This window comes from Ranitomeya variabilis, chromosome 7 (genome assembly GCF_051348905.1).
Source record: "Ranitomeya variabilis isolate aRanVar5 chromosome 7, aRanVar5.hap1, whole genome shotgun sequence".
Lineage (NCBI taxonomy): Eukaryota > Metazoa > Chordata > Amphibia > Anura > Dendrobatidae > Ranitomeya > Ranitomeya variabilis.
The window spans coordinates 4,291,894-4,363,982 of NC_135238.1; the positions used below are offsets into that span (position 1 = coordinate 4,291,894).

At 45.7% G+C, this 72,089-nt stretch overlaps 1 protein-coding gene across 1 annotated transcript; it reads right to left on the bottom strand.

Moving 5' to 3' along the window:
* Window positions 1-12,085: 12,085 nt before the first annotated feature.
* On the bottom strand, window positions 12,086-35,237 carry LOC143785041 (uncharacterized). Its single transcript, XM_077273698.1, has 4 exons — window positions 34,837-35,237; window positions 30,964-31,087; window positions 22,190-22,263; window positions 12,086-13,125 (listed from the first exon to the last, which is right to left on the bottom strand). Exons 1-4 carry the CDS (start codon window positions 35,150-35,152, stop codon window positions 12,566-12,568), a joined length of 1,074 nt encoding a protein of 357 aa, XP_077129813.1. The 5' UTR covers window positions 35,153-35,237; the 3' UTR covers window positions 12,086-12,565.
* Between the last annotated feature and the right edge of the window lie 36,852 nt (window positions 35,238-72,089).

Sequence of the window (72,089 nt, forward strand, 5' to 3'; positions counted from 1 at the left end):
TGCTGTTTGTCTGAAGAGGTGGGTGTGCTCGCTTTTGGTTGACGGCATTGCTACTGGGTCCCTCATAGTACAATGTAGTGTCTCTGGCGGTGGTGGTGCGCACCCAACGTCAGACACACCGTTGTAACATGAGGGGCCCTGGGGCGGTCCCGCCGGCCTCAAGAGAGTTCCCCCCTACCCCAGCTCAAAATGTGCTCTACCACATGCAAAATTATGTCGCACAGCTCCACCAATCTTTAGTCTATTCGCTGACATCATTCAATGTCTGGCACTGACAATACAAATTTGTAGACATCTATGATGCAACTTAAAGTAGTCTGTGTCTGTGTCCTATATTGGCACCATTAAATAGTTACTGCCAAATTACTATGTCAGAAACTCAGTAGATGAGCCCACCCCTGTACCTAAGTATGCCACCTTTTTTTTTGTTGTGGTTGTTTTGCGAGACATTAACATCTATTTATATTTTGGGAGTACTGGGACAGACACTCCTTGCACTACTCCTCCACTCACCACCAAGCTGCCTGTGTATCCATGTAACCGCTGTAAAGCTGCCATGAGCCTATTGTTTGTTATTTTAGGCCTTTGAAGCCTGTCTGCGGTCCCTACTTTAAATACTCCTCCACTCATCACCACCAAGCTGCCTGTGTATCCATGTAACCGCTGTAAAGCTGCCATGAGCCTATTGTTTGTTATTTTAGGCCTTTGAAGCCTGTCTGCGGTCCCTACTTTAAATACTCCTCCACTCATCACCACCAAGCTGCCTGTGTATCCATGTAACCGCTGTAAAACTGCCATGAGCCTATTGTTTGTTATTTTAGGCCTTTGATAGCCTGTCTGCGGTCCCTACTTTAAATACTCCTCCACTCACCACCAAGCTGCCCGTGTATCCATGTAACCGCTGTAAAACTGCCATGAGCCTATTGTTTGTTATTTTAGGCCTTTGATAGCCTGTCTGCGGTCCCTACTTTAAATACTCCTCCACTCACCACCAAGCTGCCCGTGTATCCATGTAACCGCTGTAAAACTGCCATGAGCCTATTGTTTGTTATTTTAGGCCTTTGATAGCCTGTCTGCGGTCCCTACTTTAAATACTCCTCCACTGACCACCAAGCTGCCTGCCCGTGTATCCATGTAACCGCTGTAAAACTGCCATGAGCCTATTGTTTGTTATTTTAGGCCTTTGATAGCCTGTCTGCGGTCCCTACTTTAAATACTCCTCCACTCACCACCAAGCTGCCTGCCCGTGTATCCATGTAACCGATGTAAAACTGCCATGATCCTATTGTTTGTTATTTTAGGCCTTTGATAGCCTGTCTGCGGTCCCTACTTTAAATACTCCTCCACTGACCACCAAGCTGCCTGCCCGTGTATCCATGTAACCGCTGTAAAACTGCCATGAGCCTATTGTTTGTTATTTTAGGCCTTCGAAGCCTGTCTGCGGTCCCTCCTTCCAATAGGCCTCCACTGACCAGACCACTGCTGCCCGTGTACCCCTGGAACCAATTTTAAAGTGCCTACAGCCAGCCCATTTTATTGTGTTAGGCCTTCGAAGCCTGTCTGCGGTCCCTCCTTCCACTAGGCCTCCACTCACCTGACCACTGCTGCCCGTGTACCCCTGGAACCAATAATAAAGTGCCTAGAGCCTATTTTTTTATTTAATTTAATATTAATAAAGCCAGGATGAACGATATACCACGCTATGAGCTACCCAGTTGACAATTCTTTTGCGAGAAAAGCCATCCCACCCCTCCACCTGCATGTTAAAGACCGCATTGTCCTTGCATTCTGTCAATTTGTCAGTCCAAAGGTATACCTGACAACAGACACATGGACCTGTAGGCCTGGCCACGGAAGGTTACGTGTCCTTTGTGGCTAAATGGGTTAATGTATTGGATGCATGGTCCACACAGGGGACAGCCTGCAAAGTCTGTCTGCAGTCCCTAGTTCAAGTTGTCCTCAACTGAATAAAGCTGAGCTTCTACCTTCTGGCTCTGATTAACTGCTGTTTTTAAAAAAATTGGCTGTTCCGTCCTTCTAAAGGTGTCTGTCTGCCCCTGCCTGGTGTTGTCCTCAACTGAATAAAGCTGAGCTTCTACCTTTTGCCTCTTACTAACTGCTGTTTTTTTTAAAAATTGGCTGTTCCGGCCTACTAAAGGTGTCTGTCTGCCCCTGCCTGGTGTTGTCCTCAACTGAATAAAGCTGAGCTTCAACCTTCAGTTCCAAACATACAACAGAAAACTGGTACAATACAAAAAGTGGCCTCCAGCTACAAAAACTTTCTCCTACAAGTAGTTAACTGACAGTTTTTTTTCCAGTGAAAACACAGATATGGCATCCAACGAGTGTTGTCCTGTCTCGTCTTCTTTATATTATTGCCAAGAAGCTGCAACTGAATAAAGCTGAGCTTCAACCTTCAGTTCCAAATTACCATTTTTAAAAAAGCAATTGGCTGTTCCGGCCTACTAAAGGTGTCTGTCTGCCCCTGCCTGGTGTTGTCCTCAACTGAATAAAGCTGAGCTTCAACCTTCTGTTCCAAATTACCATTTTTAAAAATGCAATTGGCTGTTCCGGCCTACTAAAGGTGTCTGTCTGCCCCTGCCTGGTGTTGTCCTCAACTGAATAAAGCTGAGCCTCAACCTTCTGTTCCAAATTACCATTTTTAAAAATGCAATTGGCTGTTCCGGCCTACTAAAGGTGAATGTCTGCCCCTGCCTGGTGTTGTCCTCAACTGAATAAAGCTGAGCTTCAACCTTCAGTTCCAAATTACCATTTTTAAAAATGCCATTGGCTGTTCCGGCCTACTAAAGGTGAATGTCTGCCCCTGCCTGGTGTTGTCCTCAACTGAATAAAGCTGAGCTTCAACCTTCAGTTCCAAATTACCATTTTTAAAAATGCAATTGGCTGTTCCGGCCTACTAAAGGTGAATGTCTGCCCCTGCCTGGTGTTGTCCTCAACTGAATAAAGCTGAGCTTCTACCTTCTGCCTCTTACTAACTGCTGTTTTTTTTAAAAATTGGCTGTTCCGGCCTACTAAAGGTGTCTGTATGCCCCTGCCTGGTGTTGTCCTCAACTGAATAAAGCTGAGCTTCTACCTTCTGCCTCTTACTAACTGCTGTTTTTTAAAAAAATTGGCTGTTCCGGCCTACTAAAGGTGTCTGTCTGCCCCTGCCTGGTGTTGTCCTCAACTGAATAAAGCTGAGCCTCAACCTTCTGTTCCAAATTACCATTTTTAAAAATGCCATTGGCTGTTCCGGCCTACTAAAGGTGTCTGTCTGCCCCTGCCTGGTGTTGTCCTCAACTGAATAAAGCTGAGCTTCTACCTTCTGCCTCTTACTAACTGCTGTTTTTTTTAAAAATTGGCTGTTCCGGCCTACTAAAGGTGTCTGTATGCCCCTGCCTGGTGTTGTCCTCAACTGAATAAAGCTGAGCTTCAACCTTCTGTTCCAAATTACCATTTTTAAAAATGCAATTGGCTGTTCCGGCCTACTAAAGGTGAATGTCTGCCCCTGCCTGGTGTTGTCCTCAACTGAATAAAGCTGAGCTTCTACCTTCTGCCTCTTACTAACTGCTGTTTTTTTTTTAAATTGGCTGTTCCGGCCTACTAAAGGTGTCTGTATGCCCCTGCCTGGTGTTGTCCTCAACTGAATAAAGCTGAGCTTCAACCTTCTGTTCCAAATTACCATTTTTAAAAATGCAATTGGCTGTTCCGGCCTACTAAAGGTGTCTGTCTGCCCCTGCCTGGTGTTGTCCTCAACTGAATAAAGCTGAGCTTCAACCTTCTGTTCCAAATTACCATTTTTAAAAAAGCAATTGGCTGTTCCGGCCTACTAAAGGTGTCTGTCTGCCCCTGCCTGGTGTTGTCCTCAACTGAATAAAGCTGAGCCTCAACCTTCTGTTCCAAATTACCATTTTTAAAAATGCAATTGGCTGTTCCGGCCTACTAAAGGTGTCTGTCTGCCCCTGCCTGGTGTTGTCCTCAACTGAATAAAGCTGAGCTTCTACCTTCTGCCTCTTACTAACTGCTGTTTTTTTTAAAAATTGGCTGTTCCGGCCTACTAAAGGTGTCTGTATGCCCCTGCCTGGTGTTGTCCTCAACTGAATAAAGCTGAGCTTCTACCTTCTGCCTCTTACTAACTGCTGTTTTTTTTAAAAATTGGCTGTTCCGGCCTACTAAAGGTGTCTGTCTGCCCCTGCCTGGTGTTGTCCTCAACTGAATAAAGCTGAGCCTCAACCTTCTGTTCCAAATTACCATTTTTAAAAATGCCATTGGCTGTTCCGGCCTACTAAAGGTGTCTGTCTGCCCCTGCCTGGTGTTGTCCTCAACTGAATAAAGCTGAGCTTCTACCTTCTGCCTCTTACTAACTGCTGTTTTTTTTAAAAATTGGCTGTTCCGGCCTACTAAAGGTGTCTGTATGCCCCTGCCTGGTGTTGTCCTCAACTGAATAAAGCTGAGCTTCTACCTTCTGTTCCAAATTACCATTTTTAAAAATGCAATTGGCTGTTCCGGCCTACTAAAGGTGAATGTCTGCCCCTGCCTGGTGTTGTCCTCAACTGAATAAAGCTGAGCTTCTACCTTCTGCCTCTTACTAACTGCTGTTTTTTTTTAAAATTGGCTGTTCCGGCCTACTAAAGGTGTCTGTATGCCCCTGCCTGGTGTTGTCCTCAACTGAATAAAGCTGAGCTTCAACCTTCTGTTCCAAATTACCATTTTTAAAAATGCAATTGGCTGTTCCGGCCTACTAAAGGTGTCTGTCTGCCCCTGCCTGGTGTTGTCCTCAACTGAATAAAGCTGAGCTTCAACCTTCTGTTCCAAATTACCATTTTTAAAAAAGCAATTGGCTGTTCCGGCCTACTAAAGGTGTCTGTCTGCCCCTGCCTGGTGTTGTCCTCAACTGAATAAAGCTGAGCTTCAACCTTCTGTTCCAAATTACCATTTTTAAAAATGCAATTGGCTGTTCCGGCCTACTAAAGGTGTCTGTCTGCCCCTGCCTGGTGTTGTCCTCAACTGAATAAAGCTGAGCTTCAACCTTCTGTTCCAAATTACCATTTTTAAAAAAGCAATTGGCTGTTCCGGCCTACTAAAGGTGTCTGTCTGCCCCTGCCTGGTGTTGTCCTCAACTGAATAAAGCTGAGCCTCAACCTTCTGTTCCAAATTACCATTTTTAAAAATGCAATTGGCTGTTCCGGCCTACTAAAGGTGTCTGTCTGCCCCTGCCTGGTGTTGTCCTCAACTGAATAAAGCTGAGCTTCTACCTTCTGCCTCTTACTAACTGCTGTTTTTTTTAAAAATTGGCTGTTCCGGCCTACTAAAGGTGTCTGTCTGCCCCTGCCTGGTGTTGTCCTCAACTGAATAAAGCTGAGCTTCAACCTTCTGTTCCAAATTACCATTTTTAAAAATGCAATTGGCTGTTCCGGCCTACTAAAGGTGTCTGTCTGCCCCTGCCTGGTGTTGTCCTCAACTGAATAAAGCTGAGCCTCAACCTTCTGTTCCAAATTACCATTTTTAAAAATGCCATTGGCTGTTCCGGCCTACTAAAGGTGTCTGTCTGCCCCTGCCTGGTGTTGTCCTCAACTGAATAAAGCTGAGGTCCTACCTTCTGCCTCTTACTAACTGCTGTTTTTTTTAAAAATTGGCTGTTCCGGCCTACTAAAGGTGTCTGTATGCCCCTGCCTGGTGTTGTCCTCAACTGAATAAAGCTGAGCTTCAACCTTCTGTTCCAAATTACCATTTTTAAAAAAGCAATTGGCTGTTCCGGCCTACTAAAGGTGTCTGTCTGCCCCTACCTGGTGTTGTCCTCAACTGAATAAAGCTGAGCTTCAACCTTCTGTTCCAAATTACCATTTTTAAAAATGCAATTGGCTGTTCCGGCCTACTAAAGGTGTCTGTCTGCCCCTGCCTGGTGTTGTCCTCAACTGAATAAAGCTGAGCCTCAACCTTCTGTTCCAAATTACCATTTTTAAAAATGCCATTGGCTGTTCCGGCCTACTAAAGGTGTCTGTCTGCCCCTGCCTGGTGTTGTCCTCAACTGAATAAAGCTGAGCTTCTACCTTCTGCCTCTTACTAACTGCTGTTTTTTTAAAAAATTGGCTGTTCCGGCCTACTAAAGGTGTCTGTCTGCCCCTGCCTGGTGTTGTCCTCAACTGAATAAAGCTGAGCTTCAACCTTCAGTTCCAAATTACCATTTTTAAAAATGCAATTGGCTGTTCCGGCCTACTAAAGGTGTCTGTCTGCCCCTGCCTGGTGTTGTCCTCAACTGAACAAAGCTGAGCTTCCACATTCTGGCTTTCGCCCTATACTATCAGATATTAAACTGCATTTGGCCTACTAGTGTGGTTATGCCCTTGAAACAGTGTCTGCTGCTCTTGGGTTTGCTACTCCACTGAACAAAGCAATGCCGCCTGTTTAGTCCTGTTACCAATTTTGAACTGCATGTAGCCTACTTTATTCTTTGGCCCTATATCTGTTTCCTCCTCATCCTGCCCATTGCCCAGCCACTGCTAGATGAGTCTGCTGGTACATTGACCTAGACCACTACATTCCCCTTATACTCTACACAGCCAGAATCTGACCCTGCTGAAAGTAAGGTTCCCCTTCCCGCATGTTATACCACCTTACACAGGGACAAAGAGGAAGGTGCAGATGAAAGTGCAGGTTCCTTCATCAGGTGGGGGGGCATACTCGTTGGCGACGCCACTGGCACAGGGCCCCTCAGAGTACGCAAAAGTGTCGCTGCTGGTGGGAGGCGCCCCCGCCATGCAAACACACATCGCTGTACTTTGAGGGGCCCTGTGCCAGTGCCAATGCGAACGAGTGGGCCCCCCCTGCTTGCTCAGGATCACAGCACTTGCAACGTTGAAATACTTACCTTTCCCTGCAACACCGCCGTGACGTAGTCCGCATTTCCTGGGCCCACGAAAAACTTGAGCCGGCCCTACTCCCCCCACAACTTTTGCCAAATGACCCCCAATTCCCTATGCCCAACTATTATTATAAAGTTAATTAAGATTGACAAGCTTCAGAAACAAGAATGGATGTTTTTGGCATTAAAATGGGCACTGTAGGTGTTTTCCTGGCCTCCACTCACTGCCGACTATGCTTCCCCATTGACTTGCATTGGGTTTCGTGTTTCGGTCGATCCCCGACTTTTAGCGATAATCGGCCGACTGCACTCGACTCGACTCTGGACAAAATCGGGTTTCACAAAACCCGACTCGATCTTAAAAAAATGAAAGTCGCTCAACTCTACTTGTGAGGATCGAAGGTTGCGTGCAGGTAAGTACTTGAGACCATGTCACAGATGTATGGAGGAGACAGGTTGTGGATGGCTTTGTATGTCATTGTAAGGGTTTTGAACTGGAGCCTCTGGACAATAGGAAGCCAGTGAAGGCCTTGACATAGGAGAGAGGCTGGAGACTAGCGGGGAGACAGGTGGATTAGTCGGGCAGCAGAGTTTAGGATGGACTGGAGAGGTGCCAGAGTCTCAGAGGGAAGGCCAGAGAGTAGGAGGTTGCAGTAGTCAAGGAGGGAGATGATAAGGGTGTGCACTAGTGTTTTTGTGGTTTCATCGTCAAGGAATGCATGAATCCGGGAAATATTTTTAAGGTTGAATCAGCAGGAGGAGGCAAGGGCTTGGATATGTAGCTTGAAGGAGAGGGCAGAGTCGAGGATCACCACGAGGCACTGAGCATGCGGGACTAGGGAAACTGAGCAGCCATTGACATTGATGGATAGGTCTGGTTGAGAGGTAGAGTGAGGTGGGGGAAAGATGATGAATTCTGTTTTGTCCATGTTAAGTTTTAGAAAGCGAGCAGAAAAGAAGGCTGAAATAGCGGATAGACATTGTGGGATTTTGGTCAGTAAGGAGGTGAGGTCATGTCCTGATAGGTAGATTATTATGATTATTATTATTTATTATTATAGCGCCATTTATTCCATGGCGCTTTACATGTGAGGAGGGGTATATGCAGCGCCCCAGAGTCCTGGTCGTTGCAGTACTGTGGCTCCGCCACTATGGGGAGCTATGGTGCGTCTGATGGCACTGAAGGAGTTCATCGGATCAGGTATCACAGACACCAATACATTTCACAGTCGGGCCTCCGGGGGGAGCTAAGGGTGCTATTCATTAGGCCACTCCCCACCATAGTGGGTAAACTGGGGGTCAGGCAGGAAGTTAGATCAGAAAGCTGACTGGGTTGGAACCAAGCAACACCTTGTGGCAGAGGGTGTTTTAGGGGAAGATACAGTAGGGTCTCTGTCAGGGGTGGGATCCTGACAGAGGCTTGGCAACAAGAAAGAACGTAACGGGACCGTGCCTGCTCCGGGTAGCGGCGGTACCCAAGAAAGGATTAGAAGCAAGATAGATTGTGCTGAGTGAGAAACGAGATCATAGCAATAGGAGAATACCAGTAGGAGTCGTGCTGTAAGACCGAAGCAACATCCTACTGAGGCGCACTACCGGTGGCCGGAACGCCGAGGGAGTATAATAACATTCAGCTTCAAGCAATACTTCAAACAGCGGCAGGGCAGTCAGTCTAAGGCGGGCTGTCTAACACATATCACCTATGCAGTCTTGGGGGGCAACTTGTGGGAGAGGGGCGACTCTAGGGTCCCGGAAGAGCTCCGAGCCTACCCGTCAAACGGGTGCCGTCCCAACCAGAACATCAGGGAGGGACGGAGGATTAGCAGAACATCATCTAATCGAGTTGTGAGGGAACTTAAGAAACGGACACAACAGTTGTGGGGACTTTCCGTAAGCACAGCAGGGAAGGACCGCAACACATAGCGCTAGTAGGAAGGCACCGATTTCCACCTGTGAAGAGAACTCTAGAGGTGCCATTGGACCGGCCGGACTTGCGCAGCCTGGCGAACCGTGTTCCGGACTGAGGACCCAGAGATCTTCAGTAAAGAGGTAAAGAGACTGCAACCTGGTGTCCTCGTTATTTACTGCACCGCACCACCACAGCGTCACCACCATCATCCATATCTTGTATTCACTGTGCGCCCCACGGCAGGGTCACGGACCGGGCCTAGCCACCGTGACAACCCCAGAGCAGAGACTCGGAGGCCCGGTACCGGGTACCCCTCGGCCCTGCGGCGGTGGGGGCGCTACATATACATAATAAAAACAAGTATAATAATCTTAATCAATACAAGTCATGACTGGTACAGGAGGAGAGAGGACCCTGCCCGCTAGGGCTCACAATCTACAAATGATGGGTGAGGATACAGTAAGCAAGGGTAGAGCTGGTCGTGTCATCGGCATAGAGGTGATACTGAAAATTGTGGGATTCTGTGAGCTGTCCCCGGCCAGAGGTGTAGATGGAGAAGAGTAGGGGTCCTAGAACTGAGCCTTGAGGAACACCCACAGACAGCGGGCAAGGTGAGGAGGTGGTGTGTGAGAGGGAGACACTGAATGTTTGGTCTGTTAGATATGATGAGAACCAAGACAGGGCCAAGGCTGTGATGCCAAGAGATGAGAGAATCCGTAGCAGGAGAGAGTGGTCCACAGTGTGGAAGGCAGAAGTAGACAGGGGGAGGGGTGAGTTAGTGAGATTAGTAAGGGAACAGAGGCGGGTGAATATATGGTCCAGTGTGTGGCCATCTTTGTGAGTGGCCATAGAAGATCATTGAGCAAGGCCGAAGGAGGCAGTAATCGATAAAAGGTTAGAGGCAGCTGAGGTGGAAGTGTAAATGGGGATAGTGAAGTCACCCATGATGATAGTGGGGATGTCAGCAGAGAGGAAATTAAGTAGCCAGGTAGTGAAGTGGTCGAGAAAGGTGGAGATGGCTAGTTGTGAGGGGAGGTAGATGACAGCCAGCTGGAGGATGGAGGGGGAATAAATGCAGACGGAGTGCACCTCAAATGAGGGAAGAGTAGCAGAGGGTGGTAGCGGGATTGGGGTAAAGGAGCAGGTGTCAGACAGGTGCAAGCAAGACGACTGAGGGGCGATCTAATAACCATGTATATGTATATAAGGGGACAATACAAATATCTCGCTGAGGATCTGTTTATACCAAGGAAGGTGACGGGCACAAGGGGGCATTCTTTGCATCTGGAGGAGAGAAGGTTTTTCCACCAACATAGAAGAGGATTCTTTACTGTTAGGGCAGTGAGAATCTGGAATTGCTTGCCTGAGGAGGTGGTGATGGCGAACTCAGTCGAGGGGTTCAAGAGAGGCCTGGATGTCTTCCTGGAGCAGAACAATATTGTATCATACAATTATTAGGTTCTGTAGAAGGACGTAGATCTGGGGATTTATTATGATGGAATATAGGCTGAACTGGATGGACAAATGTCTTTTTTCAGCCTTACTAACTATGTTACTATGTTAAGCCAACCTCTCCACCGCATTTGTTGCGAGTGATGTGAGAGAGATGGATTCCGCCATCGGAAAGTGCAGCTGGAGAGTCAGTCAGAGGGGGTGAGCTAGATTTCAGTGATGCCAAGGAAGGAGAGTTTGTTGGTGATAAAGAGGTCATGGATAAATGACAGTGTGTTGCAAACGGAGCTTGCGTTCCATAGAGCTCCAGGTAAGGGGACCGGGGAAAGGGGGCTGGATGAATGGGTATGAGGTTATCATGGTATTATATATATATATATATATATATATATATATATATATATATATATATATATATATATGTAGCTTTGTAGCAAGAAAAGGAGTTGGGCCAGACATATTTCTTGCACAGGGGCCCCAAGCTGTCAGTGTCCGCCTGTGTGTGTGTGTGTACAGATGCGGGAGAGTGTGCAGAGAGGTGAATGGTGCTGTGTGTGTCTGTAGGTGGAGTAGAGGGCAATGATGGGGGTTATGGGGTGAAGGCAATGATGGGGTTGATGGAGAGGGCAATGATGAGGGTGGGGGATAAAGCAATGAAGGGGGTTGTGGTATAGACAATAATTGGGGTGGTGGGGGAGGAGGAAATGATGGAGGTGGTGAAATGGGCAATGACGGTGGTGGTGGGGGAGAAGGCAATGATGGAGGTGGTGGAAAGGACAATGATTTTTGTGATCGAAAGGGCAATAATGGGGTGGGAGGTGGGGAGGAGGAAATGATGGAGGTGGTGGAATAGGTAATGATGGGGTGGTGGGGGAGAAGACAATGATGGTGGCAGTGGAAAGGACAATGATGGTGTGGTGGGGAAGGAGGTAATGAAGCAGGTGGTGAGAAGAAGGCAATGATGGCGGTGAAGGAAATGGCAATGATGGAGGTGGTGGGGGAAAAGGCAATGATGGTGGCAGTGGGAGAGGAAATGATGGTGGTGGTGGGGAAGGAGGAAATTATGGAGGTGGTGTAATGGGCAATGATGGGGTGGTAGGGGAAAGGCAATGATGGAGGTGGTGGAATGGTCAATAATGGGGTGGTGGGGGAGAAAGCAATGATGGGGTAGGGGAGAGGACAATAACGGGATGCGGGGGGGCAGAAGGCCATGAGGGGTGTGGGGGATTTGGATTGGAAGAAAGGGGATTTAAAATGAATTTAGGAACAGGGGGAGGTGGAGGAAGATGTTATTATCGCTAATTATGCACAGTCGTTAAGTATAAAGTACTCACTTATTTTACATAGCACAGCTCCTTAGTTTATAGACTACTTATTTATGTATAGCACAGTCCCTTAGTATATAGTGTACTCATTACGTTTAGTGCCATTCCTCAGTATATAGTGTAGTCACTTTTTATTTATAGCACAGTCCCTTAGATACAGCGTACTCACTTATTATGTATAACACCATCCTTAGCGTACATGGCACAGTCTATTCATCTAGTTCTCAGATGTATAATTCTTCGTCATCCCTCCTTGGGTACACTTTGATGACGGTCATAGAAGGTCGTCTACTCACCCTTCTACAGGTCTACACTGACACTCTCCTCCCTCCCCAATGCCGCATGGTCTTGTGTATATTATATCCAGACTTCCATCCTCTCTGTGGGCTTTTATCCACCAACTAAAGAGTGTATAGACTGGTGTAAGAATCTCCTGATGATGGCCCACAACCACATGGGGGCAAACCCCATACAGTCAAAAAGAAATGTCCTCCAGACATGGCTCTAGAGACAGAAAATGTAACAAGACACTGGAGGTGGATTGATTTTATTGGATTGCATACAATAAGTGTAAATTGGATAAAAATACAAATCAAATGACAGATCCGGGTATAATAAAGGCAATAGTGTCTAAAGCTCCAGTCTGTCAGCCATCTACTGTACATGACCTGCCCCTGTCTTCCTACAACCAGGGAGCCTCAAGAACATCTGGCTAATAGTAGCTATAGGACCCTTAGCAATGATTAGTCCACTGTCTGCACCCTGGGAACTTCACACAAGGTTATGCTTTTTTATTAGGCTATGTTCATACATTGCAGACTCCATAAAGAAACAGTCGTAAAATGTTTGCACCAAACTCTCCTGTGCAGACGTAGCCTGTGGTGGATCTCCGATGTCCATGCTTTCTTCAAAAAAAACTCTTATCCTTTATAACCGTTGTCTGCTCTCTGGGTGAATTATTGTGTGCAATATACATATGGGGACATTATGGGACATCGCACAGATCCATATTCACGCTCACCACTGTCCTCCATCTGCACCATGCAGTATTTTCATATTTGCTTTTCCTTTTTTCTTTCCTTTTTTCTTCTCTATATTTTCCAATCTCTCCTCATGCTCGAACTGATCTCGCAATCTCTGTCTGTCGAACTCTCGTTGTAATCTCTCCATTCTTTCCTTATGTTCTTCTCTATGTTTTTGCCTCCGTGCTTCCTCCTCCTGATGCCATAGTCTGAAGGTCTGCTCCATCTGAACGTTCTCTACATCTTTCTGTGTGGCTAGATTTGTCTCGTGAAGCTTCATTTCCCTTTCGTGAATATAATTCAGCACAAATAGTTTCCGAACAATCATCTCCTGATCGGCGTCCCGGGGCTGTTTGTCTCGGAACTGGGCATCACTGATGACTTCGTAGAGGAACTGGATGACCGCCTCGTGAGTTTCCCTTTTTTTCTTCGGATTCTTATCTGTGTAATTTTCAATGCAAAAAAACGTATCGACTCCGATGTCCCTGAACATATTCTGAATCTCGGTGTAGTTCTCGTGATTCCGGTGAGTGAGGACAACGATGGGAACAACCTCTGAAATGAGAGTAACAGTGAAACATCAGAACTGATTCCAGTTACAGATGAATAGAACAGTGAATGTTCAGCTTTTCCTCTTTCACTATTTCACACACGTTCAACGACTGAGGCGCAGCTCCGCGTGTAAGTCAATGGAGACTGCCAGGGATACAATATGTGTCAGGACTTTCTTTATCCCATAAATTCACAATATCACAGGCCGGAAGGTCACGAGTACCACCCGCTGTGATCTTTGGAGTGAACAGCTCTCTGCTGCCCCATATCGTCCGGACAATTACATGATTGGCCGAAGATGAACGGAGGAGGCCGCAGCCTGTTCACGCCGCCGGCTATTGGAAAATTAACTGTGAGGGTACGGCATACACACCTCCAGATTCTAACACAGGGAATATGTGTACACACTCCGGTACAGTCACAGCTACTCTCCGATAACCCCAGACTACTCGCCACCACCACCACTCTATCTCGGTCAAGTGGACACCGCACGGTAGATTATGGCTTCGAGGAGTAGTTTACAGAACAGAACTATTACATTTTATGGTTAATCCAAAGGGAGGCAGTGTGTATGAAAAATATACACAATATTTTACAAGGGGTCAAAATAATACAGCATAGAGGGTTACATAAAATAAAAGGGATCAACAGGAGAACTTACTACACCGATCGCAGAGACGATTCAGTTTAGAAGGAGAGCGCTTCGATTTGGCAGTTGATAAACGGGGTCCCTACATACACGATATGTATCTCTCTGTACAAACACTGATAATTATTGGGATTGATCTTTTATCAGACCCTGAGTCCCACCCCTGCACCCCTCTATGATGACCTCACAAGGACCCGGTTGTGGGCTGGACTCAGTCCTTCATGATTTTAGGAAATCCCAATTTATGTAATAAATAGTGCGATCATAGAAGTTTGAGACTCATGTCATCTTTTGTATCGGGATTTTACCTACACGTAGAGACCAAGCATGGCCGAGCTGCTGGCAGTTATATGGCCCTATGGCTTTGGGGCTTTTGGCAAGGGTTATAATTATGAGAAAATATGTGTATGATTGCCCAGTTATCCCGGTGCCAACAATGTATGTCTCATTATTATTGAATGTATAGAAATTCCAATATTCCATATTTTCTCCCGGATCCATGCTGTCTGCTCTGTCATCGTGATTCGTAATGCCGTGACCATGGCTATTTGTAAAGGGTCTCAGATCTTCTTTGATCCACTTCAGACCCTAATAAGACTTTTCCTGTCTCTGTGGACAATACACAACCTCTTCAGTCATCTGGACATAAAGAAGAATCCTTGCATTATACTCTGATTCACTTCTCTGTCACTGCCATTTTACATAAGGCATCCAATCCATCATGTGTCTCCTCAAGACAAAGGGTAGACGAAAGAAAAAAGGGAGGGGGGACATGAGGGACCCCAAGGACTTTTACTATTTTCTATGACAGAGAGTGAAATACTGGACTATAGATCAGCCTTTACTGACTCATTATTGGCACGGAAGCTACATACTCGAGAAATGTCAGCAAATTCACCCACCATTAAAGCAGATGTCACCTCAACATTTGTATTTAGTACAGTAAAATAAAGGACACAATACACACAGATTTCACAGCACATACATGACTTCTGGATATGGGACCCCGCTCCATCATAAAACAACCATAGCTACAGTAAACCTAATCACAGGAAGAAATACACAAAACACATTATGTTACTTGTCAAAATGGCCACAGCTTTATTTAAATCACAGGATTAAAACAACCACAGTAGGAGTCAGGTGAAGTGCTAGTACATTGGAATACACAAGTACTGCGGTATCCCCAGCTGTCTGACATCCAGCACCAGGACAGACAGCCATAAAGGGGCGGCACCAGGACAGACAGCCATAAAGGGACGGAACCAGGACAGACAGCCCTAAAGGGGCGGCACCAGGACAGACAGCTATAAAGGGGCGGCACCAGGACAGACAGCCATAAAGGGGCGGCACCAGGACAGACAGCCATAAAGGCTCGGCACCAGAACAGACAGCCATAAAGGGGCAGCATCAGGACAGACAGCCATAAAGGGGCGGCTGTTAGAATCTGTTTTGTTTTGACCATCCCCCATCTTGTTGTGGTTTTCTGGCTGCTGGTCTTTTTCCTCTGGTGTTGGGTTGTCTTGGTCAGGTGATTGTATCACCCATTATTACCCAGCACCTGCCTCCCAGTCCTTGCTGGACATCAGTGTTAATCCGCTAGAGTTCTGGCTAGGTGCTCTAACAGCTTTCTGTGTTTGATATTGTGCAGTTCTGGGACCTCTGGTTCTGCTAGTCTTAGTTTCTGTTTTCAGTTGGTTTCTGCAGCCGTCTCTGTGTTTCTATTAGGAGGTGACCCGTTTTTATACCCAGTCCTTGTATCTTTTAGGGACCACCTTCCCCCAATCTATAGGTCTTCGCTTGAGATAAACCTAGGATCATCGGTGGGTCTATTCGCAAGGAATGAGTCGCCCACTCCATCGTAGGGTGTCGGCCTAGTCTCAGTGCAGGGTCAGTTGTCCCCCTTCTATCCTAGTACTGTGCTGCAGTTTCATAACAGTTTGCCCAGCCACACATATAAAAAAAAAAAATTCCCAGATTCTTTCAATATGTGCAGGGTCCAGGAACTTGCTCAACGCTCGCAAGGGTTAACTTTGGAAGTAGCCGACCTGCAACAGCACGTGAGTAATTACCCTGGAGCACGCTCTGAAGAACCTAAGGTAGGATTACCTGAGTTTTTCTCTGGTAAATGGCAGGATTTTTTTACGTTTAAAAATGCATGTTTACTATATTTTCGGCTTAGACCCAGATCCTCAGGGAGTGAATTACAGCGTGTGGGGATTATTATGTCTTTATCGCTAAATGAACCCCAAATCTGGGCATTTTCATTATATCCTGATGATCCTTGTTTGACATCAGTAGAAGCATTTTTACTGCTATGGGGTTGTTATATGATGATCCTGATCGGGTCACATCAGCTGAGGCAGAGCTCTGATGGCTTAAACAGGGCTCTGTGGATGCTGAAAGGTATTGCACCCAGTTCAGACAATGGTCCCCAGAGGTCAGGTGGAATGACCCAGCGCTCAAGAGTCAGTTTTTAGCAGGTTTCAGTGAAAGAGTTAAAGATTTGCTCATTGCATATCCTGCACCTGATACTTTGGAAACTGCTATGCAGTTAGCTATCTGTGTGGATAGAAGATTGAGAGGCAGACAGAATGAAGAGAAGGTTCTTATAATGCTGAATCCAGTCTCTCAGGATAGCCCCGTCAATAGCTGGGAACCGATGCAACTTGGGGCGATGTCTTATCGTTCCCAGGAGAAGGAGAGGAGGTTCGCTGAAGGGCTATGCTTGTATTGTGGTAAGGCTGACCATTTTATTAAGCAATGTGAGGTTCGCATAAGGAAAGAAAAAAAAAAAAAAGGTCAGTAGGAATAACACTCCAGTTCGTATTGCGTTTTTACGGTCAGCAGTTTTTTTTTCTGGTAATACCACATAACATGGATTTTCAGGTAATGGTGGATTGTGGCTCTGTACTTAATTTGATTGATCAACAATTCCTAGACAAATATAAGTTTGATTCTGAACCATTGTCATCTCCTATTCCTGTTGTGGCTATTGATAACACTCCTCTGGAACATGGGTGTATTTCTCGAAAGTTACCGGGTTCCCACTTACTGTGAATATGGAACATCAGGAGTGTATAGGCTTCTTTGTTCTTGCTAAATTATTTTGCCCAGTAGTCCTGGGTTTGCCCTGGCTAAAAATGCACAATCCTTTGCTGGACTAGTCGTCTAGTACTATAAGGTCCTGGGGTCAGGGGTGTTATGGTAATTGTTGTAATGTTCACATTGCTGCTGTTGAGAAGAAGGAGCTACCTGAAGCCATTCAGGATTTCTGGAGGGTATTGTCAGAGGTTGAGTCGCAAGCTCTACCACCCCATAGAGATTATGACTGCGCTATTGAGTTCATCCCAGGTGCCGCACTTCCTAAGAGTCGTTTATTTAGTCTGACGATTCCCGAGAGGGAGGACTTAAAGGAATACCTACAGACTAGTTTAGCTGCAGGTCATATAAGACCCTCTAAGCCCCCTGTGGCTGTAGGATTCTTTTTTGTCAAAAAGAAGGATGGGGCCTTAGGCCGTGTCTGGATTTTCGGGAGTTTAATAAGATCACTGTGCGCAATCCTTACCCGTTGCCCCTTATTCTGGATTTCTTTAACCAACTAACCGGAGAGAAGTGGTTCTCTAAGATTGACTTTCGTGGGGCATATAATTTGCTGTGGGTGAAGGAGGGCGATGAATGGAAGGCAGCCTTTAATACCCCAGAAGGTCATTTTGAGTGTGTAGTTATGCCTTTTGGCCTTACTAATGCACCTGCGTTTTTTCAAAATTTCATTAATGACATTCTGAGGTCGTTGATCGGTAGGAGTGTTATTGTTTATTTGGATGATATTTTGATATATTCACCTGATGTGGAGTCGCATTGGCAGAGAGTCCACAAAGTTCTACAGATTTTGAGTGAAAACTCACTCTTTGCTAAATTGGAGAAGTGCGAGTTTGCGGTACAGAAAATGAGTTTTTTGGGGTACCTTGCCTCCAGTGATGGGTTTGAGATGGATCCGGTGAAGGTTCAGGCAGTGCTGGAGTGCCTAGGCCTGAATGTTTGAAGTCGGTTCAGAGATTTTGGGGGTTTGCCAATTATTACAGAAAATTCATAAAGAATTTTTCTGTGATCGCAAAACCCCTTACTGATCTTACTAAGAAGGGTTCTAATACTGTCCAATGGTCCCCTGAGGCTGCTAAGGCTTTTGAGCATCTCAAGGAGAGGTTTAGCTCTGCTCCTGTTTTGAGCCAGACAGATGAGACCAAGCCATTTCTGGTAGAGGTTGATGCCTCTTCAGTAGGGGTGGGGGCAGTTCTGTCCCAGGAGGGAGGGAGAGGATGGGGTGCATCCCTGTACTTTTTTTCTAAAACAATTTCAGAGACTGAGCTCAACTATGATGTTGGGAACAGAGAGTTGCTGGCTATTAAACTCGCGTTTAAGCATTGGCGACATTTTTTGGAGGGGGCTAGATATCCGATACAGGTTTTTATTGATCATAAGAATCTGATATATCTGGTTGCTGCTAAACGTTTGAATGCCCGTCAAGCTAGGTGGGCATTGTTTTTTGCCCGGTTTCATTTCCCGTAACATATATCCCTGGGACGAAGAATGTTAAAGTGGATGCTTTGTCACGTAGTTTCTCTCCAGCAGTTAATACTGAGAAGGAGGAATGAATTTTGCAGAGAGGGGTGGTGGTGGCAGCATTGGATTCTGAGTTGGAGAGTAGCATCCTGGAGGCTCAGAATGCTGCACCAACTAACACTCCATATGGCAAATTATTTGTGCCTAGAGCCTTGCGGAGAGCTTTGTTTGCTGAATGTCATGAGTCTTGGTTGGCAGGTCATCCAGGGATTTCGGAAACTAAAAAGTTGATCGGTCGAAGTTTCTGGTGGCCAGGGTGGCAAAGAGAAATCATCAAGTGGGTGCGTCAGTGTACTGTGTGCGCTAGGTCGAAGGCCTCACATGCCCTGGCTGCAGGGTTGCTGTGCCATTTGGAGGTTCCTAGTTCACCATGGTCACATCTCGCTATGGATTTTATCACTAATCTGCCTGTCTTTGAGGGTTTTTCTGTCATCTGGGTTGTTGTGGACTGGTTTAGTAAGATGTGTCATCTGGCCCCGTTCAATAAATTACCATTCGCCAAGACTCTAGCTAAGGCATTTGTGAAAGAGATTGTCATGCTCCATGTGGTTCCCATGGACAGAAAGGAATAACCAGGACGTCGAGCAGTTTTTGAGATGTTTTGTAGCAGACAATCAGGAGATGTGGTCAGGAGATGTGGTCGGAATATCTGCCACTAGCTGAGTTTGCTCTTAATAATCATATGTCTTCCTCGGATGGGTGTTCTCCTTTTTTTGCTGTACAGGGAGACATCCATCTTTCAGTCCATTTTCTAAGATTGGGGCGGCAGTGCCTGAGGAGGAGAGTTTTTCTGGAAATTTGGACAGGGTTTGGACCAATGTACGCCATAATCAGAAAGAGGCTAATAGGAGGTCAAAGAAATATTTTGACAGTGAAAGAAGGGAGGCATTGTTTGCAGTTGGGGACATGGTCTGGTTGTCCTCCAGGAATTTGTGTTTTTGAAGATCCCTTCTAAAAACCTGGGGCATAAGTTTGTAGGACCCTTCAAAGTGGTTCAGGTGGTCAACGCGGCAGTGGTGAGATTAGACATCCCCTCGTCCTGGAGAATTAATTCAGTTTTTCATGTATCTTTACAGAAGAAAGTTGACACACCAGATAAGGAGGCGATGCCGACTGTTCCTCCAGTTGAAGAGGACGGCGAGTTTGAGATTTCACGCATTTTAGATTCCAGGAGGCACAGAGGAAGTTTGCAGTATCTCGTGTCCTGGAAGGGTTTCGGTCCCGAGGAAAATTTCTGGGTGAAAGCTGAGGACGTCTCGGCCTCAAGGCTCATTAAGGCTTTTCACAGGAGATTTCCGATTAAGGCTCGGCCAAGAGGATCCGGAGGATCCTCGTAAAATGGGAGGTACTGTTAGAATCTGTTTTGTTTTGACCATCCGCCATCTTGTTGTGGTTTTCTGGCTGCTGGTCTTTTTCTCCTGGGTTGTCTTGGTCAGGTGATTGTATCACCCTTTATTACCCAGCACCTGCCTCCCATTCCTTGCTGGGCAACAGTGTTAAGCAGTGTTTGTTTCTGCAGCCTTCTCTGTGTTTCCTATTAGGAGGTGACCTGTTTTTTGTACCCAGTCCTTAGATCTTTTAGGGACCTCCTTCCCCTTATCTATAGGTCTTTGCTGAGTTTAGACTAGGATAGGCGGTGGATCTATTCGCAAGGAATGGTTCGCCCACTCCATCGTAGGGTTTCAGCCTAGTCTTAGTGCAGGGTCAGCTTTCCCCCATCTCTCCTAGTTCTGTGCTGCAGTTTCGTAACAGCGGCATCAGGACAGACAGCCATAAAGAGACGGCACCAGGACAAACAGCAATAAAGGGGTGGCACCACGACTGACAGCCATAAAGGCTTGGCACCAGGACAGACAGCCATAAAGGGGCAGCACCAGGACAGCCAGCCATAAAGGGGCGGCATCAGGACAGACAGCCATAAAGTGGCGGCACCAGGACAGACAGCCATAAAGGGGCGGCATCAGGACAGACAGCCATAAAGGGGTGGCACCAGGATAGACAGCCATAAAGGCTTGGCACCAGGACAGACAGCCATAAATGCTTGGCACCAGGACAGACAGCCATAAAGGGGCGGCACCAGGACAGCCAGCCAAAAAGGGGCGGCACCAGGACAGACAGCCAAAAAGGGGCAGCACCAGGACAGACAGCCATAAAGGGGCGGCACCAGGACAGACAACCATAAAGGGACAGCAACAGTACAGACAGCCATAAAGAGACGGCACCAGGACAGACAGCCATAAAGGGGTGGCACCAGGAAAGACAGTCATAAAGGAGCGGCACCAGGACAGAGAGCCATAAAGGGACACCAGCAGTACAGACAGCCATAAAGGGGCGGCACCAGGACAGACAGCCATAAAGGGGCAGCACCAGGACAGACAGCCATAAAGGGACAGCAGCAGTACAGACAGCCATAAAGGGGCGGCACCAGGACAGACAGCAATAAAGAGGCGGGACACACTGGGGGCCATTCAAGCAGAGCCAGTAAACTTTCAGGGCAGCAGTTACCCTATTATCCTCACTCCTGTGTTTAACCACTGTGCCGACCATGATTGATGTTACCATTACAACATCCTTGAGGCCACCAAAGCCAAGCCTGCTCACCACCATGAGGTTTTACATCCTCTATTAGTCACAATGAGTCCACCTTAACTTGTCTGCAACTTCCACCTGACTCCTAAACCGCAAAGCTGTGACAGGTTATAAATTAGGACAAGAAACAGTAAGATCTCCTCTCCAAGTCAGGTTGCTAAGAGAACAGCTTGGTGGGTGGGTGGGTTAGGTACGTAGGGATGAGCGAACCTGTGGATGTTCGGGTACGTTTTGATTCGCTCATCTCTAAAGGTAAACTAAAAGTTATGGCAAGTATAGTTTGAGTCTACAGATTACGTGAGAACCTAAGAGTACAGTATAATCCAAGGACAGCTCAAGCAAAACTTGTGAGGGAGAGCATTCCCTTGTTCCTGCCAGGCAGTTATGGAGCAGCTATTGGGAGAAAGGTGTGACAAAGCATCAGCATGTCTACTACTGGACTAGAGTGATGCCTTGGTTCTCTACAGCACATAGGGCAAAGCCACTGCCACTGCAAACATGCCCGCTACACAGGAAGAATAGTCAGCCAGAAGTAAGTTACTCACAGCCACTATGGGGAAAACAGCTGCTACCGCCCTTCATAAATAAAGAAGATTAGTGAGACGGGACATGGAGGCCAGCTAGAGGGATGGAAGGTGATTCCAGAGAGCTGGTTCTGGACACCAGCTTTACACACTGGAGAGACTCGCTGCCCTGTGCTCCTCATGCAACCCAGTTCTCGGTTTCTGCCACCATCGACCTTCTACGACATGGGAACTTCTGTCACCTGCACGTGTTTCATTGCTCCATCTCTGGCTGTTATCCTTTGGGCTGTGTTGGAGGTAAAAGTTAACCTGTTCCACCATTAACCTTACGCCTGACTCTTCTGTCTAACTCTGCACCCTGGGGAGTGCCATCATGTTAAGAGGGAACAGAAAAAAGTGGCATTTAACCCCAGCACACCCACAGCCATGTGCCTCTCCACAGTGCCAGTGGAGCACCAGGCACGGGGCACGGCCACCATCATTTGTGTGACAGGAAAAAGAGGATCCGACCCATGCCAATGTACTCGAGGGTCTCCACCCTGAGCTCCGGATGTTGCAATAGCTTTACCTAGAGAAATGTTCCTATGAGAACTTGGCCCTTCTTTCCATCTTTTTGGAGTTACTGGGTTCTTACCTGACAATACATACATGATGGATCTGTATATACATGGAGGACACTTACTTGTTAGCTCTCTGGCAATACGAAATATTTCTTTTAGCTCTTCCTGTAGCCCAGGAGTTGATGAATTTGTCACACTAAATAAAACAGAAAGAAATCAATAAACTGATCCCAATGTTCATGAATACAGAGCAATAATGCAGATAGGAGTGTGAGTGTTGGGCAACGACTACAGGCAGCTACTGGTGAAACCATATGGGGGCAGAGATGACGGCTGCATATGGGACGGGTTAGAGCTGAGCCGATCTTTGGAAATTCTAATTTACAAACTTCACAAAGTTTTACCCCCAAAATTTGATTTCCAGCAAATGAATTTGATCCAATCTTAAGCGTATAATTGCTTGTAATATACAAAAATGTACAAGAGGAAGAGGAGAGTAGACCCCACTGACCATAAGAGCTTACACTCTACAGGAGAGAGAGGACCCCACTGACCATAAGAGCTTATACTCTACAGGAGAGAGAGGACCTCACTGACCATAAGAGCTTACACTCTACAGGTGAGAGAGGACCCCACTGACCATAAGAGCTTACACTCTGCAGGAGAGAGAAGACCCCACTGACCATAAGAGCTTACACTCTACAGGAGAGAGAGGACCCCACTGACCATAAGAGCTTATACTCTACAGGAGAGAGAGGACTCCACTGACCATAAGAGCTTACACTCTACAGGAGAGAGAGGACCCCACTGACCATAAGAGCTTATACTCTACAGGAGAGAGAGGACTCCACTGACCATAAGAGCTTACACTCTACAGGAGAGAGAGGACCTCACTGACCATAAGAGCTTACACTCTACAGGTGAGAGAGGACCCCACTGACCATAAGAGCTTACACTCTGCAGGAGAGAGTAGACCCCACTGACCATAAGAGCTTACACTCTACAGGAGAGAGAGGACCCCACTGACCATAAGAGCTTATACTCTACAGGAGAGAGAGGACCTCACTGACCATAAGAGCTTACACTCTACAGGTGAGAGAGGACCCCACTGACCATAAGAGCTTACACTCTACAGGAGAGAGAGAGAGGACCCCACTGACCATAAGAGCTTACACTCTACAGGAGAGAGAGGACCCCACTGACCATAAGAGCTTATACTCTACAGGAGAGAGAGGACTCCACTGACCATAAGAGCTTACACTCTACAGGAGAGAGAGGACCCCACTGACCATAAGAGCTTACACTCTACAGGAGAGAGAGAGGACCCCACTGACCATAAGAGCTTACACTCTACAGGAGAGAGAGGACCCCACTGACCATAAGAGCTTACACTCTACAGGAGAGAGGACCTCACTGACCATAAGAGCTTACACTCTACAGGAGAGAGGACCCCACTGACCATAAGAGCTTACACTCTACAGGAGAGAGGACCCCACTGACCATAAGAGCTTATACTCTACAGGAGAGAGAGGACTCCACTGACCATAAGAGCTTACACTCTACAGGAGAGAGAGGACCCCACTGACCATAAGAGCTTACACTCTACAGGAGAGAGGACCCCACTGACCATAAGAGCTTATACTCTACAGGAGAGAGAGGACTCCACTGACCATAAGAGCTTACACTCTACAGGAGAGAGAGGACCCCACTGACCATAAGAGCTTACACTCTACAGGAGAGAGAGGACCCCACTGACCATAAGAGCTTACACTCTACAGGAGAGAGAGGACCGCACTGATCATAAGAGCTTACACTCTACAGGAGAGAGAGGACCCCACTGACCATAAGAGCTTACACTCTACAGAAGAGAGGACCCCACTGATCATAAGAGCTTACACTCTACAGGAGAGAGAGAGAGGACCTCACTGACCATAAGAGCTTATACTCTACAGGAGAGAGAGGACCCCACTGACCATAAGAGCTTACACTCTACAGGAGAGAGAGGACCCCACTGACCATAAGAGCTTACACTCTACAGAAGAGAGGACCCCACTGATCATAAGAGCTTACACTCTACAGGAGAGAGAGAGAGGACCTCACTGACCATAAGAGCTTACACTCTACAGGAGAGAGAGGACCCCACTGACCATAAGAGCTTACACTCTACAGGAGAGAGAGGACCCCACTGACCATAAGAGCTTACACTCTACAGGAGAGAGAGGACCTCACTGACCATAAGAGCTTATACTCTACAGGTGAGAGAGGACCTCACTGACCATAAGAGCTTATACTCTACAGGAGAGAGAGGACTCCACTGACCATAAGAGCTTACACTCTACAGGAGAGAGAGGACCCCACTGACCATAAGAGCTTACACTCTACAGGAGAGAGGACCCCACTGACCATAAGAGCTTACACTCTACAGGTGAGAGAGGACCCCACTGACCATAAGAGCTTACACTCTACAGGAGAGAGAGGACTCCACTGACCATAAGAGCTTACACTCTACAGGAGAGAGAGGACTCCACTGACCATAAGAGCTTACACTCTACAGGAGAGAGAGGACCCCACTGACCATAAGAGCTTACACTCTACAGGTGAGAGAGGACCCCACTGACCATAAGAGCTTACACTCTACAGGAGAGAGGACCCCACTGATCATAAGAGCTTACACTCTACAGGAGAGAGAGGACCTCACTGATCATAAGAGCTTACACTCTACAGGAGAGAGAGGATCCCACTGACCATAAGAGCTTACACTCTACAGGAGAGAGAGGATCCCACTGACCATAAGAGCTTACACTCTACAGGAGAGAGAGGACCCCACTCATCATAAGAGCTTACATTCTACAGGTGAGAGAGGACCCCACTGACCATAAGAGCTTATACTCTACAGGAGAGAGAGGACCTCACTGACCATAAGAGCTTACACTGTACAGGAGAGAGGACCCCACTGACCATAAGAGCTTACACTCTACAGGAGAGAGGACCCCACTGACCATAAGAGCTTACACTCTACAGGTGAGAGAGGACCCCACTGACCATAAGAGCTTATACTCTACAGGAGAGAGAGGACCCCACTGACCATAAGAGCTTACACTCTACAGGAGAGAGGACCCCACTGACCATAAGAGCTTACACTCTACAGGAGAGAGAGGACCTCACTGACCATAAGAGCTTACACTCTACAGGAGAGAGAGGACCCCACTGACCATAAGAGCTTACACTCTACAGGAGAGAGGACCCCACTGACCATAAGAGCTTATACTCTACAGGAGAGAGAGGACTCCACTGACCATAAGAGCTTACACTCTACAGGAGAGAGAGGACCCCACTGACCATAAGAGCTTACACTCTACAGGAGAGAGGACCCCACTGACCATAAGAGCTTACACTCTACAGGAGAGAGAGGACCTCACTGACCATAAGAGCTTACACTCTACAGGTGAGAGAAGACCCCACTGACCATAAGAGCTTACACTCTACAGGAGAGAGAGGACCCCACTCATCATAAGAGCTTACACTCTACAGGAGAGAGAGGACCCCACTGATCATAAGAGCTTACACTCTACAGGAGAGAGAGGACCCCACTGACCATAAGAGCTTATACTCTACAGGAGAGAGAGGACCCCACTGACCATAAGAGCTTACACTCTACAGGAGAGAGAGGATCCCACTGACCATAAGAGCTTACACTCTACAGGAGAGAGAGGACCCCACTGACCATAAGAGCTTACACTCTACAGGAGAGAGAGGACCCCACTGACCATAAGAGCTTACACTCTACAGGAGAGAGAGGATCCCACTGACCATAAGAGCTTACACTCTACAGGAGAGAGAGGACCCCACTGACCATAAGAGCTTACACTCTACAGGTGAGAGAGGACCCCACTGACCATAAGAGCTTACACTCTACAGGAGAGAGAGGACTCCACTGATCATAAGAGCTTACACTCTACAGGAGAGAGAGGACCTCACTGACCATAAGAGCTTACACTCTACAGGAGAGAGAGGACCCCACTGACCATAAGAGCTTACACTCTACAGGAGAGAGGACCTCACTGATCATAAGAGCTTACACTCTACAGGAGAGAGAGGACCTCACTGACCATAAGAGCTTACACTCTACAGGAGAGAGAGAGGACCCCGCTGACCATAAGAGCTTACACTCTACAGGAGAGAGAGGACCCCACTGACCATAAGAGCTTACACTGTACAGGAGAGAGAGGACCCCACTGATCATAAGAGCTTACACTCTACAGGAGAGAGAGGACCCCACTGACCATAAGAGCTTACACTCTACAGGAGAGAGAGGACCCCACTGATCATAAGAGCTTACACTCTACAGGAGAGAGGACCTCACTGACCATAAGAGCTTACACTCTACAGGAGAGAGGACCTCACTGACCATAAGAGCTTACACTCTACAGGAGAGAGAGGACCCCACTGACCATAAGAGCTTACACTCTACAGGTGAGAGAGGACCCCACTGACCATAAGAGCTTACACTCTACAGGAGAGAGGACCCCACTGATCATAAGAGCTTACACTCTACAGGAGAGAGAGGATCCCACTGACCATAAGAGCTTACACTCTACAGGAGAGAGAGGATCCCACTGACCATAAGAGCTTACACTCTACAGGTGAGAGAGGACCCCACTGACCATAAGAGCTTATACTCTACAGGAGAGAGAGGACCCCACTGACCATAAGAGCTTACACTCTACAGGAGAGAGAGGACCCCACTGACCATAAGAGCTTACACTCTACAGGAGAGAGAGGACCCCACTGATCATAAGAGCTTACACTCTACAGGAGAGAGAGGACCCCACTGATCATAAGAGCTTACACTCTACAGAAGAGAGAGAGGACCCCACTGACTATAAGAGCTTACACTCTACAGGAGAGAGAGGACCTCACTGACCATAAGACCTTACACTCTACAGGAGAGAGAGGATCCCACTGACCATAAGAGCTTACACTCTACAGGAGAGAGAGGACCCCACTGACCATAAGAGCTTACACTCTACAGGAGAGAGAGGACCGCACTGATCATAAGAGGTTACACTCTACAGGAGAGAGAGGACCTCACTGACCATAAGAGCTTACACTCTACAGAAGAGACAGAGGACCCCACTGACCATAAGAGCTTACACTCTACAGGAGAGAGAGGACCCCACTGACCATAAGAGCTTACACTCTACAGGAGAGAGAGGACCCCACTGACCATAACAGCTTACACTCTACAGGAGAGAGAGGATCCCACTGACCATAAGAGCTTACACTCTACAGGAGAGAGAGGACCCCGCTGATCATAAGAGCTTACACTCTACAGGAGAGAGAGAAGACCCTACTGACCATAAGAGCTTACACTCTACAGGAGAGAGAGGACCCCGCTGACCATAAGAGCTTACACTCTACAGGAGAGAGAGGACCCCACTGACCATAAGAGCTTACACTCTACAGGAGAGAGAGGATCCCACTGACCATAAGAGCTTACACTCTACAGGAGAGAGAGGACCCCACTGACCATAAGAGCTTACACTCTACAGGAGAGAGAGGACCCCACTGATCATAAGAGCTTACACTCTACAGGAGAGAGAGGACCCCACTGACCATAAGAGCTTACACTCTACAGGAGAGAGAGGACCTCACTGACCATAAGACCTTACACTCTACAGGAGAGAGAGGACCCCACTGACCATAACAGCTTACACTCTACAGGAGAGAGAGGACCCCACTGACCATAAGAGCTTACACTCTACAGGAGAGAGAGGACCCCACTGACCATAAGAGCTTACACTCTACAGGAGAGAGAGGACCCCACTGACCATAAGAGCTTACACTCTACAGGAGAGAGGACCCCACTGACCATAAGAGCTTACACTCTACAGGAGAGAGAGAGGACCCCACTGACCATAAGAGCTTACACTCTACAGGAGAGAGAGAACCCCACTGACCATAAGAGCTGAGACTCTACAGGGGAGAGAGGACCCCACTGACCATAAGAGCTTACACTCTACAGGAGAGAGGACCCCACTGACCATAAGAGCTTACACTCTACAGGAGAGAGAGGACCCCACTGACCATAAGAGCTTACACTCTACAGGAGAGAGAGGACCCCGCTGACCATAAGAGCTAACACTCTACAGGAGAGAGAGAGAGGACCTCACTGATCATAAGAGCTTACTCTCTACAGGAGAGAGAGGACCCCACTGACCATAAGAGCTTACACTCTACAGGAGAGAGAGGACCTCACTGATCATAAGAGCTTACTCTCTACAGGAGAGAGAGGACCCCGCTGACCATAAGAGCTTACACTCTACAGGAGAGAGAGGATCCCACTGACCATAAGAGCTTACACTCTACAGGAGAGAGAGGACCTCACTGACCATAAGAGCTTACACTCTACAGGAGAGAGGACCCCACTGACCATAAGAGCTTACACTCTACAGGAGAGAGAGGACCCCACTGACCATAAGAGCTTACACTCTACAGGAGAGAGAGGACCTCACTGATCATAAGAGCTTACTCTCTACAGGAGAGAGAGGACCTCACTGACCATAAGAGCTTACACTCTACAGGAGAGAAAGGACCGCACTGATCATAAGAGCTTACTCTCTACAGGAGAGAGAGGACCCCGCTGACCATAAGAGCTTACACTCTACAGGAGAGAGAGGATCCCACTGACCATAAGAGCTTACACTCTACAGGAGAGAGAGGATCCCACTGACCATAAGAGCTTACACTCTACAGGAGAGAGAGGACCTCACTGACCATAAGAGCTTACACTCTACAGGAGAGAGGACCCCACTGACCATAAGAGCTTACACTCTACAGGAGAGAGAGGACCCCACTGACCATAAGAGCTTACACTCTACAGGAGAGAGAGGACCCCACTGACCATAAGAGCTTATACTCTACAGGAGAGAGAGGACCCCACTGACCATAAGAGCTTACACTCTACAGGAGAGAGAGGACCCCACTGACCATAAGAGCTTACACTCTACAGGAGAGAGGACCCCACTGACCATAAGAGCTTACACTCTACAGGAGAGAGAGGACCCCACTGACCATAAGAGCTTACACTCTACAGGAGAGGAACCCACTGACCATAAGAGCTTATACTCTACAGGAGAGAGAGGACCCCACTGACCATAAGAGCTTACACTCTACAGGAGAGAGAGGACCCCACTGACCATAAGAGCTTACACTCTACAGGAGAGAGAGAGGACTCCACTGATCATAAGAGCTTACTCTCTACAGGAGAGAGAGGACCCCACTGACCATAAGAGCTTACACTCTACAGGAGAGAGGACCCCACTGACCATAAGAGCTTACACTCTACAGGTGAGAGAAGACCCCACTGACCATAAGAGCTTACACTCTACAGGAGAGAGAGGACCCCACTGACCATAAGAGCTTACACTCTACAGGAGAGAGAGGACCCCACTGACCATAAGAGCTTACACTCTACAGGAGAGAGAGGATCCCCCTGACCATAAGAGCTTACACTCTACAGGAGAGAGGACCCCACTGACCATAAGAGCTTACACTCTACAGGAGAGAGAGAGGACCCCACTGACCATAAGAGCTTACACTCTACAGGAGAAAGAGGACCCCACTGACCATAAGAGCTTTCACTCTACAGGAGAGAGAGGACCCCGCTGACCATAAGAGCTTACACTCTACAGGAGAGAGAGGACCTCACTGACCATAAGAGCTTACACTACAGAAGAGAAAGAAATACCCGGTGGCAGTATGGGAAAGCGCTGATCTCTGATAGCCCAGGTACTAACCACCACTGTACAAGTTATGTTAAAGTTTTTAGATGGTGTAGGACCATCCCGATCAGAGTTACCTTGTCGTGGTGGGATGGCTTTTATGCTATTTTTGTTCAAAATCAGTATTACTAAAAAGTCTATGTTAATTAAATGCACTTTTTGCTTTCTATTTACTTAGTTACAGCAGGGTTTTTGCTCAGTTTTTTCTCTTGTAGGTTTTATATTTTTTATGGCCAATGTGAACATAACTTTATGTTCTGCATATGTACCAAGTCAAGCTCAATTTTTTTTTTCTTTGTATTATTGCATTCTGTGCAAACCGGGGTGTGGCCTCCCTCTCCTTAGCTGGAAATTGTATATTAGGCTTCCCCAGACTGGTGTCCACTGGTTGGGCCCAGTTCTTTTGTCTGCCCATATTCACACACATGGTAAGGTTTTTAATATTAGACAGTGTAGGACCGTTCCGATCAGAGTTACTTTGTCGTGGTGGGATGGCTTTTATGCTATTTTTGATAAAAAACAGTAGTACTAAAAACGCTGTTTTTTAAATACACTTTTTTTCTTTTTATTTACTTAGTTACAGCAGTTTTTTCTCTTTTAGGTTTTATATGTTTTATGGCCAATGTGAACATGCGTTTATGTGCTGCTTGTGTACCAACTCAAGTGAAGCTCAATTTTTGTGTTTTTCTTTTTTTAAGTTATGGTAATCTGTAAGGTGTCATAGTTGTAGGCCATTATGGAGAATCTCGAGATTTCTAATTCTTCAGCAGCAGTGTCATGTTTCTGGGCAAGATTTTATTTTTTGTGAACTTCAAATGAAATCTTAAAGTGATTTAATTTGGCGTAAAAAGCCCCCAAAATTTCAGGAAATTCAATTTGAACTTGATCCTCCGGAGATCGTCCTGCTCACCTGTAGTCCTTGTACCTCAGGGAGCCCACTTGTGTCAGTGCCTCATACATTAACCCTTGTACACACGGGACGTTGCTGGCTCCGGTACAGATTTTGCTCCTGGCTCTTTCTAACCTGATACATGCAGCAGCTTCTGAATATATATGTAAGAAATGTCTGATCGCTGAGATTGGGATGAGATACTGGTGAGAAGATCTCCTACCTGTACACGAATATAGGAATGGTGAAATCAGAGGCTTTCACATGGGGCTCGCCTTCCACAATCCTGTCCACCAGCCCAAATCCATGGCTCCAATCCACCGACTTGTCCAGAGGCAGCAAATTTGCTGAAAATTAAATTTAGGCATCAAATAGGTGATAACAACTATAAATGATACAATCAGAAGGAATTGAATTCATCATCATCACATTGTCTTTGTTCAGTTACGTCTGATATATTGAGGATGTCTCGTGACCTGTGGCCTCCGCTCCGGTCATTGAGGTGGCTGCAACCGTCAGAACCGGGGATCACGGGACCCTCATTCTGGACAATAGTAGAGGCCCGAAAGTGAACCCCTGCATCTATGACACATGAGAACAAAATGTGCTGTGATCCGTATATAAATAATACAAGGGGCAGTAACAAATAATCCGCACCCGCACTGCAGAATTTATTTTAATGATCTTCGAGAGCAGATAAATTCGGAATGTTCAGCCGTAGTCTCTCTGCGTTCAGCACACTAAACAAGATTTCACATCTACATACATACTGGACACTGTCACACTAAACGTCTGGTGGATGGACATGGACGTGCAATGAGAAGTATATCAATAGGAATAGCACAGATAAAGCTATGCTCACATAATCACTGCAATTATCATAGTAATTCAATCTTACACGCAGGGATTTATGATCAATTCCTCTCTATAAATAGAAGAAATAACGATTTGTGATGTTTCATATAACTAACATGGAGCATCTAGTGCTTGGGCTGCAGATCTTATACATAGAATATATATCATTCACCAATCACTTTCTAATAATATTATAAATAATTCTGGTGAATTATTTACCGCAATATACTTGTGTATAAGCCGAGTTTTTCAGTCCATTTTTTGTGCTGTAAACGCCCCCCTCGGCTTATACACGAGTCATTGTCCCAGAAGCCGGCGGTGGAGGGGGAGCGGCGGAGCAGTGCGTCACAGGAGGCAGGAGCCGGCGGTGGAGGGGGAGCGGCGGAGCAGTGCGTCACAGGAGGCAGGAGCTGGCGGCTGCGGCTGTATCTGTGCCCACTGCTAAAGAGCAATGAATATTCACTGTACTGGCAAAGATTATTAATTTCTCCTATAACGCACACAATAACAGCCGCAGCTTCCAGCAGCTGTAAAAAAACAAACCTCCTACTTACCTTCCCTGCATGTCACCAGTGAATGGATAGAGGTGAATATTCATTACCTTAATGAACGGGGACACGTAATCGCCGTAGGAGCTGCTGGAAGCCGGAACAGGATGCTGCGAGGGTGCGCAGGGAAGGTAAGTAGGAGGGGTTTTTTTTACGTTTTTCTCCTGGCAGGCCATTTTCAGGGCATGCATGTCAGAGGGCCATTGTGGAAGACTTGCTGAAAAGATTACCCTCAGACAACACCGGCTGTTTTCACCCACAAGGATTACAGGGGAGGGCCACGCACACCAGGTGCAACTCAGGGAGGGGGCAAATGTCCACTGACTGGGCCATATTCATGAGACAGTCCCATCAGCAAGAGCTATCTGTGGATGTAACTATGATGAGAACGGGAAACTTAACCAAGATGGTGAAGGACTACTTAAGTAACCCTTTAACTATTGGTTGTCCTAGCTGCACACTTGGCCTGACCTCTCCTTGTACACCTTGGATGTGCTACCATGCCCTGCTGCGAGTGTGTTGTCTGAGCGGGTTTTATTTCGGCAGGTGCAGTTATAACAGATTGCCATCCCATCCATTTCAGCTTTTTTTTTTTTCAGGCCTTCAAACCTGTTTGTTGGGTACAGCAGAAAAATATTTGTCTTTCCCATTGACTTGCATTGGATTCGTTATTCGGTACGAATACACGGATATTAGAAATTATTTGTGCCAATTTTCCCAAATCCAAATATTTCACTATTTGCTAATCACTAATCATTACAAGTCTTTTTCCTCCATGTCCGTCCACAAGCTGTTTAGCGCGACAGTATCCAGGATGTATTTGATCACCTTGCTTCTCGGGTTTGCCACAGGGACCGGTTTTTCGGTCAGCAGTTATCAGCTGTGCCTGTCCCCTTGGACAGGACAGCACAGCACTGATTAAATCTATTGCAGTGTGAGCTGCGAGCCTCCAATGCACGGCTGCCTACACCTCTTCATCCGATGTGAATCCTCATCCTATGATTTACACATAATCCCTTGTTACTGTCTGACTTAATCAGTCTACGGAGTGCTCAGTGTGGTCATCAGATGGGTCTCCGACTCCATAGCCGACACTTGTGCAACCTTTCATGAACTCCTTTGTCCATGAATAGACAATTATGTGAAACAAAACACTTTCTCCATAGTTTTCACAAAGTCTTCAATAAATACGAGCACCAAACATACCCTAAGACCCATCACAATGGCGGCAGCCATTTTTTCCCGCACCACACTCACAAAAGAACTGATGGGACATGGTCAAACCTGCCCAACAATGACTGGGGAGACAGTGACCTCATGGAGAAAGTCAAGTTTTCATGTAACCGGAGTGTGGAACATATTAACCCTCGTACTTTAAGTAGACAGTTTGCTATTCATTTATAATTTCACAGACCTATAGTTTAAAAGTTAAAACTAAATGACACTAGATGCTAAGATGAATTTTCAATCATGGAAGCTAGTAACTATAACTTGAAATATTACATTTATCCAGAAAGGCATCCAAGCCCTCCTCGCACTGTGCCTTCCATAATGACGGTAGAACGTTCTTCCCTCTAGAGGTCATCGCTGACATTTACGACACACCTGTACCTTCTGGAATATGTGACAGACCGGGGAAGATTCAGGGATAAAGTTACGACAAGGAAGACATCTATAATAACTCATTCAGTACAGACGAATTATTCCATATTTTTCAGTAAGACTTGATTAAGAAATCATTAAATCTCCTTATTTAAAAGAAATCATGGCGAGACCTCAGGCTTTCCCCCGATCAATAATTCAGGGTATAATATTTATAAACTTCTGATCAAATTATATCCAACCACAAACATGAATGAATTTACCAGGTATTTTATAAAATTAGTTCAGGTTTCAAACAACTCAGAGATTAATGATTATCACTATGAGGAGATATGGATGGAGGAGTTCTGCAGTTAGGAGGAGACCAATAATCCGGAGTTTGTGGTCATTAATGTGATATTCATGTGATTTCTGATGACATCTGAAAGATGATAATAATGCGCGGTTGTAAGGACTCAAGCCTCAGTCGTATAGTGCCCTCTGATCATGGTGGGACTGGCCCAACGGATGAGACCTAGTGGTCACCCAAGTTCTAACTCAAAAAAGAACTCCATGATGGGGTCTGGCACTACTTCTGTTACGTTAAATCTCATTCTTGGTTGGTATGTACAATACAAATGGAATAAGAGTACTTGTTCAATAAATCTAAAGGGTGGTCCTAAGAATCTCTGCCTTGTCTGATACTGGGCGACACTGCCAGTAAGATATCCACCATAATCAGGAGTAACTCAAACCAACTGCATCAGTATATGCGGGACTCTCATCTCTTCTGCATCTGTTCTGTATAACTTAGGGTACACGATGTGTCTATGCTGATGTCTATACTGTAATGTGACAATTTGGCTAAATTCAGCCATCCATACCCTGAGTATGTGAGTGTGCTCTGAGTTTATAGCGAATAGTGAGCATTGATGGTTATGTACAAGACACCTCCATACATTCACACACTGATCCCATACAGTATGGCCCCAGGAATCCTAGTAGGTAACACCATCCATGGAGAAAGCACAATTACAGTGACAATGTTCTGGAGAACGTCAGTAAGAAGCCAGGTCTTCCCTCGCACCTTCCTGTTTAGTTCTTACACTTACCAAGTTGGGCGAAGATCTCCCCAGTTTCATATGTGTTCATTTTGGAGCAGCCCCTGTTATCAACCAGGACAATGTTCTTGGTGAGCTGGTAAGTCAACCTCTTCGTCGTGTGACCCTCGTCTGTATCTGATGCATTTGCATGATTTTTGTAGTCACTGTTGGACCAGACACACATCATGGTGTTGATAAATGACGACTTCCCATGGCCGAGGTACCCGAACAGCTGCAGAAGGATTCTCCGAAAACCCTGGTTGCCCCTTTTACATTTGTCAAAGGTAAAATCTCTAATCTTCCTCCTCAGTTCTTCATCCTCCATGGCTGGTGAGATATCTGCACCTTCAACGCTCTTCTCTCGGAATAAACCATCAAGACGTTAGGCCAAAGTCTTGTTTTTACAGCCGCTTATTAATGAATGTTTTTTCAGACCTTATCTACAATTAGTTTTGTTCCTGATTTTTTTTCCCATAAGCCCGTGTTCCAGGTAGATTTTAATACAGGGGTCAATGTAGTTTCTTACCAGAATATGTTTCTACTTCCTTATAGCACACTAGAAGATAGCGATGACGATGAGAAAATATTAGTCTTAGCAATTTTCTCTTAACAGGAGGATCACTGCATTGAGATTGTGGATTCTTTTTTGACCTGCGATCAGTCCACACTCAGGATCTATTGCTTAAAGGGAACCTGTCAGCAGATTTTTCCGCTATAAGATGTGGCCACTGCCTTTTAGGGCTGATATACGGCATTCTATAATGCTGTAGATAAGCCCCCGGTCCGACCTGCAAGTGAAGAAAAATAAGTTATATTATACTCACCCGGGGGGGCGGTCTGGTCCGATGGGTGTCGCAGGTCCGGGTCTGGCACCTTTCATCTTCTTGCGACGCCGCCCGCCTGCTTCTTCATCGCTCCTCGGCATCGCGCTCCTGCGAACTTATATCAGGTCAGAGTAAAGTACTGCAGTGTACGTGCTCCGGGAAAGGTCAGAGGGGCCCAGCGCCTGCGCACTGCAGTACTTTGCTATACAGTGTGCCGACTTCTGGCTATTCCTGACTATTCAACCTGCTTATCCTCTCAACTATATTGCTGCTCCTGTTTACCAACCCCTGGCTATTCCTGCATAGTCTACCTGCCGGTTCTGACCCTAGTAGTTGCAATACCACTACTCCAACCCAAGTCACTCCATAACAGCACCGCAACAAGCAGGCAGAAACACTGGGGTGACCAGAGGGAGAAGGCGGACAATTGTTCCCCAGAGCACCCACAAGCGGCAAGTTCTCAGGCCATGGGTTAGGTGTTTCTCTTTTTTCTGATGTATTTCCATGCAACCCTTCTCACCCAGAAAGGGTATACGGTTCATGGTTTCGTGTTTTTCTTGACCATCTCCTCCACTAATCCAAACCTATCCCTCCTCCAGCATCTATCTCTACACTAAATGCAGCTAACAGGGTGTAAGGCAGCAGTTTTCGTGTCCATGATGCAATGAGGCAGTGACCCAAGGAAGTTCAACTTAAACATTTTTATTTTCTTCTTCACAAAACAAAACCAGAACTTTTATCCCCCGGTTTACACATGTAGCATCCGTATCAGTCTGTTGCCGTGGGCGACTGCACTGCTGTATCCCTCGTAGGTGCGTCAGTACCTTTGCCTTCTCTGGCCTGAGTTCACACTCACACATACCTGTCTGCGTAGAGCCTCCTGCTCTGCTGCTGACAAACTACACCCAAACTTCAACTGAAAGTGTAAATGGGTTTCATGGTCAGAGATCATCCTCACTTCCAATCCTACAGATATCTCCAAAAATAAAAGCCCATGTCGGGTTTTCCCAAATCTGTAACAATATGAAAAGATAAATATATAACATACAATAGAACACTCAATTAAGATGCCAAACATGGAATCAGAGCAGCGGTCTCTGGGGGATGATATAATAATACCTCAAACTCGCCCTAATAGGCCCTAGGATCTGATGACCTTCCTCTCTGCGGAGGTTGGCACCCTAATTTTGAGATGTGGTGCCCCCACTTGACGATGGCTGTTCCTTCAATCCCTGTGAGTCCCTTATCTATAAAAATATCACACAGATGCAATCAGACCCAAGTAATGGATCAAAGGTCTCTGTATTATCTCAATGAGTGCACCTGGCTACTAATGTGTAGAGTCTCAGGCTAGTCAACAATTGCAGTTCTCGAAAAGATAACTTCTTCTCTCAACAGAATGGCTATAGCCTCCAATGTATCAGACTTGGCTGTATTATCTCATAGATATGTAATGTTACAGTCTCCTGGCCTATGGACTAAATGTAAATGCAAGGTCGAAGGTATGAGGAAGGTATTAGGAACTGAGATAGCACCCTCAAAACACTCAAAATGTAGTTGGCCTCTATAAGTTGTAAGTCCATCTAGCCATCTCTCAAGAAAATAAATGGTAATGAAAGCTAAATGGGGTCAATAGTGCATCAGTGCCAGGTAACGGTGCTATTATATCAGAAGGCATAAGTATCAATATAGTCAATGTGACCTTTATAAACAAATCACAGCCAAAATGTCTGATTAAGGGCAAAAAGAAGAGGAGTCCCAGTGTTAAAGTGCAGGTGTGCTGAGATAGTCAAAAGCTCAGAGGTAAGTAAAAAGACGTAGCTGTATTTCCAAGGTGAATCCCTTGCTCCAGCTGTAATAGATACACTCATCCCTAGTCCCGACGCGTTTCTCCCCTGTTTTCCTTTGTGAGGGGGTTCATCAGGGGACTTTCATATTCAGGAGGGCCTCAATTGGTCCATGAGCTAAAGGAAGGGTATCAATCTGCCAAGGATGGGGATGTTACCTGAGGACCCCACATTCAATTTTGCAGTTGCCATATAGATGACATCCTCGTCCTTTAGGCACCTTCAAAACCTTTGCCAATAACCTCAATGACAATCAATTGGGGTTAAAATTCATTTTTGAGCTGGGTAGAATAGGATTGCCTTTCTAGATGCCATGATTTCTATACAGATGGATGGTTCCCTTAAAGCCTCAATTTATCCAAACCTCGGCCACTAACAGCTTAGTAAGGTGGCAGGGCTATCATAGTGATTGTCATTGAGGTTATGGACAAAGGTTTTGAAGGTGTCCTCACCCCCTGTCCAAAGGACGAGGATGTCATCCATATAGTGACCCCAAAATTGGATATGGGGTCCCCAGGTGACATCCCCGTCCTTGACAGATGGATAACCTTCCTTTAGTTCATGGACCTTTCTATTTGGTTTTTGTGTGGTACTTTTTACACCCTCTGCAGTTTGTTCTTTTTGGTTCTTCATCATTTCCAAAATCCGACCTGGTCAAATAGTTTAACCAAATCCACTCTCTTTCATTTTGCATTGTAACCACAGCTGTGGCTGTAATCAAAATGCTCTCCAAGAGGTTCAGTATGCTTCTATGTGCAACCTGGGGGACACATAACGACCCTCGTATATCATTCTCCTCACTGCCTCACATGGGGTATTAATGGGAAATAGAATAGATCTACTATAGCCCTGTAAAGGAACTTTAGATTTTGGTTTCCTCAGCTAGGACTGTAAGACAATAATCAAAGCGTAATTGCCTCTAATGCACTATCCCTGCTTCAGCATCTAGCCCTACCCTAATTACAGCTAAAAGCAGAAATCGAGAATAGAATATATTGGAATTAGATCTGAAAAATAATTTTGTTTTAGCATAGCACCAGCAAGGACTGTAAGGCAATAATCCCTGACTAGATGCCTCTAATACACTATCCCTGCTCCAGCAGCTAACCCTACACCAATTGCAGCTAAGAACGGTATTACAGAATAGAATCTATTTAAATTGGCCTTGAATTAACTTTTGGATGTACGTGGCAGCACCAAGGACTGTAAGGCAAGAATCCCTGCCTAGATGCCTCTAATATACTACCCCTATAACTAACCCTACACTAACTGCAGATAAGAAAGCTACAATTATATCATTGAATCTATTTGATTTAGCCATGAAAAGGCCTGTTGGTTTCATGTTGCACCAGCAGGTACTGGAATGTTATAGCACACTGTCCCTTCTCCAGCAGAAACTCTCCCTACACTATTTACGGGCACAACGCATGAAGCCAGCCACTCACAGTAATACTAGTATCCAACATGGCTATGGCATTACTGCGACTGGCAGGCAATCCCCACATGTTTTATGCCTGAAAATCAGGCTCCAAACATGTGGGGTGAGAAACTGAGCATGTGCACAAGCAGGGTCGGACTGGCCCACTGGGAAACTGGAGGATTCTCTGGTGGGCCACGGGACTTGCAAAGGCAGCCAGCTGACTTGAGTATGCGTATCTGTCACAGGCGGCACATTACAGTGATGTCACCGGCATAGTACGGGTACACTCATGTCAGCTGCCGGCCTCTGTTGGGTTGGTGGCCATTTGTACATGAGCGCACAGGATCTGTAGAGCAAAAAGGACAGCGGGACACTATAAACAATAGACCTGTGTATAATGTCATTGATGATCACTGTATTACCTGTACACTTGCACTATATACAAAGCTCATATGTATAATGTCACTAGTGATTACTGTATTATCTAAGATGTGTATCTTGGTACCGTGTTAGCCAGTAGATAGAAAAATATTTAGAATGGAGAGTCCTCAGTGGTTGATACCTTTTAATGGCTAACTGAAAATATGGTAACAAATGGCAAGCTTTTGAGACTACACAGGTCTCTTCATCAGGCAAAGTCTTTGCCTGATGAAGAGATCTGTGTATTCTCGAAAGCTTGCAATTTGTTACCATCTTTTCAGTTAGCCATTAAAAGGTATCAACCACTGAGGACCCTCAATTCTAAATATTTTTCTACTGTATTATCTGTAAACTATACACTATAGTTCCTGTGTATAATTTCACCGATGATCACTGTATTGCCTGTACAGTATACACTATATACAGAGCTCATGTGTGTAATGTCACCAGGGATCACTGTATTACCTGTACACTGATGCTATATACAGAGCTCCTGTGTATAATGTCACTGGTGATCACTGTATTAACTGTACAGTATACACTATATACAGAGCTATGTAATGTCACCAGGGATCACTGTATTACCTGTACACTATATACAGAGCTCCTGTGTATAATGTCACTGGTCAGTCCTCCATATAGTATAATACACTCATTAGTCCTCCATATTGTATAATATACTCCTCATAGTCCTCCATATGTTAAAATACACTGCTCTGTCCTACATATAACATAATACACTCCTCATAGTGCTCATATAGTATAATACACTCCTCAGTCCTCCATATAGTATAATACACTCCTCAGTCCTCCATATAGTATAATACACTCCTCAGTCCTCCATATAGTATAATACACTCCTCATAGTGCTCCATAAAGTATAATACACTCCTCATTCCTCCGCCATAGTCATCCATGTTGTACAATTCACTTCCCATAGTATAATGCGCCCCATAGTTCTTCATATAGTATAATTTATTCCCCATAGTCTTTGATACAGTATAATGCAGCCCACATATAGTATAATGCAGCCACCCCACAGAGTATAATGTAGCCAACCCACTGAGTATAATGCAGCCACCCTACAGAGTATAATGCTGCCACCCTACAGAGTATAATGCTGCCACCCCCAGAGTATAATGCAGACACTCATCATAGGAAGCAGACTCACCAAAACCTTGTCAAATGACAAATGCACTTGCAGGGTGCAGCAGGCCCCCATTAATAAATGCTGGAGCAGCTCAGGTGCAATCTACTGATGAGAACAACCACCCACTCACCTAAATAATCTTAGTCTTAATATTGCACTTTTTATCATTTTTGCAGGGTATGGCAGGGCCCCTTTATGTTGGTTTTTGTGTGGTACATTTATATATAGTGCTGGACGGCCCGCCTGCTAATACTATGGGCGTGATCAATAGGTTGTCCAGACACTGTGCATCACACCTATCTGTGTGAATAGTGTCTTATGCAAGCCTTATCTCTGTGCATTTTTGCTACTAGGCAGCCAACCCCTCCATTATTTAGGTGAGTGGGTGGTTGTTCGTATCAGTAGCTTGTACCTGTGCTGCTCCAGCCGTTATCAGTGGGGGCCTGCTGCACCCTGCGAGTGCATTTGTCATTTGACAAGGTTTTGGTGAGTCTGCTTTCTACGATGTGTTTTTTTGCGGTTTTCTATGTTAACTGTAATGCAGACACTCCACAGAGTATAATGCAGCCTCCTTCATAGTATAATGCAGCCGTTCCATAGAATATATGGTAGCCCCCCGCAGAATATAATGCAGCCCCCTTATACAGTATAATTTCGCCCCTATAGAATACAATGTAGCCCTTCTCATATAGTATAATGAAGCCCTGCCATACAATATAATGTAACCCCCATAGAATATAATGCAGCCACCTTCATAGTATAATGCAGCCCCTCCATAGAATATATGGTAGTCCCCCCTGCAGAATATAATGCAGCCCCCTTATACAGTATAATGTCGCCCCTCTATAGAATACAATGTAGCCCTTCTCATATAGTATAATGCAGCCCCCCATAGAATTTAATGTAGCCCCGTCATAGAGTATGATGCAATCAGCCCTCATAGAATAATAAATATAATACAGCCCCCATAGAATATACCCGTCACCGTCAGGGAAGTTTTCTCCCATTCTCCCCAGGACGGTGACACATCCCCTTTGAGCACAATCTAACGGTCTCAGTCGCGGACAGGAGCCCACCCGTGACAGGCGCCCAAGGTGTTAGGTGCATAGTTTACATTTTTTCCCTTGTAGTATATTCTGTGTTGGGAAATTCCTTCATACCCGGGGTGATATATATATTTCCCTGCAGGAGTTACTGTCTGTTAAATAAAACCCCTCGTAGACCCTCGATCTGCCTCCTCGTCTGTGCTGCATCCTGTAACCTGCTGATAAGGGCACCAGCAAAATTTGTCCGCAGCAGGAAAGGGTTAAATATTTAGCAAATATAAGAAGAAAACAAAAAGCAACGATGAATGAAAAATATATATATAAAAAAGGAAGAAATTAGGAATCGAAACAATTTCTCGAAAAGCGAACAGAAAGTGAAAGTTGCCGGCTTCTTTTTAGCTTTTGTTCTGAGGACAGGAGATTCACAGGGAGCAGCGATCACCTAACGGAAGGTAAGAATGCGTCTCCTCTCCATTTCTGGTTTGGCCATAAATTTGCATATTTGACCATCAGCAGAAAGCTGCCACTAAATCTGGAGGCCAGCAAGTGTGCACAAGGTGGTGTAGAAGAAAGACACAAAAGGTAAAGTGACCGCACAAAGCCGCACGTCCAGGAATAGAAGCGTTTATGGGGGACAAAAAAAAAAAATCAGACATTAAACTATTAGGCTATGTGCACACGTTGCAGATTATTTGCGTTTTTTTAGCGTTTTTGCGCTACAAAAACGCTATAAAACAGCAAATAATCTGCGTACATTAAGCATCCCATCATTTATAATTGAATCCGCAATTTTTGTGCACATGATGTGCGTTTTTCCGGACTAAAAACGCATTGTGGAAAAATAATGAACATGTTCATTAATTTTCCGTTTTTTTCGCGGATTTGCCACTGTCTAATGCATTGGGAAATGTCCGGAAAAAAAAGCTCAAAAACCGCAAAAAAACGCATGCGGATTTCTTGCGGAAATCTGGCAGAAATGTCCGGGTTTCCACAGGAATTTTCTGCATGAATTCCTGAACGTGTGCACATAGCCTTAAGGGTATGTGCACACGTTGCGGATTTTGTGTGTTTTTTCGGCGGTATTCCGCGGCAAAAACGCATTAAAAAAATGCTTACATTATGCATCCCATCATTTTCAATGAATTCCGCAATTTTTGTGCACATGTTGCGGATTTTTCCACACAAAAAACGCATGTGGAAAAATACGTAGCATGTTCATTAATTTTGTGGAATTTTTGCGGATTTCCAACTATGTTTAATGTTTTGAGAAGCTCTGGAAAAAAACGCGAAAAATCTGCACAAAAAATGCGACAAAACCGCGAGTAAACGCAAGAAAAACGCGTGCGGATTTTATGCGGAAAATCTCCGGTTTTGCTCAGGAAATTTCCGCATAAAATCCTGACGTGTGCACATACCCTAAGGGAACCGGATCCATTTTCTGATCCAACGGTTCTTGCCCCTTGTGTGGTGCCCCCTCCCAGCACTGCTCTGCCTCCCCCATACCAGCTTGATAGTTTCCCTGCACTTTACCACTCCAGATCTACAAGACTCCAGACATCAGCGGAGCACTGCTCAGAGCTCAGACATGGTAGATGGGGGCAGGTGGAGCACAGACTGAAGGACACCAGACTTGTGGCTCTGGCAGGGGCTGATAACATGAACAGACATGTTTTCGGGGGCAGAGTCACCAACTTGACTATTAGGCTATGTGCACACGTAGGAAAAGTGGTGCAGAATTTTCTGCACAAAATCTGCATCTCCTGGCAGAATCCGCAGCTGCGGATTTGCTGCGGTTTTTATGTGGATTTGCCGCGGAATTGATGCAGATTTTCTGTGTTTTTTTCCACTGCGGATTTCTATTAATGGAGGGGTGCAGAAACGCTGCAGATCCACACAAAAGAAGCGACATGCACTTCTTTTAAATCCGCAGCAATTCCGCACTGATTTTTCTGCACCATCTGCACAACTTTTTTTTTTTTAGACATTGATTAACATGGTACTGTAAATCACAGTGCGGATCTGCAGCGTTTCTGAGCGGAAAAATCCGCTGCGGATCCACAGCAAATCCGCATCGTGTGCACACAGCCTTAGGCTATATGCACGTGTTGCAGATTTGATTGTGGAATTTTCTGTGCAGATTCTGCTTTTCTTGGCAAAAAACACGGGTCAGAATCTGCGCTTTTTTTGTGCATTTTTTTTTGGCGGATTTGCTGCAGATTTCCTCCTTTTTTTACCCTTGCAGATTTCTATTATGGAATGGGTGCAGAAACGCAGCAGATCCACAAAAATAATTGACATGCTCCTTTTTTGAATCTGCTGCGTTTTCCGTACCATCAGCACAGCATTTTTTCCGCATTGATTTACATTGTACTGTAAATCACTGGCGGACCTGCAGCTTTTCTGCGTGGAAAAAAGCGCTGCGAATCCGCAGGAAATCTGCAATGTGTGCACACAGCCTTTATGCTTATCTGCACGGCTTATCAAAAATATCATGGACAGATAAGATTTGTTAAGGACACAATGGAAAACATCCAGATGATTACACTGGTCAACGCAATTTTTCTGGCAAAAGGTTTTAAAACCTATTTTAAGTAAATTTTGGCAGCTGATTACGAATGTTATCTCCATTTTTGGCTATCAGATCAGGATTTCGAGATTTTTTCAGTTTTTGATGAAAATTACTCCTAATGTTTTATGATAAAAACACATGATTTTCGATACTACATTTTGTATATTTTTAATCAAGGAATAACAAAGATTACAAAGTCTATGTACAGCAAATCAAATCTACTTACAGAATTAAACTACAAAATATAAAGCACATATATATGGCACACAGATGAATGACACATGGCCGTTATTACTGGAACTTTCTTTTCTTGGCTGATCTGTGATGTACGGCTTCTGGGTTGTCTCTCACCAAGCTCCAGCAATAGTCAGCCATCATATGTGAGTCCCACCGGCCTTGATACCGTTCTTCCATTGTTTTAATGTCCTGATGGAAACGCTCCCCTTGTTCCTCGCTCACATCCCCAAGATTCTCTGGAGAAAAGTCCACATGGCTGTGTAAATAGTGAATACTCATTCTCCATCCCAGATTCCGCAGACTCATTAGTATCTTCCACAATCTCTTCATAGTTGTCGGCTTTCTTATTCCCTAGAACATTCTGCACCACATTACAGAATGCATTCCAAGCTCTTTCTTCTGTCTCGTTCATTGATGTGATCACATTTGGGTCTCTCATAAGTGTTCTTATCTGAGGTCCATCAAATATTCCAGCCTTTTTCTTCTCTTCACTAAGACCAGGAAAAGTTGAACATATCTAGTTAAAGCATTCTCCACTGTGATTGAGAGCTTTGACGAACTGCGTCATCAATCCAAGTTTTATGTGTAAGGGAGGAAAGACAATGTCCTTCCTATCCACTAGAGGACCATGGATGACATTCTTATCGCCAGATGCCGAACTCTGTCGCTGAGGCCATGCAGTTTTCACCCAATGCTCTGCTGTAGCTCCACTGTCCCAGTAGCACAGAAAACAAGGGTGTCTTGTGTACCCTCCTTGCAGACCAAAAAGAAAGTTAACCATTTTCAAATCAACACAAATTAACCACCCATGAACATTATACTGTAACCTCTCTAGAACAATCTTGATGTTTTTATATTCTTCTTTAAGTTTTACTGAATGACCTATTGGTACAGAGCCATACTTATTTCCATTGTGTAACAGAACACATTTTAACCCCTTCCCGCCCTTGACCTTTTCCGTTTTTGCGTTCTCGTTTTTCGCTCCCCTTCTTCCCAGAGCCATAACTTTTTTATTCTTCCGTCAATATGGCCATGTGAGGGCTTGTTTTTTGCGGGACAAGTTGCACTTTTCAAAAACATAATTGGTTTTAGCATGTTGTGTACTAGAAAACAGGAAAAAAATTCCAAGTGCGGTGAAATTGCAAAAAAAAGTGCAATCCCAGACTGGTTTTTTGTTTGGCTTTTTTGCTAGGTTCACTAAATGCTAAAACTGACCTGCCATTATGATTTTCCAGGTCATTACAAGTTCATAGACACCTAACATGTCTAGGTTACGTTTTATCTAAGTGGTAAAAAAAATTCCAAACTTTGCTAAAAAAAAAAAAAAATGTGCAATTTTCCGATACCCGTAGCGTCTCCATTTTTCGTGATCTGTGGTCGGGTGAGGGCTTATTTTTTGCGTGCCGAGCTGACGTTTTTAATTATACCACTTTGATGCAGATGCGTTCTTTTGAGCGCCAGTTATTACATTTTAATGCAATGTCGCAGCAACCAAAAAAAACGTAATTCTGGCGTTTCAAATTTTTTTCTAGCTACACCGTTTAGCGATCAGGTTAATGCTTTTTTTATTGATAGATCGGGCGATTCTGAACTCAGCGATACCAAATATGTGTAGGTTTGATTTTTTTATTATTATTTTATTTTGAATGGGGCGAAAGGGGGGTGATTTAAACTTTTATATTTTTTTTATTTTTTTAAAACATTTTTTTTAACTTTTGCCATGCTTCCATAGCCTCTGTGGGAGACTAGAAGCTGGCACAACGCGATCGGCTCTGCTACATGGGAGGGAAGCTCAGATCGTTGCTAGTTGCTATGCAGCTGAATTCCAGGCTTGCTATGAGTGCCAACCACAGGGGAGCGCTCACAGCAGGCCGGCATCAGTAACCATAGAGGTCCTTGAGACCTCTATGGTTACCATCCTGATGCATCGCTGACCCCTGATCATGTGATGGGGGTCGGCGATGCGATCATTTCCGGAAGCGGTAGTTAAATGCCGCTGTCAGTGTTTGACAGCGGCATTTAACTGGTTAATAGCGGTGGTTGAATAGCGATTTCACCTGCCGCTATTGCGCACACATGTCAGCTGTACAAAACAGCGAACATGTCTCGGCTTTGATGCGGGCTCACCGCCGGAGCCCGCATCAAAGCAGGAGGACCCGACATGTGCTGTACTAGTACGGCGGAGGTCGGTAAGGGGTTAAACTGCTTTTGGAACTATCAATAAAAAGCCTCCAATCCCTGAATCATATGCTGGAAGTCCCATAAAGAGAAGTAGCCCTTCACCATCAGTACAATGGACAAGCTGGCCGTCTGAATGGAAGGACGTGCGCAGTTCTGCTTCCCTGTTACGATAAAATGAGCCCCAGTAACAGGCAGAGATGTTACCTGTCCAGGGCCTCCAACAATTGCCCTAACCAAGGTGCAGCGGACCCAAATAGAGATGGCAGATACACAGGTGCAATAATGCCGATAAGGCTACTTTCACACTAGCGTCGTGCACTGCACGTTGCAATGTGACGTACCGACACTAGCGTTGAAAGCGCTGCACAACAGGGGCAGCGGATGTAGTTTTTCAACGCATCCGCTGCCTCATTGTGAGGTGCGGGGAGGAGGGGGCAAAGTTCCGGATGCGCATGCGCGGTCGGAAATGCTGCAGACGATGCACCAAAAAACGTTACAAGCAATGTTTTTTGGTGGCGAAGGACCGACGCAACACGACGCAACCATCGCACGACGGTTGCAACGTGTGTCAATGCGTCGCTAATAAAAGTCTATGGAGAAAAAACGCATCCTGCAAGCACTTTTACAGGATGCGTTTTTTCTACAAAACAACGCATAGCGACGTGCAGTGCATGACGCTAGTGTGTAAGAGGCCTAAGGCAGCCAGCCTACAATCAGGAATTGGCCGCTTGGTGCACCTGTGCAAACAAATAGTCTGTATGTGGCGTGTTCACACAGGAATGCAAAGTATATGGCTCAAAGCCTATTAATGACGCCATGTTGCGGGCTCACCATGATGCATCCTGTGTGAACAGAGGCCAGAGTGTACAGAGCCATCCAGGGCCCAGCCGCACCCTGGAAAAATATACAGTGCACCAAAAACATAACAATGTATGCAAGGTATTGGTCGATATTATGGCCACAATATTTAAGCTGCCAACCCGCGTCAAGGGTCCTTACATATTGGCAGTCCTAATCTAAAAACACACCATAAGAGGAAAAACCTCGACTATTCTAGACAAAAAACCACCAGTATACAGGCAGAGATGCTTACCTGTCCAAGGCCTCCAACAATCGCACTAACCAAGGTGCAGCGGACCCAAATAGAGATGGCAAATACTCTGGCCTCTGTTCACACAGGATGCATCATGGTGAGCCCGCTACATGGCGTCATTAATAGGCTTGGAGCCATATACTTTGCATTCCTGTGTGAACACGCCACATACAGACTATTTGTTTGCACAGGTGCACCAAGCGGCCAATTCCTGATTGTAGGGTGGCTGCATTATCGGTATTATTGCACCTGTGTAGCCGCCATCTTAACTTGGGTCCGCTGCACCTTGGTTAGTGCAATTGTTGGAGGCCTTGGACAGGTAAGCATCTCTGCCTGTATACTGGTGTTTTTCCACGATAAAATCAGACACTTGTGCCGGGTTTCAACATTCAATTCTCTTGTAGTCTTGAAGCCAATAGTTCAGCAGACTCTTTTGGTGGATAAAGATCTCTAACCAGATCATCCAAAGCAGACGGAGTAAACAGAGTTGGGTTGTCACAATCTTCATCACATCTGGACTGTCTTCTTCATCAGTATAACAATGTGAGGAGAGTTCTGGGTCAACGTTTTCTGGAAGCGCAGTAACTTTCGGAACAGGTAGGTCTTCACTGTGGGCAACTGGTCGAAGAGCTGAAGGGAAACTCGGGTATTGCAAACATTGCTTGTTTTTCTTATTGAAACCTTTTACATCGACAAGGCAGAAATAGCAGTCGTCTAAGGGTATGTTTCCACGTTCAGGATTGCATCAGGATTTGGTCAGGATTTTACCTCAGTATTTGTAGCCAAAACCAGGAGTGGGTGATAAATGCAGAAGTGGTGCATATGTCTCTATTATACTTTTCCTCTATTTGTTCCACTCCTGGTTTTGGCTTACAAATACTGAGGTAAAATCCTGACCAAATCCTGATGCAATCCTGAACGTGGACACATACCCTTAATGATTGCTTGGTTCTCTCCAAACCATAGGAACTCCAAAGTGAAGTTCAGCATTCTGTCCCTGAGACCATGATCTCTCCATACAGGACACTTTGTGAGGAGCCCAATGCTTGTCTTGGTCTCCAAGTTTTACTTTGAAGTACGCAAAATACACCCTCGTAACAAAGTCAGTAATGCTCTGAGTCTTCATAGTAAAGGTTCCACAGATGTAACAACAAATATTTGGCTCATTTGAGCCCTGTCTTCTGGAGATGTAGAGGCCATTGTTAGATCAGCAGAGAAATACAAGGTAAAAGCTGTTAGCTGCCTGAGCTGTTCACTGAATTTCTGCCCCCTCCCTCCACACCTTAGGTATTGATTCACAAACAAAAAGCAGAAAAACAGCAGGATAAAACCAATAAATATCAAAATTCATTGAAAATGTCAATAAGTAAAGCAGCACCTGCACACGGCTGTTGTGTACATTGAACTGTTGGTTTACTTTCTTATCATAACAAATGGGAATTCTGCATGTTCAAAGAAAGCAAAGATCTTCTCACATTTATTGGAAGACGAAATGAAAACTACATTTACCTTCGTGAACCGTATAAACCGGCACTTTTCATACACTGCTTCTATTTATCATGGAATTCATGAAAATGAGCTGTATACCTATAGCGCAAAAATGTGATGTGATAGAGAAATTATAAGGTCAGATCTGAATTCCGCACCCTCACATTAGTCTAAAACTGTTCTTAAAGTCCAGGCCAGAAACTTATTATTTTTTTGTAGACCATTGTTGTCAGTGACTCGTGTCCGCAGCTCAGAATTCCGAGATCAGACATCGGCTGCCGTCACCGTGAAATCTAAAATGATGACAATTACAGTCTCTTCAGCCTCAAAAAAATCACAAACACTAAACACATTGTTTCTCCATCTCCTCCTCACCCAAGGGAATCGGAGCACACTATGCCCGCACTCTGATTTGCATAATCAGCCAATTCTCTGGGATAAGAGACCATACGTTTGTGTGACCCACCATAGACATCATAGCAACCAGTGCACATAATGCGAAGAAAGTCACCGCACCGCGCACATGTGCAAGACCCGGCAAACGTCAAATATTTATTATTATAGCGCCATTTATTCCATGGCGCTTTACATGTGAGGAGGGGTATACATAATAAAAAGTACAATAATATTAACCCCTTCATGACCTTGGGATTTTTCGTTTTTGCGTTTTCGTTTTTCGCTCCCCTCCTTCCCAGAGCCATAACTTTTTTATTTTTCCATCAATTTGGCCATGTGAGGGCTTATTTTTTGCAGGACGAGTTGTACTTTTGAACGACATCATTGGTTTTACCATGTCGTGTACTAGAAAACGGGAAACAAATTCCAAGTGTGGTGAAATTGCAAAAAAAGTGCAATCCCACACTTGTTTTTTGTTTGGCTTTTTGGCTAGGTTCACCAAATGCTAAAACTAACTTGCCATTATGATTCTCCAGGTCAGTACGAGTTCATAGACACCAAACATGTCTAGGTTACATTTTATCTAAGTGGTGAAAAAAAATTCCAAACTTTGCTAAAAAAAAAAAAATTGCGCCATTTTCCGATACTCGTAGCATCTCCATTTTTCGTGATATGGGGTCGGGTGACGGCTTATTTTTTGCGTGCCGAGCTGACGTTTTTAATGATACCACCTTTGTGCAGATACATTCTTTTGATTGCCCGTTATTGCATTTTAATGCAATGTCACAGCAACCAAAAAAACATAATTCTAGCGTTTCGAATTTTTTTTCTCGCTACGCTGTTTAGCGATCAGGTTAATCCTTTTTTTTTATTGATAGATCGGGCGATTCTGAACGCGGCGACACCAAATATGTGTAGATTTGATTTGTTTTTTTTTATTTTGAATGGGGCAAAAGGGGGTGATTTAAACCTTTATATTTTTTTTTATTTTTTCTTTCATATTTTTTTAAACATTTTTTTTTTTTTTTAACATTTGCCATGCTTCAATAGCCTCCATGGGAAGCTAGAAGCTGGCACAACTGGATCGGCTCTGCTACATAGCAGGGATCATCAGATCGCTCCTATGTAGCTGAATTGCAGGTGTTCTGTGAGCGCCGACCACAGGGTGGCGCTCACAGCAGGCCGGCATCAGTAACCATAGAGGTCTCAAGGACCTCTATGGTTACCATCCTGATGCATCGCCGACCCCTGATCATGTGACGGGGTCGGCGATGCGATCATTTTCGCCCGCGTGGCCAGAAGCGCAGGTTAAATGCCGCTGTCTGCGTTTTGACAGCGGCATTTAACTGGTTAATAGCGGCGGGTGAATCTCAATTTCACCCGCCGCTATTGCGGGCACATGTCAGCTGTTCACAACTGGTACAGGAGGAGAGAGGACCCTGCCCGTGGGGGCTCACAATCTACAAGGGATGGGTGAGGACACAGTAGGTGAGGATAGAGCTGATCGTGCAGCGGTTGGTTGATCGGTGGTTACTGCAGGTTGTAGGCTTGTCGGAAGAGGTGGGTCTTCAGGCTCTTTTTGAAGGTTTCGGTGGTAGGCGAGAGTCTGATGTGTTGTGGTAGAGGGTTCCAGAGTAGGGGTGATACGCGAAAGAAATCTTGTATACGATTGTGGGAAGAGGAGATAAGAGGGGAGTAGAGAAGGAGATCTTGTGAGGATCGGAGGTTGTGTGTAGGTAAGGTAGAGGGGAGACCACAGAGCAGGAGATTACAGTAGTTGAGGCGGGAGATGATGAGGGCATGTGCCTGTGTTTCCAGTAAAGTTGAACTGTTTGCAAAGGACTGTGACTCTGCAGTGATACTTGGAACCCTGAAGTCATAATGACAGAAACTGTAAGGCCGGCGTCACACTGGCGAGTTTTACGGACGTAAGAGCGCAGAAACTACGTCCGTAAAACTCGCATAACATACGGCACAATTATTCTCAATGGGGCTGCTCCTATTAGCCGTATATTACGGTTCAGTATTATACGGCTTTCTACGGCCGTACAAAATCGCAGCATGCTGCGTTTGTCAGCGTACTGCGCAAAAAAATCGCCAATGAAAGTCTATGGGGGCGTGAAAAATATGGATTCCACACTGACCAGCAGTGTGACTTGCGAGAAATACGCAGCGGTGTTAGTGAAAAGTCGGTAATTCAATTGCCGGCTTTTAATTTCTCCTGCACAAACCCGACAGGATATGAGACATGATTACATACAGTAAACCATCTCATATACCCTTTTTTTTTGCATATTCCACACTACTAATGTTAGTAGTGTGTATGTGCAAAATTTCAGCGCTGTAGCTGCTGAAATAAAGGGTTAAATGGCGGAAAAAATTGGCGTGGGCTCCCGCGCAATTTTCTCCGCCAGAATGGTAAAGCCAGTGACTGAGGGCAGATATTAATAGCCAGGAGAGGGTCCATGGTTATTGGCCCCCCCCGTGGCTAAAAACATCTGCCCCCAGCCACCCCAGAAAAGGCACATCTGGAAGATGCGCCTATTCTGGCACTTGGCCACTCTCTTCCCACTCCCGTGTAGCGGTGGGATATGGGGTAATGAAGGGTTAATGTCACCTTGCTATTGTAAGGTGACATTAAGCCAGATTAATAATGGAAAGGCGTCAATTATGACACCTATCCATTATTAATCCAATTGTAGGAAAGGGTTAAAAAACACACACACACATGATTTAAAAGTATTTTAATGAAAAAAACACAGCGGTTGTTGTAATAATTTATTGTACTCTCAGTCCATCAGGAACACCCTCGCTTGGAAAAATAATAAACGCACAAGATACATACCTTCTGCTGTCAGATCAGGTCCCACGAAGTAATCCATCTGAAGGGGTTAACTAATATTACAGGCAGAGCTGCGATAATCCACTCGCTCTGCCTGTAATCCCCGGGTGCTGAAAGGAAAGCAGTGATCTATACTTACATTCAGTTGCGGTGATGCGCCCCTGCTGGATGTTCTCATGAACTGCAGCCTGGGAACTTTTTCCCACGCTACAGGTCATATGAGGACATCCACCAGGGGGCGCATCACCGCGACTGAATGAAATGTAGGTCAATGACATATATATATATATATATACTGTATATATGTTTTCCCGAACATTTGAGCACATAAATCCATTAGATGTCGGTTTTGCAAGCCTGCGCGAAAATCTCGCAGTACGGATGGCATACGGATTACATACGGAGGATGCCATGCGCAAAATACGCTGACACACCCTGACTACGGATCACTATTTTGGGAACATTTCACCGTATTTCGGCCGTATTACGGCCGTAAAATACGGACCGTATTGTCTTACGCCGAGTGTGACGCCGGCCTAAGTGCTAAGCACCTGAAGGAACTTTTATATTTCACCTGTGAGGAGCCAAGGTGCGGAGACGTTAAATCCTGTTGCCACAGCTACCACCCTGGTCCCCTTACAACTGCAAATGAAATTGCGTTATTCTCTTTTTCCTCCATTGTGTGATCGGGTCTCCCTGCGACTCCTCCTCATGTCACCGCTCTCTAGGAGCTACAGACCACAATGATGTAGATAGGAGAGTTTGGTAATCTTGATCTGTACTGCAGTGAACCCAGAAGCAGGTGATACATGGAAATAGAGATACAGGTCCTTCTCAAAAAATTAGCATATAGTGTTAAATTTCATTATTTACCATAATGTAATGATTACAATTAAACTTTCATATATTATAGATTCATTATCCACCAACTGAAATTTGTCAGGTCTTTTATTGTTTTAATACTGATGATTTTGGCATACAACTCCTGATAACCCAAAAAACCTGTCTCAATAAATTAGCATATTTCACCCGTCCAATCAAATAAAAGTGTTTTTTAATAACAAACAAAAAAACCATCAAATAATAATGTTCAGTTATGCACTCAATACTTGGTCGGGAATCCTTTGGCAGAAATGACTGCTTCAATGCGGCGTGGCATGGAGGCAATCAGCCTGTGACACTGCTGAGATGTTATGGAGGCCCAGGATGCTTCAATAGCGGCCTTAAGCTCATCCAGAGTGTTGGGTCTTGCGTCTCTCAACTTTCTCTTCACAATATCCCACAGATTCTCTATGGGGTTCAGGTCAGGAGAGTTGGCAGGCCAATTGAGCACAGTAATACCATGGTCAGTAAACCATTTACCAGTGGTTTTGGCACTGTGAGCAGGTGCCAGGAAGCATGAAGTGCTCCAAAATCTCCTGATAGCTAGCTGCATTGACCCTGCCCTTGATGAAACACAGTGGACCAACACCAGCAGCTGACATGGCACCCCACACCATCACTGACTGTGGGTACTTGACACTGGACTTCAGGCATTTTGGCATTTCCTTCTCCCCAGTCTTCCTCCAGACTCTGGCACTTAGGACCACTTAGCAACAGTCCAGTGCTGCTTCTCTGTAGCCCAGGTCAGGCACTTCTGCCGCTGTTTACCTGGGGAATGCGGCACCTGTAGCCCATTTCCTGCACACGCCTGTGCACGGTGGCTCTGGATGTTTCCACACCAGACTCAGTCCACTGCTTCCTCAGGTTCCCCAAGGTCTGGAATCGGTCCTTCTCCACAATCTTCCTCAGGGTCCGGTCACCTCTTCTCGTTGTACAGCGTTTTCTGCCACATTGTTTCCTTCCAACAGACTTACCATTGAGGTGCCTTGATACAGCACTCTGGGAACAGCCTATTTGTTGAGAAATCTCTTTCTGGGTCTTACCCTCTTGCTTGAGGGTGTCAATGATGGCCTTCTTGACATCTGTCAGGTCGCTAGTCTTACCCATGATGGGGGTTTTGAGTAATGAACCAGGCAGGGAGTTTTTAAAAGCCTCAGGTATCTTTTGCATGTGTTTAGAGTTAATTAGTTGATTCAGAAGATTAGGGTAATAGGTCGTTTAGAGAACCTTTTCTTGATATGCTAATTTATTGAGACAGGTTTTTTGGGTTATCAGGAGTTGTAGGCCAAAATCATCAGTATTAAAACAATAAAAGACCTGACAAATTTCAGTTGGTGGATAATGAATCTATAATATATGAAAGTTTAATTGTAATCATTACATTATGGTAAATAATGAAATTTAACACTATATGCTAATTTTTTGAGAAGGACCTGTACATTGTGTGTAAGGCCGGCGTCACACTTGGCGTAAGACAATACGCCACGTATTATACGTCCGTACTACGGCCGTAATACGGAGAAATGTTCCCAAAATAGTGATCCGTAGTCAGGGTGTGTCAGCGTATTTTGCGCATGGCATCCTCCGTATGTAATCCGTATGGCATCCGTACTGCGAGATTTTCGCGCAGGCTTGCAAAACCGACATCTAATGGATTTATGTGCTCAAATGTTCGGGAAAACATATATACAGTATATATATATGTCATTGAGACACACATATATATATATTCTGTATTTAGATTTCATTCAGTGCGATATCTGTGAAAAGCCGGTAATTCAATTGCCGGCTTTTCATTTCTCCTGCACAAACCCGACATGATATGAGACATGATTACATACAGTAAACCATCTCATATCTCCCTTTTTTTTTGCATATTCCACACTACTAATGTTAGTAGTGTGTATGTGCAAAATTTCAGCGCTGTAGCTGCTAAAATAAAGGGTTAAATGGCGGAAAAAATTGGCGTGGGCTCCCGCGCAATTTTCTCCGCCAGAGTGGTAAAGCCAGTGACTGAGGGCAGATATTAATAGCCAGGAGAGGGTCCATGGTTATTGGCCCCCCGTGGCTACAAACATCTGCCCCCAGCCACCCCAGAAAAGGCACATCTGGAAGATGCGCCTATTCTGGCACTTGGCCACTCTCTTCCCACTCCCGTGTAGCGGTGGGATATGGGGTAATAAAGGGTTAATGTCACCTTGCTATTGGAAGGTGACATTAAGCCAGATTAATAATGGAGAGGCGTCAATTATGTCACCTATCCATTATTAATCCAATTGTAGGAAAGGGTTAAAAAACACACACACACATGATTGAAAAGTATTTTAATGAAATAAACACAGCGGTTGTTGTAATAATTTATTGCTCTCTCAAATCCATTTGCAGACCCTCGCTTGGCAACATAATAAACCCACAATATACATACCTTCTGATGTACTGTCAGGTCCAACGATGTAATCCATCTGAAGGGGTTAACTAATATTACAGGCAGGAGCCCTGCTAAATGCAGCTGTGCTCCGTGCTTGTAATTCCCCGGCGAATGAATGAAATGTAGGTCATTGACCTACATTTCCCTCAGTCGCGGTGAGGCGCCCTCTGGTGGATGTTCTCATGAACTGCAGCCTGGGAACTTTTTCCCACGCTCCAGGTCATATGAGGACATCCACCAGGGGCGCATCACCGCGACTGAAGGAAATGTAGGTCAATGACCTACATTTTATTCATTCCCCGGGGATTACAAGCACGGAGCACAGCTGCATTTGCAGGGCTCCTGCCTGTAATATTAGTTAACCCCTTCAGATGGATTACTTCGTGGGACGAGATCTGACAGCAGAAGGTATGTATCTTGTGCGTTTATTATGTTGCCAAGCGAGGTCCTGGAAATGGAATGGGAGAACAATAAATTATTACAACAACCGCTGTGTTTATTTCATTAAAATACTTTTCAATCGTGTGTGTGTGTTTTTTAACCCTTTCCTACAATTGGATTAATAATGGATAGGTGACATAATTGACGCCTCTCCATTATTAATCTGGCTTAATGTCACCTTCCAATAGCAAGGTGGCATTAACCCTTCATTACCCCATATCCCACCGCTACAGGGAGTGGGAAGAGAGTGGCCAAGTGCCAGAATAGGCGCATCTTCCAGATGTGCCTTTTCTGGGGTGGCTGGGGGCAGATGTTTGTAGCCACGGGGGGGCCAATAACCATGGACCCTCTCCTGGCTATTAATATCTGCCCTCAGTCACTGGCTTTACCGCTCTGGCGGAGAAAATTGCTCGGGAGCCCACGCCAATTTTTTCCGCCATTTAACCCTTTATTTTAGCAGCTACAGCGCTGAAATTTTGCACATACACACTACTAACATTAGTAGTGAGGAATATGCAAAAAAAGAAGGGATATGAGATGGTTTACTGTATGTAATCATGTCTCATATCCTGTCGGATTTGTGCAGGAGAAATGAAAAGCCGGCAATTGAATTACCGACTTTTCACTAACACCGCTGCGTATTTCTCGCAAGTCACACTGCTGGTCCGTGTGGAATCCGTATTTTTCTCGCCCCCATAGACTTTCATTGGCGATTTTTTTTTTTTGCGCAGTACGCTGACAAACGCAGCATGCTGCAATTTTGTACGGCCGTAGAAAGCCGTATAATACTGAACCGTAATATACGGCTAATAGGAGCAGCCCCATTGAGAATAATTGTGCCGTATGTTATGCGAGTTTTACGGACGTAGTTTCTGCGCTCTTACGTCCGTAAAACTCGCCAGTGTGACGCCGGCCTAACAATGTATGTCTGTGGCTCCTGTATACTGAGGTAAAGAGAAATGTTTTGGGGGGTTCTTCTAAAAGTAATTAAAAAAAAAATAAACATTTATGTAATTGCTTCTAGAGAGTCTCCCCAGGTCTCGAACCCAAAACCTTAATATTAAAGGCAGAAGCTAAAGCTACCGAGCGACAGACTTGGGTGATGTAATGGGAAACATTCTTTATACTTGGTCTGTACTGCAGGCTCTGACTACAGGCCGATTACACAGAAACATTGGACACAGCAGTGGTTTTCTATGTATTTGTATTCTACAGGGAGAGTAAGAGATTTTTTTTCTTCTATAAAATTACTAAAAAATGAAAAACACTTGATGATGAAAAAAATTGTCATTTTAATGATTAAAAAAATGAAATACACATCAGAAATCAGCAAATGACATATCTGAGTCCCTGTAATCGTAACGACCTGCACAAAACAGCGATCAGATTATTTACAGGAATCGATAAATGATGTAAAAAAATTCTTACAATATTTTTCTCTATTAAACTCCTAAAAAATATAGTAAAACTAATGCGGAGGCCATGTTCACAGGAAGCATAAATGCTGCGTCCTTTCTGCAGGATCCGCACCACACAGCGCAGTAACAATCCTCTCCGATTATTACGTGTTTGCTGCGTTTCTTTTATGAGTTTTCCCCTTGTCTGATGCGATTTGGGGGCAGATATGAACCAGAGTTTTCAATACTCTAAGGCCGGTTTCACACGTCAGTGGCTCCGGTACGTGAGGTGACAGTTTCCTCACGTACCGGAGACACTGACACACGTAGACCCATAAAAATCAATGCATCTGTGCAGATGTCATTGATTTTTTGCGGACCGTGTCTCTGTGTGCCAAACACGGAGACATGTCAGTGTTCATGGGAGCGCACGGATTACACGGACCCATTAAAGTCAATGGGTCCGTGTAAAACATGGACCACACACGGACCTTCTCCGTGTGCCGTGCAGGAGACAGCGCTACAGTAAGCGCTGTCCCCCCCACTGGTGCTGAATCCGCCATTCATATCTTCTCTGCAGCAGCATTTGCTGCATAGAAGATATGAATAATAGTGTTTAAAAGAAAGATCTATCTGTCCCCCACCCCCTGTGCGCCCCCCCGCTGTTCTGAAAATACTCACCCGCCTCCTTCGCAGTGTTCTGTGCTGGCCGCCCCTTCTACTGTATGCGGTCACATGGGGCCGACGATTAGTCATGAATAGGTGGCTCCACCTCCCATAGGGGTGGAGCCGCCTATTCATGACTGTAAATGAGCGACCCCACGTGACCGCATACAGTAGAAGGCGCGGTCAGACCAGGAAGCATCGACAGCCAACGAGGGAAGCGGGTGAGTATTTTCAGAACAGCGGGGGGGCGCACAGGGGGTTGGGGGGCGGCGGACACAGATCTTTATTTTAAACACTATTATTCATATCTTCTATGCAGCAAACACTGCTGCACAGAAGATATGAATCACGGCTTCAGCACGATGCAGGGTACCACACGCTCCATGTGGTACCCACTCGGCACACGGACGGCACACGTGTGCCACACGTATGGCCTACGTGAGCTCACGGGCACACAGACACGGATATTTCCGGTACCGATTTTTTTTTTCCCGGTACCGGAATTATCTGGACGTGTGGGACAGCCCTAATACAGTACAGAAAAGCTTTGATTCTGCGCTTAAAAATGCAACAGTGTTTTTCTTTTTCATGCTATTTTTTTTTTTTTTTTTTTTTTTCCAGAAAAAGCATATAGAGGAAAATTGCACCAAAACCTCAGCAGTGTTCAGCAGATTGTTCAAATCACAAGGAGCGGAGATTTCCTAGATCACATCCATTTTGCTTAGAAACTTAGACCTTGTTCACATGTAGAGGAAATGCGGAGAATTTTCTGTTGCTTTTTTTGCACAGAAATTCTGCTGTGTTTAATTGTCCAAGCAAAGTGGATGTGATTTCATGAAAACAGTTTTGGCCGCTCTGACTGTGAATGAAGGGACAAAAACTAATCCACAGGCCCCACCTAGAGATGAGGAGGACGCACAGATGCATTGGGGGAATAAAAGCCACTGGGGACCTTGGGAAGTTAGAGATTTATGGCCTCCAGCCACCAGGTATCACTCTCCTGGATCGGAGTCCTGTGAATCCATCCGCTCATCTCTAGTCCCAGCTGTTCCCGGGATGCAGCGGACAGCCCCCCGGGATGCAGCGGACAGCCCCCCGGGATGCAGCGGACAGCCCCCCGGGATGCAGCGGACAGCCCCCCGGGATGCAGCGGACAGCCCCCCGGGATGCAGTAACATAGTAACATAGTTATTAAGGTTGAAGGAAGACTTTAAGTCCATCTACACTCACTGGCCACTTTCTTAGGTACACCTGTCCAACTTCTTGTTAACACTTAATTTCTAATCAGCCAATCACATGGCGGCAACTCAGTGCATTTAGGCATGTAGACATGGTCAAGACAATCTCCTGCAGTTCTAACCGAGCATCAGTATGGGGAAGAAAGGTGATTTGAGTGCCTTTGAACGTGGCATGGTTGTTGGTGCCAGAAGGGCTGGTCTGAGTATTTCAGAAACTGCTGATCTACTGGGATTTTCACGCACAACCATCTCTAGGGTTTACAGAGAATGGTCCGAAAAAGAAAAAAAATCCAGTGAGCGGCAGTTCTGTGGGCGGAAATGCCTTGTTGATGTCAGAGGAGAATGGGCAGACTGGTTCGAGCTGATAGAAAGGCAACAGTGACTCAAATCGCCACCCGTTACAACCAAGGTAGGCCTAAGAGCATCTCTGAACGCACAGTGCGTCGAACTTTGAGGCAGATGGGCTACAGCAGCAGAAGACCACACCGGGTACCACTCCTTTCAGCTAAGAACAGGAAACTGAGGCTACAATTTGTACAAGCTCATCGAAATTGGACAGTGGAAGATTGGAAAAACGTTGCTTGGTCTGATGAGTCTCGATTTCTGCTGCGACATTCGGATGGTAGGGTCAGAATTTGGCGTAAACAACATGAAAGCATGGATCCATCCTGCCTTGTATGGAGCATCTTTGGGATGTGCAGCCGACAAATCTGCGGCAACTGTGTGATGCCATCATGTCAATATGGACCAAAATCTCTGAGGAATGCTTCCAGCACCTTGTTGAATCTATGCCACGAAGAATTGAGGCAGTTCTGAAGGCAAAAGGGGTCCAACCCGTTACTAGCATGGTGTACCTAATAAAGTGGCCGGTGAGTGTAGTCCAACCCATAGCCTAACCTAACATGCCCTAACATGTTGATCCAGAGGAAGGCAAAAAAAAACCATGTGGCAAAGAGTAAGCTCCACATTGGGGAAAAAAATTCCTTCCCGACCCCACATACGGCAATCAGACTAGTTCCCTGGATCAACGCCTTATCAAGGAATCTAGTGTATATACCCTGTAACATTATACTTTTCCAGAAAGGCATCCAGTCCCCTCTTAAATGTAAGTAACGAATCACTCATTACAACATCATACGGCAGAGAGTTCCATAGTCTCACTGCTCTTACAGTAAAGAATCCGCGTCTGTTATTATGCTTAAACCTTCTTTCCTCCAGACGTAGAGGATGCCCCCTTGTCCCTGTCACCGGTCTATGATTAAAGAGATCATCAGAAAGGTCTTTGTACTGTCCCCTCATATATTTATACATTAACATAAGATCACCCCTTAGTAGTGCTGAGCATTCCGATACCGCAAGTATCGGGTATCGGCCGATATTTGCTGTATCGGAATTCCGATACCGATATCCGATACTTTTGTGATATCGGGAATCGGTATCGGGATCGATATTAATGTGTAAAATAAACAATAAAAATAAAAAATATTGATATACTCACCTCTCCGACGCAGCCTGGACCTTACCGATGTAACCGCCAGCCTCAGTTCATAAGAATGAGCGCTTGAAAGTCCTTAGATGACGTCGCGGCCTGTGATTGGTTGCGTTGCGGTCACGTGACCGCCACGTGACCAATCACAAGCCACGACGTCATCTAAGGACTTTCAAGCGCTCATTCTTATGAACGGAGGCTGGCGGTTACATCCAGGGCGCGTCAGACGGTGAGTATATCAATATTTTTATTCTTTATTTTACACATTAATATGGATCCCAGGGCCTGAAGGGGAGTTTCCTCTCCTTCAGACCCTGGGAACCATCAGGGATACCGTCCGATACTTGGTGTCCCATTGACTTGTATTGGTATCGGCGATATCCGATACTTTTCGGGTATCGGCCGATACTATCCGATACCGATACTTTCAAGTATCGGATGGTATCACTCAACACTACCCCTTAGCCTTCGTTTTTCCAAGTGTAATAACCTATCTTGGTATGGCAGACCCCTCAGTCCTCTAATAACCTTGGTCGCTCTTCTCTGCACCCGCTCCAGTTCAGCTATGTCTTTCTTATACACCGGAGACCAGAACTGTGCACAGTATTCTAAGTGTGGTCGAACTAGTGATTTGTATAGAGGTAAAATTATGTTCTCCTCATGAGCATCTATGCCTCTTTTAATGCATCCCATTATTTTATTTGCCTTTGTAGCAGCTGCCTGACACTGGCCACTGAATATGAGTTTGTCATCCACCCATACACCCAGGTCTTTTTCATTGACGGTTTTGCCCAGAGTTTAAGAATTAGGCTATGTGCACACGCTGCGGATTCCATTGCGGAATTTTCCACAGCAGATTTGATAAATCCGCAGTGAAAAAACCGCTGCGGTTTTTACTGCGGATTTATCGCGGTTTCTTTTGCGGTTTCCTCTGCGGGTTTTTCACCTGCAGATTTCAATTGGAGCAGGTGTAAACCCTCAGCGGAATCCGCACAAAGAATTGACATGCTGCGGAATATAAACCGCTGCACGTTTTTTTTCCCACAGCATGTGCACTACGGATTTTGATTCCCATAGCTTTACACTGTACTGTAAACATTGTACTGTAAACTTCCTGCTGGGTTAAGCAGGTGACACTTAATGGGGAATTTTTATCACTAGTCATATTGTCGCCATGGGATTTTCTTTTTGTAAATACTGATGAAAAAAAGTCATTTAGCATATTGGCTTTTTCCTCATCCTCATCCACCATGTCACCCAGACTATTTTTAAGGGGCCAACACTGTCATTTTTTAGTTTTTTACTATTTATATAGTTAAAGAATATTTTGGGATTATTTTTACTCTCTCTGGCAATGAGTCTCTCTGTCTCAATCTTTGCTGCCTTGATTTGCTTTTTACAGAATTTATTTAATTTTCTGTATTTATTTAATGCCTCATCACTACCTACTTCCTTTAATTCTCTAAATGCTTTCTTTTTGTCCCTTATTGCGCCCCTTACAGCTCTATTTAGCCATATTGGTTTCCTCCTATTTCTAGTATGTTTATTCCCATACGGTATATACTGTGCACAGGTCCTATCCAGGATGCTAATAAACGTCTCCCATTTTCTTTGTGTATTTTTGTGTCTCAGGATATCGTCCCAGTTAATTGCACCATCTCTCATCCGTTGGAAATTTGCCCTCCTGAAGTTTAGTGTCCTTGTCACCCCCCTACTACCCATCTTATTAAAGGTTACATGAAAACTTATTATTTTGTGATTACTATTCCCCCAGTGACCCCCAACCCTTATATTTGATATGCGGTCTGGCCTGTTGGTTAATATTAGGTCTAGCAGTGCCCCCCTTCTTGTTGGGCCCTGAACCAGTTGTCAGAGGTAATTGTCTCTCATAGTTGTCAGACACCGATTACCTTTGCTGGAACTGCAGGTTTCTGTTCCCCAATCTATTTCAGGGTAGTTGAAGTCCCCCATAATAATGACTTCTCCTTGAGTCGCAGCTTCATCTATTTGCTTTACGAGGATATTCTCCATTGCTTCCATTAGTTTTGGAGATTTATAACAAACCCCTATCAGTAATTTATTATTTTCTCTATCCCCATGATGGCACCACGGAGAGAGGGGTCCGCCCCCAGGGACAGGAAACCTACAGGTGAAAAAGGGCGTACCTCTCTCCCACATCAGTTGGTTTCCTGTCCCTGACGGGGAACCTACAGCACGTACCTAAAGGATTCTTCGTGGGATTCCAGGGTGCTGGCCGGTCGGTTCCTGACAGGGGGCGCCCTGTCACGGCTGTGTCCAGTAGGTTTTCTCCCCCCTTTTCATCCGACCCTGAGGCACCACCACGGGGGTCGGCGGGCCCTACGGGTGAGTGTTGCAGGGGAAGGCAGTGAAGAGGTCCGAGCCTGCCTTCCCCAAGGAAAAAATAAAAAATAAAGGGGGTGAGGAAAGAGGCAGGTGGCGGCGGTCACCGTTACAGCCTCTACACCGCTAATCGGTGCATGGGGGTAGCGGCGGCTACGCTACCATCACAGAGGCGCTAGAGCATAAGCGCCGCAGGTCACCACTGAACCGCCGCCCAAACCGGAAGCACGGGCTCGGGCGGAACGTTGAAACGCGCGCACAGGCGTCCCCACTAATATCCTCCCTATAGGACGCCTGTGCAGCGAACCGGAAGTGACGCGCGCGCATGCGCAGATGACCGCTTCTGCCGGCGGCAAGTTTAAAAAACAGCGTTCTCAGCAGAGAAAACGTGGAAAACCCTCTCTTTTGGCAAACGCAGTGCGGAGCCACTATGAGCGGCAAAGAACCACAAGAGGCACAGGAATGTGCACAATCATCACCTGAGCAAGTACCGCGTCCGCGCTCACAACATCAGCGCAAGGGGAACGCTTCATCCCAACAACGCAGCAGCAGCGGACGATCAGGGTCTCAACGCAGCCGAGTCTCTGGAGGAAACACTCGGCCAGCGACAAAACCAGTGGATACAGTCCCGAGGCCAGAGACGGTATCTCTTAGCCGTAAAGGGTGAGTGATCCACGTGGAAGTGGTAACATAATACGAGATTATTTTTCTTTTCTCTCTTAGGGAAGGAAATGTACATCCAAATCAAAACACTATGTGTGTGTGCGATATGTTCGGAAGAGCTATCTTCCTCATGGGAAAAGAAGCTATGCGGGCCCTGCATAGAAAAAACCATCCAGGAGGAATCTCCGGCGTTCGCGTCAGACCTAAAAACTCTTATAAAAAATCAAGTGGAAAGTGCCCTCAAAAGCATTAAAATTCCGAGGAAAAAACATAGATCAGGTCATAAGTCTCCCGAGTCCAGTATAGACGAATCAGAAAATGAAACATCTGACTCTAATGATTCATCAACATCCGGAACCTCCTCACTATCATCAGAAGGGGGACGCAGTTGCTTCCCCATCGAGGAGACGGACACATTGATAAAGGCCATCAGAACAACTATGGGTCTGGTAGACGAACGCCCTAAAAGAACAGCACAGGACATAATGTTCAGCGGATTAGAACAAAAGAAAAGAAGAGTATTTCCAATAAATGAAAAAATTCATTCTTTGATCAAGAAAGAATGGAAGAAACCAGACAAAAAAGTACTCTTGACCCCCAAGAGAAAGTACCCGTTCGATGACCCAGCCTGCTCATCCTGGAGCAAGGCACCCAAACTGGATGTGGCCATAGCAAAGGCCTCTAAAAAGTTCGCCCTGCCCTTTGAGGACATGGGCACTCTGAAGGATCCAATGGACAAAAAGGCAGACACCTTCTTAAAAAACTCCTGGGAAGCGGCAGGAGGGGGCCTAAAGCCAGCCATCGCAGCCACATGCACGGCCCGTGCTCTGATGGTATGGCTTGAGCATTTGGATTCTCAACTAAAACAGAAAGTCCCAAGAGAGACATTACAAAAGTCAGTGTCCATGATGAAAGGAGCAGCAGCTTTTTTGGCGGACGCTTCGGTGGACTCGGCAAGATTGTCAGCCAGGTCGGCTTCCTTCTCAAACGCCGCAAGACGCGCCCTGTGGCTGAAGTGCTGGCCGGGGGATCTGCAGACAAAGACCAAGCTTTGTTCAATACCTTGTGAGGGTGAATTCCTGTTTGGGTCAACGTTGGACGACATCCTCGACAAAGCGGGAGATAAAAAGAAATCCTTTCCCGGGTTCCCCAACCAGTCATATAGGCGCTCCTTTCGGAACAGAAAGTTCATGCGCAGAAGACCTCCAAAAGGAAATAAAGACGGATGGGAAGACAGAAGAAACAAAAACAGGGGCTTCTTGTTCAACAAAACCCCCCCTCCAGATAATAAAAAATCCCAATGAAGGTACTTCCCGGGTCGGAGGGAGACTAGCGAAGTTTCTTCCAGCCTGGGAAAGAATTTCAAACAGCCCTTGGATTTTAGGCATTATACGAGAAGGCCTCAAATTCAAATAAATTTCGTGTCCCTCCCGGCAACTCCTTCATGGTAACGCCTCAAAAACAGTCACTCGAACAGTCAGCTCTCCAGAAGGAAATTCTGAGCCTAATCCAGAAAGATGTATTGCAAGAAGTTCCATACCAGGAAAGAGGCATGGGGTTCTATTCTCCCCTCTTTCTCCGGAAAAAAACGGACGGATCGTACAGAACGATCATAAATCTCAAAAAACTAAACAGTTTCCTGGAGATACAACATTTCAAAATGGAAACAATAAAATCTTGCGTAAGAATACTCTTTCCTCGGTGTTTCATGACTGTTTTAGATTTACGAGACGCGTACTACCATGTGCCCATACACAGAGATTACCAAAAATATCTCAGATTGGCAGTGAATATCCAGGGGGAGATCAAACACTTCCAATTCCGAGCTCTCCCCTTCGGGATAGCTATCGCTCCTCGAGTATTCACGAAAATAATGTCAGAGGTAATGGCCCACATACGGGAACAGAACATCCTAATAGTTCCCTATCTAGACGACCTACTCGTGGTAGGGAACTCATTTCAACACTGCGAACAACAGTTGAATCTGGTCATTACTTCTCTGTCGAGTCTAGGGTGGCTGCTAAACATACCCAAGTCCGAAATGGTGCCATCTCGGGTACAGGAGTACTTGGGGATAGTCCTAGACTCGAACACACAGACATGTTATCTTCCTCAGGAGAAGGTACAAAAAATGACACAAGCCGTATTACAGCTGACGGTATCCCCAGTGACCACTCCGAGGAGAGCAATGTCCCTCCTGGGCTCTATGACTGCCTGTATTCCGGCAGTTCAATGGGCACAACTTCATTCCCGGGATCTACAGTGGGAGACCTTAAATTTAGGCATATCTCTGCACGGAAATTTAGACGGGCGGTTAACTATTTCTCCAAATACAATACACTCCCTAGCATGGTGGGCAGACCCAGGGAATCTAGCCAAAGGGGTTCCTTGGGCGCTACCGACGGAAAAGATTCTAACAGATGCAAGCCCCTGGGGCTGGGGAGCACATATAGGCGATCAAGTGGCACAGGGAAGTTGGAACAAAAGTCAGGAGCCAGACTCTTCCAACATGAAAGAGCTACTAGCGGTAAAACTGGCCCTAACACACTTCCTATATCTCCTGCACGGTCATCACGTAAAAGTGTTTTCGGACAACCAAGTGGTTGTGGCATATCTAAACCACCAAGGGGGAACCAGGTGTCGAGCTCTGATGGAGGTAACCCAATCCATCTTCCACATAGCGGAACACAGTCTAAAGTCCTTGACAGCTCTCCACTTAAAAGGCTCCGAAAACCAAACTGCAGACTTCCTGAGCAGAACATGCTTAAAACAGGGAGAGTGGGAGCTAAGCCAATCGGTCTTCGATCAGATCGTGAATCTCTGGGGCCTACCAGTAATAGACCTATTCGCGAACAGTCAAAACCGCAAAGTAGAAACATTCTGCTCAATCGATCCCCGGGGGAACCCTGTAGCTCTAGACGCTTTGACAATTCCTTGGAACTATCACCTTGCCTACGCGTTCCCTCCAATGTCACTCATCCCCTTAGTGCTGAGGAAAATTCGGGAGGAGAGGTCTACAGTGATACTAATAGCGCCATTCTGGCCCCGCAGAATATGGTTTTCTTGGCTAAGAAAAATGTCCATATCAAGTCCATGGGTTCTACCAGACACCCCGAAACTTCTGTCCCAGGGCCCAGTGTTTCACCCCAATGTGAAAAATTTACACATGACAGCGTGGCTTTTGAAAGGAGGTTACTAAGGGACAAAGGGTTCTCTCCTAACTTGGTGTCCACTCTATTACAAAGTAGAAAACCCGTAACCACTAGAATATATGGGAAAGTGTGGAAAAAATTCATATCAGTATCAGGGGCAGACCCGTCCGGGGAAATTCCTATTGGGAAAGTCCTTGAGTTTTTACAGAAAGGCCTGGAAAGAGGTTTGGCTACAAGTACACTAAAAGTTCAGGTAGCAGCTCTGTATAATCACGATCTGGCCAGAAATCGTTGGGTCATGCGATTTATTAAAGCCTCATCTAGGTCCAGACCCATTCCCCTCCACAACTCTCCCCCATGGGATCTAAACCTCGTACTAAACGCTCTAACCAAACCTCCCTTTGAGCCCCTGACAGAAGTCTCTTTAAAGATCCTGTCTCTGAAAACCACACTCCTAGTGGCCCTAACCTCAGCTCGCCGTGTCAGCGATATACAAGCGTTATCTTCATGCCCGCCCTTTACTCAGATACTTGATGACAGAGTCATTCTAAAAACTGACCCAGCTTATCTCCCTAAAATAGCGTCACAGTTTCACAGAACGCAAGAAATTTCCTTACCCTCCTTTTGTCCCAAACCTAAAAATGAGGGGGAAAAAACACTGCATACCCTAGACGTAAGAAGGTGTCTAGTTCGGTATCTATCAGCCACTAGGGAGTGCAGGAAGGATAGGGCTCTGTTTGTCTGCTTCCAGGGTCCACGCAAAGGACAAAAAGCGTCGAAAGCCACGTTAGCAAGATGGATAAGAGACGCCATCGCCCTATCCTACTCATCCTGTGGGACAGCCATCCCAGAGAACATAAAAGCTCATTCGACCAGAGCAGTGGCATCATCCTGGGCGGAGAGAGCTGGCGCTTCAATACAACAGATATGTAGAGCAGCCACTTGGTCTTCCCAGTCTACATTTTTTAAGCATTACCGCTTAGACTTGACTTCCTCTGATCCTACCTTTGGGCGAAGGGTTCTAGAGGCAGTGGTCCCTCCCTAATAGCTCTATCTATTCAAATCTCTCCGTGGTGCCATCATGGGGATAGAGAAAATGGTAGTTACTTACCGATAACGGTATTTCTCTGATCCCATGATGGCACCCGTATATTCCCTCCCTTCTCACACACAGGTGTGCACTGGATAATGTACTAGTAATTAATTTTAGTCACGGTGCATCTATTAAGTTAAATAGGTTAAGTTTAATTTGCGTAAATATTGAGTTGCAGCTGAAGTTCTGTATAAAGGCTCTGTAAACCAACTGATGTGGGAGAGAGGTACGCCCTTTTTCACCTGTAGGTTTCCTGTCCCTGGGGGCGGACCCCTCTCTCCGTGGTGCCATCATGGGATCAGAGAAATACCGTTATCGGCAGGTAACTACCATTTTTTCCCCCTCCCCTTATCTCCACCCACAGAGACTCTACATTTTCATTAAATTCACCTATATTATCACGCAGGATGGGTTTTAAGGAAGATTTTACATATAGACACACCCCACCCCCTCGCTTATCTGTACGGTCATTTCTGAACAGGCTATAGCCCTGCAAGTTAACAGCCCAGTCATGGCTCTCATCCAGCCACGTCTCAGATATCCCCACCATGTCATAATTATGCTCCAACAACATTAGTTCTAATTCCTCCATTTTGTTGGCGAGGCTTCTGGCATTAGTATACATGCACTTGATGTTACTCTCTGTACCTCTATTCTTTCTTAAATTACTAACTGTTCTAACCCCACCCCCCATGCCACCGCCACCCCCAACTTCCTTATTTGTGCCCGGGTCTCTATCTGCACTATCTTCCCCTCCTATAAAATGAATACCCTCCCCCCAATCCCTAGTTTAAACACTCCTCCAACCTTCTAACCATTTTCTCCCCCAGCACAGCTGCACCTTCCCCATTGAGGTGCAGCCCGTCCCTAGCGTAGAGCCTGTAGCCAACTGAGAAGTCGGCCCAGTTCTGCAGGAACCCAAACCCCTCCTTCCTACACCAATTCTTGAGCCACTTATTAACCTCCCTAATCTCCCGTTGCCTCTCTGGCGTGGCACGTGGTACAGGCAGTATTTCGGAAAATACCACGTTGGAGGTCCTTGCTTTCAGCTTGCAGCCTAATTCCCTGAAATCATCTTTAAGGACCTTCCACCTACCTCTAACTTTGTCATTTGTGCCAATGTGCACCATGACCGCTGGGTCCTCACCAGCCCCTCCCAGTAATCTGTCCACCCGATCAGCGATGTGTCGGACTCGAGCGCCAGGTAGGCAGCACACCGTCCGACGATCCCTGTCTTTGTGACAGATTGCCCTATCTGTTCCCCTAATAATTGAGTCCCCCACTACCAGCACCTGTCTGGCCTGCCCTGCTCTCCTATTTCCCTCCTTACTGGAGCAGTCACTCCTCCGACTTTCAGAGGACATGCCTGGCTGCAGCAGTGCTACCCCTGTACTGGCACCCCCCTCATCTGCCAACTTAGCAAACTTATTGGGGTGAGCCAGATCAGGACTAGCCTCCCTGGCACTCTTCCCTCTACCCCGCCTTCTGTCTGTCACCCAGCTAACTGCCACTCTGTCCTGCAGCTCCATCCTACCATCCCCTGGACAGCCCCCAGATACAACGAATAGCCCCCGGATACAGTGGACAGCTGCTGGATACAGTGAACTGTCCCATGCCTTGGGCATCTGCTGAATTTCCCGCACTGCCACTGCCCCTCTGACAACTCCTCCTGCCAGGGGAGAAAGAAATGGCAAATGGGTGTGTATTGAGGTGTGGCCAGGGGCATGCGCATAATGTCTTCCTCTTTGTATTCTACAAAAGTTGAGAGGTGTGATACACTGTGAAGCCATGAGAATGCCAGTATGACTGAGGCGATTATGATACAAATATGGTGGCAGTATACATTATGTGGTATGTGTTTACCCTAAAACCAATGTCCGATGTATAAGGAAGAAATGTTGTTTATTATTATTATTATTATTATTATTATTATTATTATACATTTTTTATAGCACCATTTATTCCATGGCGCTTTACATGTGAAAAGGGGCATATATAGACAAACACATTAAACATGAGCAAAAACCAGGCACACAGGTAAATAAGGAGAGAGGACCCTGCCCGCGAGGGCTCAGTCTGCAGGGGATGGGTGAGGATACGCTAGGAGAGGGTAGAGCTGGTTGTGCGGCGGTTCAGTAGGTTGAGGATCACTGCAGGTTGTAGGGTTGTCGGAAGAGGTGGGTCTTCAGGCTTTTTGAAGGTTTCTATGGTAGGCGAGTCTGATGTGTTGTGGTAGAGGGTTCCAGAGTAGGGGGGAAGCACGGGAGAAGTCTTGTATACGGTTGAGGGAAGAGGAGATAAGAGGGGAGTAGAGAAGGAGATCTTGTGAGGATCGGAGGTTGCGTGTAGGTAAGTACCGGGAGACGAGGTCACAGATGTATGGAGGAGACAGGTTGTGGATGGCTTTGTACGTCATCGTTAGGGTTTTGTACTGGAGTCTCTAGGTAATGGGGAGCCAGTGAAGGGCCTGGCATAGGGGAGATGCTGGGGAATAGCGGGGAGACAGGTGGATTAGTCGGGCAGCAGAGTGTAGGTTGGATTGGAGTGGTGCGTTAAAATGTTTATTATAACATAATCGCAAAGTGTTGAAACCCAAAGGTGGATTTACAAAATACTGACAAAATAATAAAAATTACAATTTGGATTTTTAGGAGAATACGGTAACAATGCAGCAACATGATGAGAATCTGCATAACTAATCATTTGCTAAATAGCAGCAAGTCAAGTATACAGTGGCATGTAAAAGATTGGGCCCCCCTGGTCAACATTACTGTTATTGTGAACAGTTAAGCAAGTTGAAGATGAATGATCTCTAAAAGGGCTAAAGTTACAGAGGACACATGTAAAAAATGACAACATATTTTTACTATTTATTATTATTATTATTTATTTATATAGCGCCATTAATTCCATGGTGCTGTACATGAGAAAAGGGGGTTGCGTACAGGGTTATAGATAACGTTTACAGTAAACAAATTTACAGTGACAGACTGGTACAGAGGGGAGAGGACCCTGTCCTTGTGGACTTACATTCTACGGGGTAATGGGGAAGAGACAGAAGGTCGGGGGAGAGGCAGCTCGGGTGGTTGATGCAGCAGCTCCGGTGGTTGGTGGCGCAGCAGCTCGGGTGGTGATGAGGGGGCAGAATGGTTATTGCAGGCTGTAGGCTTTCCTGAAGAGATGGATTTTCAGCTTCCGTCTGAAGGATCCGAGGGTGGTGGATAATCAGGAGAAATCTTAGAGGCAGTTGTGTGAGGAACGAATAAGTGTGGAGGAGAGAAGGAGGTCTTGGGAGGACAGGAGATTACGTGAGGGAAGATTGTGGGCGATTAGATCAGAGATATAGGGAGGGGACAGGTTGTGGATGGCTTTGTAGATCAGTGTTAGTAGTTTGAACTGGATTCGTTGGGGAATTGGGAGCCAGTGGAGGGATTTGCAGAGGGGTGAAGCAGGGGAGTAGAGAGGTGGATTAGCCGAGCAGCAGTTGAGGACAGACTGGAGTGGTGCATGAGAGTTAGCGGGGAGGCCACAGAGGAGGATGTTGCAGTAATCAAGGCGGGAGATGATGAGGGCATGCTCAAGAGTTTTAGTAGATTGTGGGCTGAGGAAGGGATAGATTCTCCAACTCAAAAATATTGCCAGGCGACAGGAGATGGCAAGAGTTTGGATGTGCGGCTTAAAGGACAGGGCAGAGTCGAGAGTTACCCCGAGGCAACATATGCCATAGTATATGCGATAGTAAGGGAAAATACATTACAAATACCAATTACACCATGATGATTACCTATCATCCTGTGTCAACCAAACAGGTTGTGTCCACCCAATGAATTTCGCCACCACCACTGGACAATCACTCTCACCAAGTCTCTGGTTTCCAGAAAAAGACTTTCATCAACAGTACCTCCTGCAGTTTTATCCCCCACTGCTGGATGATATACT

Coding starts and splice junctions, on each gene's coding strand:
- LOC143785041 (XM_077273698.1), bottom strand. CDS start 35,152: ATGGAGGATGAAGAACTGAGGAGGAAGATTAGAGATTTTACCTTTGAC. Junction 31,088..34,836: donor GGAGATCTTCGCCCAACTTG/GTAAGTGTAAGA, acceptor TTTAATTTTCAG/CAAATTTGCTGCCTCTGGAC. Junction 22,264..30,963: donor ATTCCTATATTCGTGTACAG/GTAGGAGATCTT, acceptor TGTTTTATTTAG/TGTGACAAATTCATCAACTC.